The following is a 62,538-nucleotide window of genomic DNA, read 5'->3' as shown; positions in this document are numbered from 1 at the left end:
AATTCAGGCACATTGTGTCCCTCTTGCACATGTTACCAGCAGTAAATGTTGTTAGAGTGGTTCTACTCCAAGTCTTCATGCAAACCCTGCCAATTGCCTTGGGAGAGCTACTGAACCATGTTGGACACTATGCAATGCAGAGACACTGGTGTGTGAGCTGGCATATACAGTAGTTTGCTAAAGAAGCTATAACATCATGAAAATAATTAATATTATTGAGGTCTTTTGTAAACACAGATTTCTAGTACAATATATTTATGGGAAATGTTTTTGAATAAGATATTTCTCCATATCTCACTGAAATATTTATCAACATTTTTAAATACTGATATACTGTCACAAATTCAGGTATTTGTCAGAAAAAAAAATTGAAAGAGGTTTTTGGCTAAAAATGTTCATAATACTCTTAGTAGTATTTAGTTAAATATATGGAAAAGGAATGCCACCAAACATGTGAGGAAGCAAAGTGATCATATCAGGAATTTTGATAATTTTACAAATTTACTTGTAATACAAAGTCCATTTTTCAATCAGAAATCGTTAAATTAAAGAATCCCTATAGCATCCCTACCATATTCCTGTGACTGGAGGCAAAGCCTGTTGTGCAACAGGAGTTTGCAATACATTGTGGAGCGGGGCCAGAGTAGTGTGGTGAGTGTGCTGTAAGGAATCTGGCAGGTGCAGAGTACTAGGATCAAAAGAGAGGTTTTAAGGCAGACTACAGATTAACAGACCAGCCAGTACACTCCCCAGCAGTGTTATCATCACATGTGAGAGATTTGGAAAACCTAGAGGGTCTGTTAGCTGACCAGTCAGGTCTACCAAGAGTAGATTGAGAGCTGCCCAAGTGTTATCACCCCCAAAGCAAGAGCTACAGGGCAGTTAGAGGAATAAAAGCCTCACATATGGGGCAGAATACCCACCTGCCCCACTGTGCACCTTTTGGAGTTGAACAGTCAGGAAAGATCCTGCCATTCTCACAGTTCTCTTGAGTTACTTGGTCATTATGAGCCTAGCGAAGAGTTCACAACTCACCCTGTAATATAGGATGTTTACAGCCCTCAGGAAAAATTAATGTGAACTTTTTGGGTTAAAGTAAAAGAGTAAAAAATCTTGGGAAGATGCCCAGGGTCTATGAAAATGGAACCACTACCCATAGCCCACCTGGACATGAGAGCTTCGTATCAGCTTCATGTCCCACAAGTGTCCCTTCCCCAGACTTCCCCAGACTCTGTCCAGTTCAGGGCTTTGGCTTTGTGTCTGGAAGTTCAGGCCATTTCCACTATCCCATACACATTCCCAGTAGAAAATATGGCATTAGGGTGCTTGTAAAAATTGTCATTTTTTCCCCCAGGCTGGACATGTAAAACTTTATGTTATCTCTCAAAAAGCCCATTTGTAAGAAAAGAAAAATTATTAGAATCCTGTTTTCACTTAGGGGGTCTTATCTCCAAGCCCCCAAAACATATGATTTTAAATGAACTGAGGTCATTCAGCTGTTAAAGAAGAAATGGTTCTGGTATGACCCCTTTACACCCTATTGTACACAGGAATCTGGGAATGCCTGCTCCCCTGCAGAGTATGCTAGCTAGAAACAGAGTGCAGACCAAAAAGCTTATGCCAGGCATACCAAACAAAACCCAACTCAGTCTTAACATCCTTTTCTGTCCCTAACCACTGCAGGATGGACACAGAGCGAACAGACCTGATCAGCGGAATTCAGCAAAGGCATCTCCTGGAATCATTAGGTGGATCTGGGAAATGCCTCCATGGAGCACTGAGGTCTACTGCATAGGAGAAACAGTAATGGGAACTGCTTGCCCTTCTGCCCCAGCAGGTCCAGTGAGGTTGTCAAGTGAAAGCCTGATGAAGGATCGCATGTGGATTTGGATAGGTCTGGGTCCCAGGGAATGTCTCTTGTCATGGAGGAGAGTCTGGAATCCAGTATGATATGGGAGTAGCCTGAGGTTAGGAACACCAGAGACTGAAATTGCTCCCCTCACCTGTCAGTGCCATTCTGGACAGCCCTATGTCCACGGGCCAGGAGCAAGGCAAGGACCTATCCAGTGCAAGCTGTGTATGCAGCACGCTTCAGTGCTGCATTAAGTAGGCATGTAAAGAGTCTGTTCTTCACAGATGCTTTCTGTGAGAGGATCAAACCCAATGCAGTCACCTCCCCTGTAGGATTTCCAGGTACAGGAGATGCAGGAGCAAACTGTCTAGATGAGTCTTTGAAGTGGCCTGTGCAAAGTTTTATCTCCAGAGTACAGATCCTACTGTTTGCCTAGTGAACTTTGCAAGCTACCTGGCAGCAACAGTGGCTCTGCTGTGTCACAGTGCTCAGCCTCTGTTTTTAGAGTGCATGCCCTGGGGGTATTATGAATCTTCCAAGCCTCAAGGCCCATGCTGTTCCTTCTGCACTGTCTGAGGCTGCTTCAGCCTGACTCCTAGCACAGGCCACTAATTGCACCTCTGGGAATCAGGCCCTCAGATTAAACTGAGCAGCCTGAGTATCAGTAACTCTATTAGGCCTCCAGAAACAGACCCCAAGTTAGTGAATGACAGGAATCAATTATGTAAGTCAGAGAAACTTCCTTACCCTAGAATCAATGAGTGTTATCCAGCGCCAAGTGAGCAATGACTCAGACATGCTGTCCAACAGAGCAATTGACCACCCAAGTTAGAGGAAATGTCCAACCTATGTGTGGAGTGAATGAGACACGCATAAAGCTCATGCAGTCACCACATGCTCATCAAATTGTATATGTGATCTTGGCAATGATTTCTTAGAATTCATGGTGAGTCTCCAATTTGCTTAGCTCCGAGTACCTAGTAGGCTGCATTCAGTGAAGCTAAGCTTGGTTTATCTCACTTGTTGCCATCTGTCTCAGCTAAATTCTCCTACAGCTCCTGAAATGCCACATTTGTCATTTCAGCTTGCTTTAAATCTCTTCAGTAAGATATGCAAGGGAGTTTAACTTCAGGGCAGAGGTATCGAGTACATGGAGGCCTGAGAGCCCTTGCCCCACTTTGGAAAAGGGCTATCACCTGAAATGTGTAAAACTTTCTATGTGTCCATCATCTTAGGTGCCCCCTACCCTCCCACACCCCCAGCAAAATAAAAGTCAGCACTTGTTTCTTGGCATTGTGTTTCCAGAATTCTCATGCCATATCAAGGAAACGTCAGGGCATGGAAGAAGATCATTTAGTTCCACAAATGAACTGTGATGGAAAGAAGAACCAAGTTGTGGTTCAAGTGGAAAGTTTAAATGAAAAACCCACATTGTTTCTCAAGGACTCATTTTTCTGGAAGTTGTAATGACAATGAGTGAGATTCACTGCAATCCTTACACATCCTGCCTAAGAATCAACTTTTACCCCTCCCTCTTTACAGCCACCTACCCTCACTCCTGTAGTAGCTTCAGCACCTACCACCAGATCCCAGACCCTACCTACTAACCCACCTGCTTCAGGTCCAAATTCTCTCCTCATGCCCCCCATCCTCCTTCTCCCAGCTCAGCTCAAGCCCTGGTGCTTTTCACAACACATCCAGCTCCAGATCCCTACTCCATTGGATAAGAGCCTCCCTTACATGGGTTGTAGTCAGGGCTTGGAAGTTAACAGGTTGGAAGTGTAAGGACCAGGTCATGAGCTCTCTGACCTGATGATTAGGCCACTGGGGAAAGGCAGGAGTCAAACTTCAGGTTGAATCATGGGGGCAGGAATTAGAGGCAAAGATGACAGATCCAAAGGGAAATCCAGGGCCGGAGTTCAAGTCACAGGTCAAGTCAAAGTTCAGGAGTTGAAGATCTGGGAGTAGAGGCTCAGAGAAGCTCCCAGAACAGAGATTCAGAAGAAGTGCTGATTGGCTTGCAGTCTATCAGTACAGGTGGAACTAAATGGAGAGCCTGCTCTTCCCAGCAGTCAATCAGGAAGCCCTCACAGTGCCCACCTGGTTCACTAGCTAGGGTAGGGCTGCCAGTCAGAGCCCTGGACAGGCATGCAATTAGCCCAGGCTGAGCTGCCTGTTAGGTCCCCTGCCAGACCATGGATGTTGCAGAACTATGGAGTAAAAGCCAAAGTTAGGGTGGGCAAGCAGATTGTCATAGCAGGTTGGGGCAGGAACTCAAGGATCAAGCATTTTGCAGGAGCCTCTTCAAATGGCCATGGATTGCCTCACTGCTTCCTGCGCTTCTCCCTGACCTAAATAGAGTAGTGATTGGTCAGGTTTTGTTGGGATAGAGCCTGCTACACTTTGACAAGTACAACAAAGTTGTACAACAAAGGCAGCTGCAGCTGTGTGGCAGGTCTGGTAAAGCAGGTGCTTCAGGAAGAACCAATGGGTTTTGTTTTCTCTGTTTATCTCCACCATCTTCCTGACTGAAATATGCCAATCTGACCCAAGCCCTTTTCTGTCATCACAGTTGCATACAGATGGGTGAGAGGTAGGGTTTCTGGTAGAGAGCTCTTCATTGTGGTGTATGATCTAGTAGCACAATGTAGTGCGGACCTGACTTGAGTCTCCTCTCTGTGAGATATCTTAGTCACCGTATTTGTGCTTTTTGCCTGTTCTCAGACTGTAAGTAAAGGCTTGTCTAAGAGTTGACCCCAACTGGACCCAGCTCAAGGATTTTTATACAGGTAGATTTCCCATATTTGTTCCTAACCAGGGCTATCATCCAGTGAAGCTCAATTTCCACTCACAGGAGTCATTCCAGGCAATTCTGTAAAATTCAGCTCAGCAGTAATGATTTCATTGCCTGCAGGGCCAAACCCTGGGCTGGTTAGTGCCTTCAACAAAGTGAGAGGGGCTTGATTGTCAAGAAAACCCCACTGTCCTGGGTGCATGTGGATTCTTGCTGCCATTTGGGAAGCATAAAGACCCTCCACACTCTTAGGAGAGAGATACCCCTAAGATTCCTTGGACAATTTGCAGTGTTAGCAGTAAAGAAGTGCCCACAGACCTAATCAAGATCCTGGCCCATGAGTCTGGATGATGCAGAGACCCAAAGTAAGAAAAAGACCCTGTCCCATGTGTCAGGACCCAGGGCAGCTGGCCAGCAGCTCTCCCTGACTCCCACCCAGGCAGATAAGGGTCTGGGGCCTTAGAAGGCCGTCAGGCGGGTACTTGTGACGCGTGGAGTGGAATTAATTAAGCAGACGCTTATCGGTTGCAAAACAAGATTATTTACTCATGCCGTCAAGGTGGTGAATAGCGGAGGTCAGAGATACTTGGTTAGTTACAGCTTAAGGTTCGAAGGTCGTATGTCGGTCTGCATAAAAGTCTTTGATCGGGCAGATAAACGGAGAAAAAATCAGGCCGGCAGGTCGTTGATTTACGTCTGATAAGTTCGAGACGGGGGAGACTGACAAGCAATCAATTTGTCAGTTATTCTCACGCACACGTTCAGAGGTTTTTTCAGGTGTGTGCGCAGAGGTCTCCCGTTCTTCACGGAAGTGAAGATGGGTTTTATTTGTGTAATAGCCAATTGCTTTTCGCCACGTCATAAATTTAATTAGAATCGCCAATTATCTAGCGGTCTACGCTAGGGTTCTATCTCACAGGGTTACTCCCTGTTTTCTTTGACCAGTTATAATGATTTATGTACAGCACAGAAGGCTAAGTTTCATTTCTAGTTAGTGTCGCAGTTATAAATCTCTTTTTGACATGCGCAGCAAAAAAAAAGCGGTTACTATCATTATTGTTAACCCTTAGTTAACCTAGTGCAGAAAAAAACTGTTTTGAATGGTTTTACTTGTTTGTGACATGGGCACTACTTAATTTGGTTGTGACATGCCCCCTTGCCCATGGCACAGCAAGTCACATCATGTTTACATACAGACCATTTTGTTCATCATTGTTAGTGTTTGGCAAGCGGGTATATACAAAAGCAAAAAGCGTGGTTAACTTTGTTTTGAGATATTGTAAAATTCAACAACCAAAACACACAAATATAGCAATTGATAACAAAAGCATAATGAAGGGTATTAACAAGTTGAGGAACCATGATCACGTGTCCCACCCAAACCAACGGAAGAGGTCTGATAGCCAACCTTGGCCTATACCCAAAAGTCGGTTTGGCGTTTTCAGCAATTTTCTTCATTTCTTTGCTTAAGACTGTTGAAACGCATCAACCTTGTCATGCATCACTACTTGCTTTTTCTCTCAACGATTTGACACTTCCTGTTCTCCATCCACCTACAACATACAATCAGCCTTCACATTTGTCTCTTGTGCTCTCTCATGTTCCAGTTAAGAAACCAAACTAAAAAGGCAAAATTTTCTCTCTTTTCTCTCTCTCATTCAATGCTTTTGTCTACACTCGACCTTTCTGCGACATCCCCCAAACCTTCAGATTATCAATGCTGTTCTCTTTTAATAATTCAGAGCTTTCCACTCAAAACATTATGACTTGGCTTCACTGCGTAAAGTCTCGAACAGGCTTTAAAACAAAACAAAAAAATATGTACAAGATCATTAACAGGAAAAGAAAAACCATAAAATGAATCGTTAGTTGTGTCTTTGGCCTACAATGACAGAAGGTTTAGGACCGAGTTGGAGGTTTTGAAGTTAGCTCTGTTCGCCGAGAAATCTGTTGGTAACTGCAGGAATAGAACGACGACCCTGCTTGCGACATATGAGCAGGCAGCCATTGTGGCATCGACCCGGGTGTGTTGCAGGTTGGTGCTTGGTGATTCTCGCAATTGGGCAGTTACAGATTGCTGCTTCGTCTTCGCTGGGCCTGTAAGGGGACAAAACAGACGAACAGACAAACAAATAAAGAAAAGGGTGGCCATACTCGGTGAACAGCATGGCGGCGAGTTAGCCAGTTGTGATGAGCTATGATGAGCGACCAGGTTTGATCGCCTTCTAGGAGCACAGAGTAGGAGCCAGGATATTGCTCGGGTTCGCAGATGACTTCCTTGTGCACTCGCGGATGTGGTTGACGATGGTGTGGTGTCTAGGGGTGAGCTTCGGCTTTCATGGTTGGGGCTTTTGAAGCGCTAGTTCATAGATGCCCCCTTCAAGTAGTTGTTTGTTGGGGCAGGCTGCGGTGTTATCCGGAGTGTGCTGTTAGGCGTGGGTGCCTCCGGGGCCCGGACCGGTTGGCGGGATTGGTCGAGATTGGTAGCCTAGTATATGTGCCAGTTGTTGTTGTCCCGCATCTCCTAGGACGTGTAGCCGTTGTTTGGTAAGCGTGAAGTGGTTTAGGAGGAACCCAAACATGGCTCTTTCCTCTGGTGTCCTCTGGGGTGGCAGTCTTGATTCCTTTTGTAAGTTGAATTGGGAATGTTTTGGCCCTTGGTATTCGACTGGATATGCAGTAAGATAGCTTACGGCCACGGCTGAGTTTGCGGTTGCTGACTTTACAAGGGCTTGCAATCATGTAAGTTGACTTAAAAGATTTTCTGCTGGCTGAGTAACAAGCAGGTTGAGGAGAAGGTGAAGGGTGATGTTATCCTCTTCTCCATAAATCTCCATGCATGTTTCGATGACATTAAGGGTGGTGGTGGTGGTTGCACCCTCTGGGTTGGTTATTTGCTTGGTTATTGTTACAGGATGAGCGGCAGCTGTAGTTGTTATTGTGTTTGATGGGAGGATCGGATTCTCACTCGTTGCCCCCTCCCTGTGGTACAGAGGTGGGGCCGTTGGGAGCGACGTCATTTCCTGGGGCGGGGTAGCTGGGTGGAGTTCCGCCTGTTCTTCTGTGGCTCCGCCCTTCTTTTCCAGGTTCTCCGGGCAGCTCATATTTTTCTTGGTGCCATTTTTTGGTGGCAACGGAGGGTTTTGGCATGCTGCCATCTCCGCAGCAGCTTTGCTGACTGTAGCTAGCTGGGTTTTTAAGTTTGCATTTTCACGCAGTAGGAGCAACACTACGTTAATCATCTTTCTTTTGTCCCACTCGGAGCTTGCCCACTCCTTTCCAACTCCCTCCTCTCCTCTCAGCGAGAAGTAGTCGCTGATGCACCCTGTCTCCGCTCCGCTCGCTTGGTGATAAGTGATGTGGGCCCATAATTCATCCGCATTATCTACACGGCGCCCTCCACTACACCAGGGGCAGTTCTTAATTAATTCCCACTCCATCACATTTTCCCTTGATCCTGTTCGTGACGCCATGTCGGGACCCAGGGCAGCCGGCCAGCAGCTCTCCCTGACTCCCACCCAGGCAGATAAGGGTCCGGGGCCTTAGAAGGCCGTCAGGCGGGTACTTGTGACGCGTGGAGTGGAATTAATTAGGCAGACGCTTATCGGTTGCAAAGCAAGATTATTTACTCACGCCACCAAGGTGGTGAATAGCAGAGGTCAGAGATACTTGTTTAGTTACAGCTTAAGGTTCGAAGGTCGTATGTCGGTCTGCATAAAAGTCTTTGATCGGGCAGATAAACGGAGAAAAAATCGGGCCAGGAGGTCGTTGATTTACGTCTGATAAGTTCAAGACGGGGGAGTCTGACAAGCGATCAATTTGTCAGTTACTCTCACGCATACGTTCAGAGGTTTTTTCAGGTGTGCGCGCGGAGGTCTCCCGTTCTTCACGGAAGTGAAGACGGGTTTTATTTGTGTAATAGCCAATTGCTTTTCGCCACGTCATAAATTTAATTAGAATCGCCAATTATCTAGCGGTCTTCGCTAGGGTTCTATCTCACAGGGTTACTCCCTGTTTTCTTTGACTAGTTATAATGATTTATGTACAGCACAGAAGGCTAAGTTTCATTTCTAGTTAGTGTCGCAGTTATAAATCTCTTTTTGACATGCGCAGCAAAAAAAAAGCGGTTACTATCATTATTGTTAACCCTTAGTTAACCTAGTGCAGAAAAAAACTGTTTTGAATGGTTTTACTTGTTTGTGACATGGGCACTACTTAATTTGGTTGTGACACCATGAAGAGCTCCATCTGAGGAATAACATGGGAAAGGGAAAAGAGAAGGTGGGTGGCAGAGCTTGGAGAGAACCAATAGAAAGATTACTCTGCAGGGTAGTGTACACAGGGTACACCTGTTTAGTTACTAGTGTCCCTGCATTGCTGGAGTTCCATGAAATGGGCAATAACTTCTGAGCACCCAAGGCTGTGCAAAGATGATGCTCTATTTCAGTAGGCATCAGGGTAAATAATGAATTCCCTTCCGCCAAAAAAACTGATCTGCAAACAGGAAATCATCTTTCATGATAGTGTTTCTAGTCGGCTCACAATGGTATTGGGAGAAAATATAAAACCATTTCTTGTTAAATAACACAATAGGCTGAGCTGTAAGTAAAGATGTGAGGGGTAGATGCCATTTTAAAGCCCAGAGAGTCCAATGGTAATCTGGACACATTTTAATAACACAAATGTTAAGAAAACCAAGTTTCATTGATATTGCTAGGAACACAGGCCATTGGTTATACAAGGTGGGGGGTAAGTCTGAAAGGTGGCAAGTCAGTAAGGGACCTATGGGTGATTGTGGAAACCAACTGCAGTAGAGCTCCCACCAGTGACTAAATGGGTAAACCTTATCCTTGGATACACAGAGGTAAATATCAAACCTATCACCTGGACAAGGGAGAAGAGATTGATGTCATATATCTTGATTTCAAAAAAGCCTTTGATCTGGTATCCCATGATCACGTCTTGGCAAAACTGGCTAACTGTGGCCTTGACCCCACCACGGTCCGCTGGCTGGGGAATTGGCTCTGCAGTAGGACCCAGAGGGTGGTGGTTGATGTAAGTCAATCATTGTGGTGCCCTGTGACCAGTGGGGTCCTCCAAGGCTCTGTCCTAGGGTCTATACTATTTAACATTTTCATTAATGATGTAGACATTTGTGTCAGAAGCAGACTGGCCAAGTTTGCCGATGACACCAAACTCTGGTAAAGCATCCATACCTGAGGACAGGAGGGTGATCCAGGCAGACCTTGACAGGCTCAGGAAATGGGTGGATGAGAACCTGATGGTCTTTAACACCAAAAAATGCAAGGTTCTCCACCTTGGGAGGAAAAACCTGCAGCATGCTTATAGGCTTGGCAGTGCTACGCTGGCTAGCACTACAGATGAAAGGGACTTGGGGGTCATGACTGACCACAAGATGGATATGAGCCTTCAATGTGATGCTGCTGTTAGTAAAGTGAGCAAAACGCTGGATGCATCCATAGAAGCTTCTCAAGCAAATCCCGGGACATCATTCTTCCATTGCACTCGGCCTTGGTGAGGCTGCAGCTGGAGTACTGCATCCAGTTTTGGGCTCCACAATTCAAAAAGGATGTGGAGAAGCTTGAGAGGGTGCAGAGGAGAGCCACGCGCATGATCAGAGGTCAGGAAAACAGACCTCATGATGACAGGCTGAGAGCTATGGGACTCTTTAGCCCAGATAAGTGTAGGCTCAGGGGGGACCTGGTGGTCACCTATAAGTTTATCGGGGTGCTCACCAGTATCTGGGGGAATGTCTGTTCACCAGAGTGCCCAAGGGATGATAAGGTCAAATGGTCACAAACTCCTCTATGACCATTTCAGGCTGGACATAAGGAAGAACTTCTTTACTGTCCGAGCCCCCAAGGTTTGGAATAGACTGCTACTGGAGGTGGTTCAAGCACCTACTTTGAACACCTTCAAGAGACAATCGGATGTTTATCTTGCTGGGATCCTATGATCCATGCTGATTTCCTGCCTCTGGGGCAGGGGGCTGGACTCGATGATCTTCCAAGGTCCCCTCCAGCCCTAATGTCTATGAATCTATGAATCTATGAAAAACACCACTAGGGAGGTGGTGATCCTTCAGTATGCAGCACCAGCACAATATGGGATCCTATGTTCACCCATGAATAAAGACTCTTGCCAAATTAAGACAGGGTACACAGAAAAGATATGGAATTATTTAAGTCTGGGAAGTGAACAGTGAGAGATTAAAGGAGTTGGATTACTAAAGCCCAAAGAGAAGGTTAAGGGGTGATGCAGATGGTTGTCACTTAGAAGTTTACTTCCACCCGTGGTGAGCTTAGCAGGCCAGCTTGAGTGAAGCATGGGTGCTGAGATCCAAAGGGGTAGAAGTACAACAAAAAAATTGTGGAAAACTGCCCGCTCTGAAGGAAAGCAAGAAGCTGGGAATAAAGAGCTCCTAAGGTGAATTGTTCAGCCAGAATCAGAAGAGAAACCCAGCCTTTCTGATCTATAGAGAAGAACAAGGAGCCTGAATCCTTTTCATTGTTACAATCCCATTTTCCCCAGGCCTTTCTTTCTGCTAGTCTTGATATTAAACAGTACTTTGGATTGAAAAGTAGTTTGACCCACAACACTCAACAATTTTCACAGGTCTAACAGGGAAGAACTTCAGGCTGCTCAGCAGACTCAGAGCAGCAGAGGAACCCCAGCTTGTGCCAAGGTTGTGACACCTGGCCTATGACTGGGAGGATATTGGGAATCTACTCTGGGGTGAAGGTGCAAGGTCTTTTACATAAAAGGTACAGAGGAGATGAAATAGAAAGGGATGACATGTCACAACAGCCTTGAACAATAACACTGAGGTACATTTAAGCAGTTCTATACAGACTTTGTCTTTACAATTGTTGTGTTCAGTGCTCCCTACACATCCTTGTCCCTCAGGCTGTAGATCAAGGGTTTCAGCATAGGGTGAGAGCACCATAGAACACAACCATTACCTTGTCTTGGTCTGAAGAGAGCTGAGACCTCAGGTACATGAACATGGCCATTCCATAAAATACACTGACCATAGCCAAATGGGAGCTGCAGGTGAAGAAAGCTTTGTTTCTGCACTGGGCTGAGTGGATGCACAGCACAGTCAGATCAATTCATACGTATATTCCCAAGATGAAGAAAAAGCTCACCACAAGGACCAAGAAGCTGGTGACGAGTGTGGCTGTCTGACTGGAGTGGGCATCAGAACAGAGCAATTTGAGAAGCGCTTGAGGGTTACATGTGAAATGGTTGATGACATTGCAGCAAAAGCACCTGTGTGGGCACATCGCTACTTGGATAAGGGTCAGCAGTAAGCCACTGGTCCAGGAAATACACTCCTTAGTGTCACAGACAAACTAAGAACAGTATCCAATGGCTGGAGGTTGATCTTCAAAGTAGAAGAAACACAGTTCCCTGTCACTGGAGGAAAAGAGCACTGAAATGTATTCCCCAGACACCTCATGGATGCTCTGTGACTGAAATCCTCTAAATTGAACTAGGAAATGGCAGTAACTTTGCTTCTGCCTTGCACTGAGCAGACACATAGCACAGCCAAGCTGATGAACATGTCGTTGGGATAAAGATGAAGGGTGTTATAAGGACTGACTGGCCTGAGACCCAGGTATATATCCATATTTTTAGTTATGTAATAACCAGGTATATATCCATATTTTTAGTTTGATCCTGTAAAAGCATTGCTGGTAAAATTTGCTGATAAAATGGAACAATAATTGGTGAAGCTATAAATAAAGGTGAGAAAACAGTTTTAAAGATCACACAGATGCCAATGGTAAATAGGGCATATTTAAATTATATTAATTTTAATAGAACCAAATTCATGTACAAATCTATAGGAACAGAAGTGGTGGTTTGGCAAGAAGGGGAAATAAATCCTGGAGAGGGGGAGCGTTGGGAACCAGCCCTGCAGCAGGGAAGGTACTGTGGCTGTCATCTGAAAGGGATCACTGAGATGAACCAGAGTGCAGTGAAGGTACCAGTAGTTCTGACCCATGATGTTTAGATATGTTTAATTAGTTCTGTGCACACATTGCCTTTAATATTGTTCTCCTTAAGGCTCCCTTCACATCCTTGTTCCTCAGTCTGTAAATTAGGCTTGGGTGTCAGAGCACCATAGAACACAGAAATCATTTTGTCTTGGTCTGCAGTAGATTTGGATTGTGGGCTCAAGTACATAAACATGGCTGTGCCATAGAATATACCGACCACAGCCAGGTGGGAGCCACAGGTAGAAAATGCTTTGCTTCTGCCCTGGGCTGAACGAATCCGCAGCACGGCCAAGCCAATGCGCAAATACGTTACCAGGATGAAGAGAAAGGATCCTACAAGGACCAGTTGTCCTGAAACCCAGGTGGCAATTTCATTATTGTGAATATCAGAACAAACCAGTTTGAGGAGTGCTTGTAGTTCACAAACAAAATGATTACTGATGTGTCTACAGAACCGCTTTGGCTTCATCAGTGCTGGGACCAGAGTCAGCAGTAATGTGCTAGCCCAGGATGCTGCTGCCAGCTGGATGCACACCTTCCTGTTTATGATCAGAGGGTAATGCAGTGGGTTGCAGATGGCCACAAAGCGGTCATAAGCCATGACAGCCAGCAGGAGACACTCAGTCATGCCTAGGTAAAGAGAAATATAGCCTTGGGTGAAGCATCTCTTGTAAGATACTGTGGGTTTCTCTACAAAGGAATATGCCAGAATCTGAGGGAGTGAGCTGGTGGAGTAGCAGATGTCAAGGAAGGAGATGTTGCTGAGGAAGAAGTACATGGGGGTGTGGAGTTGGTGGTCAGCCATGATTAGCAGCACTATGAGGCCATTTCCTAGAAGGGTCACAATGTAGACAATCAGCAGCAGACTGAGGAAGGGGACCTTTGCTTGGGGATGAAGGGAGAGTCCCAGCAGGATGAACTCACCCACCAGCGTCTCGTTGTCCCCTGCCATGGTGCTACCTGGACTTAATTTCTATGAACAGACATGATATAAATAAAGCAGATGAATGTTGTAATGACCTCTCAATACATTTGATGTTTCATAAATGAAGAAATCTGGATTTATCGATGAGCAATGGTTGTATTTTATTCAAGAAAGGTAACAGAGGTCCTAGGGTTTGTTAGACCAGTAACACTTTTCTGCTGTGTACCTCTCATGGCAGTTGTATGCAGCGTTTTGCATCAGCTGTTAAGAAGCATGAGGTGGGGTGAGGCGAGTGGTGGGATGTAAGACTCAATGACAATGGGAGTGCTGAGGAATCACACGTGCAACAGCCACTCTGGCAGCTTGGATCATTTGTGTAGAGCTGGCTAGCTCTAAGTGTTATGACAGTGGTTCTACTCCAGATCCTCATGCAAACCCTGCCTGTCCCGTATTGAGAGCTACCAACATATGTTTCAGACAACACACCACTGTCTGTGTGCAGTGCAGCAGCTGAAGTTTAAAGAGGGTCACTAATGCAACTGTAATATAAAAATGTCCTTGTGCTTTTTGGGGGGGGATATACCTGTTTCATAAAGGCCCATTTGCCTTGATTGTTTAAAACAAAAGATTTTTTTTGGTATCCTGTCACTCATTCAGGATATCTGAAGCAGAATTTTTACATACTAAAAATAGCAGTAACCTTTAGATTAATAACTATACACCCCATGAGAATGACACTAAAGATTTAACAAAAAAAGAAAACGTATAAAAGATCAACAATTTCTTTGACCTTCCTTTTTCTGGCTGGGTGGGAGAGATTTTCTCCTTTTCCATTAAATCATTAAAGAATTATAAACATTTCTACCACAGCCATATGAGTAGGGGCAAAGTCAGCTCTATGACAAGAGGCCACAATGAACTCTCAAGTGGGGCCAGAGCTGTGCAGCCACCTTATTGCAGTCAGTCTGGCAGTTGCATTGTATGTGGATTAACAGGGAGGTTTTAAGGCAGACAGCAGAATAGTAGACCAGAACATATGCTCCCCAGCAATATTGGACAAATCAATATGTTCTGTGTGAGATGTTGTAAACTCTTAAGGTCTGTGAGCTCCTCAACTGAGTTTGTCAGCCGGAGGCTGGTAGCTATTCAAAGTATTATCAACACTGGGCAACAGATCACTTAGAAGGAGCAGAGCTGCAAATAGGGTCAGGCGTGACCCAGCTGCTCCTGTCCTTCTGTGACAGTAACTCTCTCCAATGAATTTCTTTGGCAGTGTGTCTGGAAGGTCAGGTGACATTCCCTGGCTGAAATCTATGCTTTCAGCTTTTGCCTCCAGAAAAACCTGGGCTTGATCCCAAATGGGAAAGTTAATGCAGTTTCAGGCAATTACCCTTGTGGTGTGATCTGGCACCTAGTTTATAATGACTCTCCCTCCCTGTTAAATTGTGACTGGTACTAGACTGGAAAGGGAGACCCATGAAGTAGCACTGAGTAGTCACCAGTCCTGACTTCCCTGCCTCCTTAGTGCAAGGGTCAGTATTCAGGGAAAATCCTAGTTATGACTATCCAAGAATTGTTTCCGGGTATGGTATCATGTATTGTCCTCCTAGGAGAACCGACTGTCTTACACACACGTGACTAACCCATTGGTCAAAATAAATGGGGATTTATGCACATGTGGACTTATCATAGCATGTCCTTGTCAAATTCTTTGACTTATTGAGACCCCTTGGTGGTGAACATTAGGCCTGTGTGAAGCAGAAGGTATTCGCTTTGGATTCGGATTCAGCAATTTGGAGGGACAGTGATTCGATTTGGTGATTCGAATCACTGTCCCAATTCCATTCGGCTGAATCTGAAGATATTCAGCTCTGAATCTTATTCAGCCATAAACTATACAGGCAGGCAGTTCTGGCAGGATCATCTGGGGGAGCAGCCGGACAAGCCCCGGGTTGAGCTGGCAGCCCCGGGAGAAGTCGTGGCTTGTCCAGCTGTTCCCCTGGCTGCCCTCCTGCCGGGGCAAGGCAGGCAGTGCTGGCAGCCCTGGGAGAAGCCACGGGGGCTAGGAAGAATGATTGGGAGCAGGGGGATCAAATCAGGAGCTGGAGGGAAATGATTGGGGGCTAGGGAAATGAACAGGGACTTCCCCCCAGCTCCCGATCCAATGCCACAGCTACTGGTTTGATTCCCCAGCTCCCAGTTTGATCCTCCAGCTCCTCAATCATTCTCCACAGCTTCTCCTAGGGCTCCCAACTCAAGCCGTGGCTTGTCCAGTTGCTCCCCCAGCTGTTCCTGCCGGCACTGGCTAGTGTCTGCCTGTACAGTCTATGGCCGAATGTCTCTGAATCGATTTAGAGGCTTCCAATTTGATTCAGAGAGATTAATGGGTACCCCCATTCGATTTGGAGATTCAAACACTGAATCCGGCCTAATCTCCTCTGACTCGAATTGGCTACCGAAGCTTTGCACAACCCTAATGAATACAGTATTTGAGACAGTTGCAAAAAGTGTCAATTTCTTTTCACTCAGGGTTTGAGAAAGTTGCTTTTATTTCTCATAAATTCAATTTGAGTTCAAGTAAAATTTCAATCCTGTTTCCACTTAGAGGGTCATAGAATCATAGAAAATTAGGATTGGAAGTGACCTCAGGAGGTCATCTAATCCAACTCCCTGGTCAAGCAGGTCAAAGCAGGGCCATCCCCAACTAGATCATCCCAGTCAAAGCTTTGTCTAGCTGGGTCTTGAAAACTTCCAAGGATGGAGATTGCACCCTCTCTTTGGGTAACTTGTTCCAGTATTTACTACCCTCCTAGTGAGAAAATTCTTCCTAATATCTAACCTAAACTTCCCTTGCTGCAACCTGAGACTGTTGCTCCTTGTTCTGTCATCTGCTACCATGGAGAACAGTCTAACTCCATCCTCTTTCAAACCCCACTTCAGGTAGTTGAAAGCTGCTATTAAATCCCACATCAGTCTTCTCTTCTCTAGACTAAATAAGCCTAGTTCCCTCAGCCTGTCCTCATAAGTCATGTGCCCCAGCCTCCTCACCATTTTTGTTGTCCTCCACTGGATTCTCTCCTATTTGTCCAAATCCTTTCTACAGTGGGGGGCCCAAAACTGAACACAGTACTCCAGATGCAGCCTCACCAGTGCTGAATAGAAGGGAATAATTGCTTCCCTGGACCTACTGGTAAGACACCTACCAATGCAAAAAAAGTAATGTTTTTACAATAAGAAATCATTAAATTAAAGAATTATTAACATCTCTACCACAAGCACGTGAGTGGAGGCAAAGTCAGCTCTGCAACCAGAGATCTCAATGCACTCTTGAGTGGGGCCGGAGTGTTGCAGCCAGGTAATTGCAGCCAGTCTGGCAGTTGCATTGTATGCAAATCAACAGGGAGGGTCAAATCACTACTTCCCCAAAATGTTTGATTAAAAATAAAACTGAAGCAGTTTGGAGCTAATAGGAAAAATGGTTCTGGTCAAAGCCGTGTACTCCCAATAGCATACTAGAATGGGGAAATGCCTACTATCTCACCCAGAGCAATAAACAGAACCATGCAGCCTTGTTTTAAACACTTGCCCTGAACATCCTCCCTTTGATCAAGTAATCACTTTGCCCAATTTTTAATGAAAGGCTCAGGATGCATGTTTTGAATGAGAACTGCTTTCTGCCCCTTCCTCCCCCTACCCAACTCTTCACAGTGCTCAGCTGATACTGAATCTTGGAGCCAACCAAGTGTGCCAGAGCCTCTCCTCCCCACAAATGCCAGGCCACATACCACTCATTGCTAACATGCTCTTCTATCTCCAGCCACTGTGCAATGGACACAGACTGAATGCCTGACCAGTGCAGAAATCAGTGGTGCCTGCAGTACCATCCAAGAGAGCAGGGGGACCAGGAATGAAGCAAAGGCATATCCTGTGCAGAGCGCTGAGTGCAGAACTTCTAACTGCTGCATTAAACAAAAATGGAGATGGTCCATTATTTGACCCAGAGAGTGGATCAAAGCCAGCCCAGTCACCTTGGTAGGAGATGGGAAATATTTGTAGAAGGAATCCCCCAAACAAACTCTATGGGTGAGAACTTGGAGAGTTGAGTGTTCTTTGCAATTAGCTTAATCCTCACAGAAGGAATCCACCATCTTTCCTACTGCAGTCTGCAAGGGACCTGGCAGAACGGGTGTCTATGATGAGATTCTTGTGTGTGTCATGGCCTGACTCACTATTTCTGCAGAGTATGGAACTGGTTCAGCATGACACATAGGACTGGCTGCTAATTGGACCTGTGGGATTCAGGAACTGCAGAATTAACTAGGAGAACATGGGTATGACAAAGCCCATGAGCTTCTAGGAGACAGATCTAGGATCATTATGTGATATCCATTATCAATGGAGTATAGATTCAGACACGTTCTCCAAGTGTGGAGTCAATGAGCCACTCAAAGGTAACACAGGGACAGCATGCACACCAGATGTTTCTGAGTTTGACATTAGATTCTGAGACCTTGTAGTGTATCCCCAATTTGTTTAGCTCAGAAAAAGTAAACTTTTCTTTTCACATAACCAATATGTTTGCCCAGTAAACAATGCATTAGAATTAGAAAAAGTATTAAAAAAGGGTAATCAAAATGATCAAGGGTATAGAGCATTTGCCATGCCAAGAGAGACTAAAAAGTTAAGACTTTTCAGTTTGGAAAGAAGAAGGCTAAGTGGGGGATAAGATAAAGGTCTATTAAAAAAAAAAAAAAAAATCAGGAGGAGCATGGAGCAGTGACCATGATGCTGTTGTTCACCAAGGTCCATAATACTAGAACTAAGATGCACCCACTGAAATTAGTGGGTAACAGGTTTAAAACTAACAAGAGAAAAAATATTTTCTAATACAACACATAGGGAATTTATGGAATTTGTTACCACAGGGGGTGGCAGAGACAGATATCACAGCCAGGTTTCAAAAACAGACTGGATATATTTATGGATAGATCTATTAATAGCTATTGAACAAAATGGTTGGAGATGTTTCCTCTGGCATCTCTAACCCTATAATGCTGGATGCCAGGGAGGGTACTGAATGCAGGACAGATCACTCTAGTGATATCTGGTTCAGTGCTCTCCCTGTAAAGTATCCACTTCTGCCACTGCCAGAGTCAGAATATTGGTCTGACCAGGGGTGGCACGCGCCTCTTACCACAAGAGAAGGTTGAGAGGCGACCTTGTGGCTGCCTATAAGTTCATCATGGGGGCACAGAAGGGAATTGGTGAGGTTTTATTCACCAAGGTGCCCCGGGGGGTTACAAGAAATAACGGCCACAAGCTAGCAGAGAGCAGATTTAGACTGGACATTAGGAAGAACTTCTTCACAGTTAGAGTGGCCAAGGTCTGGAATGGGCTCCCAAGGGAGGTGGTGCTCTCCCCTACCCTGGGGGTCTTCAAGAGGAGGTTAGATGAGTATCTAGCTGGGGTCATCTAGACCCAGCACTCTTTCCTGCCTATGCAGGGGGTCGGACTCGATGATCTATTGAGGTCCCTTCCGACCCTAACGTCTATGAATCTATGAATCAACCCACAGTAGGCTGTATCCATTCAATGACATACTGCGGTATTCTGAGTCCAGAATCTTTCAAGGATCTGACCCAGGGTCTGCTTTCATGCATTCTCCAGTATGAGACCATGGATTCCAGAGCACATAGCTTAAACTCACAGGTCAAATGAAAAGAGCTGTTTTTTCTCTATATGTGACCTTTTCATAGGAAATGAGCAACATTTTCTGAAACAAATGGCATTTTAAATACATGCTTCCACCCTGAAATGAAGGTCATATTACTATGAACTGAACTATTAATACAAATTAACTGTTTTTGAAGAAAAAAAAAAAAAAGAATGGGAGGGGAGGTGGAGTTATATGGTTCATCCATGTGGCATTTAGGAAGATCAAAAATTTCCATCAAGTTGGTAAAAAGTAAGGCTGTCAAAGGATTTAAAAAATTGATCATGATTAGTTGCACAATTAAAAAAAGTAGTCACAATTAATTGCCATTTTAATCGCACAGCTAAAAACTCAAAATTATGCACGGACAAACTCAAAGTTATGCAAAATTATTCCAGTACTTTGTATCGTTGCGGGGTGTGTGTGTGTGTGTGTGTGTGTGAGAAGGGGAATTTGTGAAGGTGTGGGGGATTGTGTGTGTGGGAGGGCTTGGGGCCCAGGGAGGAGGGTTCCTGCATAACCTGGCAGGATGTGGGGTACTGTGGTCAGGAGTGAAAGGCAGCAGCAGGGCTTGGGGGGGGGGGGGGGGGGCTGGGCTGTGGCTTGGGAGTGAGGGGCAGGCACACACACATCTCGCCCAACAGGTAAGTGTTGAGGGGGAAGGGGAGGGAAGGGGTAAAGGAGGCAGATAGAGGCCTCCACAGTAAGGGAGAGAGTGAAGCAGAGGCAGAGGCAGGGGCAGGTCATGGGATGGAGCTGCTGGTGGCTTGTCCAGGAGTCTGGGGGAGGGAAGGCACTCCTGCCACTATGTGTACCCCTGAGGGAGGCATGAAGGGCATGTGCCCCCTGGATTTGCGTGCAGGGTGGAGGCAGGCTGCTACTATGCACTGGGCTCTGTGCCCCACTGCCATTGTCCCAGGAGCCGTGCAATGCCATGCTGTGCCTCCCACCACCAGGCATATAGGGGACATGGCACAGCCAGCACATGGCTTCTGGGACAATGGCAGCGGGGCACAGAGCCCAAGCCAACAGTGGCAGCCCACCTCCAGCCCACACACAAATCCAGGGGGCCACCCATGCCTCCTCTGGGCAGTGAAAGTCCCCCAAGCCTCTGAACAAGGTGCCCACGGCTTCATCCTATGATCTATCATTCATGACACTGGCCCTGGGGCCGCATTCACCCAAGCCCACCCCTGCCACTGCCTCACTCCCTCCTACACTGTGGGGACTTCGATCTGCCCCCCACCACACCCCTTCCCTCCTCTCCCCAAGCCCCTTCCCCTTCACAGACTTGCCTGCTGGGTGGTGCTTCACATGCTGCCGGGTTGCATTCCTGGATGCCTGCAGGCTGTGGCTGCATGTCTGTGTCTCTGTGTGTACTCCTCCCTGCCCTGTCTAGATCCTGAACCCAGGCTGCTGTCCTCTGCTTTGCTACCGCTGCCCTGTGGGGCACCTGGAGGCAGCAGCGATAGTGGCGGAGCAGAGCCTGGGCATGGGCTCCAAAACCACTTGCGTGATTAACACGTTACAAAAATTAAAACAAACAACTGTAACCCGGGCAGTACTCCAAAAGGTACCCCCTCTCTAATTGAAGGGATCAAAGCAGGTGCACAAGCACTGTGGGAGGTACAGGGACTCTCTTCCCACTATACAGCAGAGCCAGACCACCACTGGGGACTTAACCATATACCTTTTAATGAGGGAACAATACTGGGAACATAACAGGCATAATCAAGGGGTATAGTGGACACTACAATGCACCAAAGGGTAGGATTCAACAAAGGTTAGACACTTACAATCATTGACAAAAGACAGGGTTAACAAAATATAAAACACAAACAGCCGAGCAAACAATACTGGTTGGGGAAATATAAAAAGGCACAAAATGCAAAATGTTAAAGGACAAAGAAATATAGGGCCTAGGTACCTGGAGGGGGAGAAAGGGGGAAGACACAATGGGCCCTTTCCACTGCAAGAAAAGCTTTTCCTTGTTAGCTCACTTACCCCTCAAGTCATCAAAGCTGCAACTTGAACTTGGATCTCCCACATGGTAGGCAGGAACAATGCCACACAGCCACCAGTGCTGGTCCAGCTCTAAGCTGCTAGGGGTCTTGACCTTCCTGGAGCCCCGGCTTCACGTCAAGCTGCCTGGTCTCTGATTGGAGGAGCTGGAAGCCGAGCTGGGAACCCCTCAGGTCACTGCTCAGATCCTTGCTGAAGCGGGAAGCCTCTCCAGCCGACCACAGCCTCTTGTAGCAGATCCTAGAGCCCAGTAGAAAGCCTCTCCTGCTGGCCACACGCTGTGCTGCTGAGGGTCCAACTGCTGCCTGCAGGTCCTGCTCCTTCAGGCTCTTCTGGGCCAACTGCTTCTGCCCCACTGGCTCAGCTCTTGCCAGCTCCTTCCTAGTGGTCCCTCACTGGTCTCTTCCTGAGCCAGCCGTGCTGCCCCTTTTATCCCCCTCCAGGTGACCCAAGGGCCAACTGGGGACATGAGGGGTGAATCTCTGGGGACTGATTGGTGAGGAAATGGAATCCCAAGTCCTCCAATCATCTTTTACCCCTTCAAAACCCCTGGGCTAGGTCACTGCCAGCTAGCCCGTCACACAACGATTAATGCATTAATCATACACGTTAATCACAATTAATTGACAACCCTAGTAAAATGTTCTCACCATAATACACCTATAATAATACATTTAAAGTGGCTTGGAGTAAGTCTGCAGCTAAAAGACAAACATTTCTATTTCAAACCTTTTTTCAGGCATATGCACAGCAGAATTTAGGCATCCCTACTGTATTAACAATTGCTGTGAGTGTATTTAGAGCACAGGCTGAAATTATCAGATTAGGTGGGAGAAAACTCCACTTGTGATTTATTGTGAAGATTTAGGTTTCTGAAAAAGGGAGGTGCATATGGTATGGTACATCATCACATAGAGCACAACATCTTTTTTTTTTTTGGTTAAAGAGAAGCTAAAGAGCTTTATTAATATACTAGAAGCCTGGCTTATTCAATTTAAAATGAAACTGAAAGCAAATATAACTTTATTGGAATGTACAATAATTTCACAGATCATATGTACAGTTTAAAAAATACAAACCAGGCAAAAATAGTCAAAAGATATTGTTTCATTAGTCCTGTAGTCATTATAGATAAATGTTTCATAGTTTCATAGTTGGTAGGGTCAGAAGGGACCTAAGCAGATCATCAAGTCTGACCCCTTGCTATGGGCAGGAAGGGATGCTGGGGTCAAATGACCCCACAAGGTGTCTATCTAGCCTGCTGTTAAAGACCCCCAGGGTAGGAGTGAGCACCACTTAACTTGGAAATTGGTTCCAGCTCCTAGCCGCCCTGACTGTGAAGTAGTGCCTCCTGATATCTAGCCTGAATCTACTCTCTGTCAACTTATGGCCGTTATTCCTTGTTGCTCACGGTAGTGCTTGGGGGAACAGGGACTCTCCCATTGCCTGCTGGTCTCCCTTGGCCAGATTATAGACAGCCACCAGATCCCCTCTCAGCCTTCTCTTGTGGAGGCTGAACAGGTTCAGGTCTTGTAGCTTCTCCTTGTAGGGCCCTGCTGCCCCCTGACCATGCGAGTGGCCCTCCTTTGGACCCTCTCAATGCTGTTCACATCCCTCCTGAAGCATGGCGCCCAGAACTGGATGCAGTACTCCAACTGCGGCCTGACCAATGTTGCACAGAGGGGGAGGATCACCTCCTTGGACCTGCTCGTGATGCATCTGTGAATGCATGGCAAGGTGCGATTAGCCTTCCTGACTGTGTCCCCACATTGGCGGCCCATGTTCATCTTGGAGTCTATAAAGACTCCAAGATCCTTTTCTGCCTCTGTGCTGATGAGAAGGGAGTTCCCCAGCCTGTAGGTATGCTGCTGGTTCTTTCTCCCCAGGTGCAGTACCCTGCACTTGTCAGTATTGAATCCCATCTTGTTCTCATCCGTCCACCCCTGTAACCTGTCCAGATCCAATTGCAGTCTGTCTCTCCCTTCTAGTGTTCCCACCTCTTCCTCTAAGAGAATGTATGTCTCTTATGAAGATTCATAAGATAAAATCTAGTTTTCTTGAGTCTCTTGACACTGCCTTCAGTACTTCACTGTCAGTCACTTCTACGCCTGAGTTGTTATTGCCACACCTGAGTTAAGTTTTTGAGCTAAAGCAAAAACAGTCTGCAGGGCTGTGAAACAGGAGAGAGAGAGACATTACCAGGTATGGCTAACAAAGGAAAAAGTTGCAGAAAAAAAGATAGTTTGAATAGTGGTACATAAAGACCATTAACACCAGTGAAATGAAAACAGACTGGCAAGAATCAGATAGATTAGAATGAGTCATGAATTTTTGGTGCCAAATTAATTAATTAGTTAATCAGTTTAGCAGAAAGGGGTGGGTAAAACAGGTTGAATGATTAGTGATGTCTTCCTGCTTCTCTGATTTATGTCTTCTTCATCAAAGTCTGAGGTCTCCTCCCACTGATGTTTGGAGTCTCAAATCACTAGTATAACTGGTGCCCTCAGTTGCCTGGAGACTTTGCTGGTCCCTCTCTGGTCTGGTTCTGGAGTGTTTTGGTCACTCTCACAGAAACCAACCCCACTCAGCAGCTGTACTTCACAGCTCAAGACCTCATGAACTCTCATGTATATGGTGGGGTGTGGGGGTGTTTAGGGTGGGGTGTGTGTGTTTATGGGGTGGGGTGTGGAGGGAGTTTGTGAGGGGGTGTGGCTGTGGGGAGGGGCATAGGGTATGGTGGAGGGTTGTGTAGCATTTGTGGGGCGTGGGTGTGTGGCTCTGGAACACAATGTCTTTTCCTGAAGGCAACACTGTGGATGGGAGGTATCTGTGTGTGTGTGTGTGCGTGTGTGTGTGTGCGCGCGCACACACGCGCGTGTGCGTGCATGTGTGTGTGTAGTTTGTGGGGTGTGAGAGAGGGTGGGAGGGGTATGGGGACCGCCACACTCCCTCCAAGGTACAGCAGCAGGTGGGTGAGCTGGTGCTTGGCTCTGGCCACCGCTGCATGTCGCAACAAAGAGCGCAGCCCCTGCCAGGGTATTTCTCTCCCCTGCACTCCCCGCACTTGCAGGGCATGGGAGGGAAGCCCCAGGTACTGGAGCTGGCTGCTTTACCCGCCCAAGCCCACTCCAGTGCCTGGGGCTTCCCTCCAGTGCCCTGAAAGTGCAGGGAGTGCTGGGGAAAGAAACAGCCTAGCAGGGGCTGCACTCCTTGCAGTGCTGGCCGGAGCCAGGAGCCAGGAGCCAGGAGCCAGAAGACAGGAACCAGGCACCAGCACCGAGCACAGCCCCCTCCCCCTGCTGCTGCCTCCGCTGCCTGCCACAGCAGCACGCCAAGGAGGGGGAGTGTGGGAGGGGTCCCCATATCCCTCCTCTTGCACACCCACACCCTGCCCACCCAAGCTCTGCACTACTGCTGGCTCCCTGAGAATGGGCTCCATGCTGCCGCCAGCCCCAGTCCCAGCCCCAGCTCCAAGCTCCCACCCAGCTTCAGGCCCCTGCTCCCTCCCCTCTGCTTCCCTACCTGCTACCTGAAGGGAGTGGAATGCCAGGGAAGCCCCATACTAGCAGGGCCTACCTTTCTACCCATGAGGGTGGGAGCGAGGCAGAATAGGATATGTTGGGGGCAGGTGTAGGCACCTCACTCCCACCCTTGTGGGCAGAAGGGCTGAGCAGAGTGCAATTCGTTGTGGGGCACTGCAGGCCAGATTAAAGTCCCTGGGAGACCAGATCCATTCCGTGGGCCATGTATAGCCCACCCCTGGTCTATCCACTCTTGCAGAGCACCCAGGTGTGCACTGGGATGCTTTTTCAGTGTCACTTTATATCAATGGCCACTTAATAACTTGCCACCCCACTGCTCTCCAGTCACATGCCAAAGATTTCATTCTCTGTGGTGACTAGGCCTGCCACTCATTTAAACTGCAACAATCTTTCAATCAACAGCTCTCATCTTTCACTTTTACCTCAGACCTGTTCCCTCACAAACATGTCAATCACTCTACTTTTCCCACCAACACTCAGATGACTACTACACATGCTCACTTCTGGAAAATTAGGACAGGAGTTCAATAGCTCTAGTTCTAGTTCTATAGTCACAGGGCACCATGACAATTGACTTCCATCAACCACCAACCTTTGGGTCTGATCATGGAGCCAGTTCCCCAGCCAGCGGATCATGATGGACCCAAGGCTACAGTTGGCCAGTTTTGCCAAGAAGTGATCATGGGATACCAAATCAAAGGCTTTTTTGAAGTCAAGATAAATGACATTAATCTCCTCTCCCTTGTCCAGGTGATAGGTTACCTGGTCATAAAAGGAGATCAGATTGGTCAAGCACGGCCTACCCACAACAAACCCATGCTGGCTATCCCTCAGGATGTTGCCATTGGCCAGTCTGTTGAGAATGACCTGTTTAATAATCTTTTCTAAGACCTTCCCCAGGATAGAGGTCAAGCTGATGTGCCTGTAGTTTACCAGGTCCACTTTCCTCTCTTTCTTGAAGATAGGTACCACATCCAATTGCCCTTCTTCCAATCTTCAGGCACTACACCAGAGCACCAGGATCTCTTGAAGATCTGTGCCAGGGGCTGGGCTTTGATGCTAGCCAGCTCCTTGAGTACCCTGGAGTATAGATTGTCAGGTCCAGCTGACTTGAAGGTGTCCAGCCTCTCAAGGTGTTCCTTCATGAGGTCAGCATTGATGGAGAGCAGGGAATCTCCCTCACCCGGGCCTCCCTCACCCAGGCCCCCCTGTCCCGTAGTGGCCAGAGGTATCCCGTGGGACTGGTGAAAGACCGACACAAAGTACCCATTTAGTAGATTGGCTTTTTCCTGGGTGTCGGTCATCAGTTGTCCCATTTGGTTTAACAGAGGTCCAGTGAAGCCCTTGCTTTTCCTCTGGCTCCCCACATATCTAAAAAAAGACTTTTTATTATCCTTGATCCTAGTAGCCAGTTGGAGTTCTGTCGCAGCCTTGCCTTTCCTGGTTCACTCCCTGCAGGTCTAGACCAGTGTGGAATATTCCTCCTTGGAGGTGGATCCCATCCTCCATCCTTTGTAGGTCTTTCTCTTTAGACGCAGGAGGTCCACTAGTTCCTTGCTGAGCCAAGGGGGCTGCTGTGCCCTTTTGCTGCCCTTCCTCCAAGACGGAATATCCTTAGCTTTTGCGTCTAATATTGCTCCCTTGAGAAGCAACCACTGTTCCTGAACTCCCCTCCCCTTGGGGTCATGGTCCCTTAGGGCCTTACCGACAAGCCTCCTGAGCTTGTCAAAGTCAGCTTTCCTGAAGTTGAGGACTTCTGTATTGCTGACTGACTTGCCAGCTTTACGGCAGATGGTGAAGGTGATCAGCTCGTGGTCGCTGTCACCCAGCTTCCCTTCAATCATTAGGTCGCTGATTAGGTCATCCCCAGTAGCCAGTACCAGGTTGAGCAGCGCTTTACCTCTCATTGGCCTGTAGACTTCTTGTGTCAGATAGAAGTCATCCACACACAAGAGGAAGCTTTGCGACTGCTCCGATTTGGCTGAGTGCTTTTCCCATGAGATGTCTGGGTAGTTGAAGTTTCCCATGACAACCATGGACCAGGAACATGTGGCCTCAGCCAGTTCCCTGGCAAATTCCTGGTCAAGCTCTTGACTTTGGGTCAGAGGTCTGTAGTAGACTCCCACCATTGTGTCTCCTGTGCTGTGTTCCCCATGGATTTCAACCCAGAAGGTCTCTAGTCATACACCCTGGTTGCCAATATTGGCTTGCAGGGATGCATAACTCTCCTTAACATAGATAGCTACACCCACACCCCTTTTGTCCCCTCGATCTCTCCTGTACAGGGTATAGTCATCTATACCTGTGGTCCAGTCATGGGTGGAGTCCCACCAGGTCTCCGTTATCCCCATGACATTGTAATTATTTGTGTTAAGCAGGAGGACAAGTTCCTCCTGTTTATTCCCCAAGCTCCTGGCATTCATGTACAGTCAGGTAAGTGTCCGCTTGGGGGCCCTTGCCTTGCCTGCAGATTGTTCCAGAGCTGGGACAGGGGTGGGCTCCCTTAAGTGCCTTGGCCTGCTGGCTTTGCAAGGGTTGCTCAGTGGGCCAGCAGTGGTGGTAGTCCCCCTATGCCCCGGGAGATCAAACCTGAAGACTTCACCTCTATAGGAGACAAGACTTCCCTACTGAAAGTAACCAGGAGCAAAGTTGTCTAGATGAGAACCTGGAAACATTAGTCTTCTCTACAAAAGAACTTTATTTCCTCAAGAAGGATCCTACTGCTTCCCTACTGCATGTCACAAATTACTTGATAATGCCAAGGTCTCCACTGGGTCCCAGTGCTCAGCATCTGCATTCAAGATAACTACTCCTGAGTATTATATAACATCCATGTGTCATGACCTGTCCCACTCTTTTTTGTTGTGTGGGGGGCTCAGTATGACTCATAGGCCTGGTCACTAAATGCACCTTGGGGAATCAAGACCTGCAAGTTAGACTAGGCAGAGTCTCTGGATATGGCCATGTATGTGAGTGTTTAATGGGAAGACCCAATGTCCAAGATTGACAGGGATGAAAGACATGTCTCAGAAAAACTTTTCCATCCTCAAAACATTCAGTGTCCCATTGTTGTGAAGAAGGCTACCAGCATACTGGACTGCATTAATAGAAGTGTTGCCAGCAGATCAAGGGAAGTGATTATTCCCCTCTGTTCATCACTGGTGAAACCACATCTGGAGTATGGTGTCCAGTTTTGCTCCCCCCTCTCCCCCGAAAGGATGTGGACAAATTGGAGAGAGTCCAGGAGTCCAGCAAAGGGCAGCTAACATAGTTAGGGAGCTAGGGAACATGATTTAGGAGGAGAGACTGAGGGAACTGGGCTTATTTAGTGTGGAGAAGAGAAGAATTAATATAATGAAAGATTTAATAACAGTCTCCAACTAACTACCTGAGGATGGTTACAAAGAGGATGGAGCTAGACTGTTCTCAGTGGTAGTGAATGACACAACAAGGAGTAATGGTCTCAAGTTGCAGCAAGAGAAGTTTAGGTTAGATATTAGGAAAATCTTTCTCACTAGGAGAGTAGTAAAACACTGGAACAGGTTACCCAGAGAGGTGTGGAATCTCCATCCTTAGAGGTTTGAAGACCCAGGTAAACAAAGCTTTGCTGGGATGATCCAGTTGGGGTGGTCCTACTTTGAGCTGGGGGTTGGACTAGATGTGATCTCCTGAGGTCTCTTCAAACCCACATTTTCTATGATTCTATGATTCAATGATGTCCTATACTGAGACTGTCTAAAAGACTAATAAATCTCCTGACTTGAAGCATGTTACCAATGGGATTCATAGAGTTAAGGAGCCATTCTGAAGAGTTATGTTCATGTGGGGAGCTGTGAGGAGGAGGTCCGTTTGTCCCATTTGTCATCTGTGTGGTAGTACAGACCCTTGGGTGGCCATGATGCCACCTAGAAGCCACCCTAATCCTGCCCACATTTCCAGGCCTTTAAATAACTTCCCCTGTTTATCTTTCCTGCCATGCCTTGATGGGGTTTTTTATATTGATTGTGAGGTTGCCCCTCAGCTCTGGAATGATCTCACCAGTGCCTGACCAACATAACTGATCTCTTGTAGTCTCTGGGCCCTCTGCCCACTAGCCAGGTTACTCTGGCTGTAACTGGTAGCCTAGGCCCACTGGCTTTGGTCTGGCCTTGCAGTCTCAGCTTCTCATAAGCTTCTGGCTGCTTTAGTTGCAGACTCTGGCCTCAGACTCCAGCACTCTTGGCCTCAGGCTGCCTTGGATACACCCTCTGGGCTCGGGCTTCAATCCTTCTTGGCCTCAGCCTGCTTCTGTCTTGTGCTACTGACCCTGGCAGGGCTCAAAACCTGGCATACTCCTTTGGTATCCGTGGGGCCTTCTTTTCACCCCAGCAGCCACCACCCAGTCCTCCAGTATAACATTAAAACAAAAATGCAAGCAACTGCTTTAAACTCAAACACTCAAAGCCCCCCTCTGGGTTCTCATAGCACTGCCAAGCCAACTCCCCACTCACTGGCTCTCTCAGCCCTGGGAGTACCTGACATGACCTGCAGATCCTACTTCCCACCAGCCTGAGCTGGAAGGAGCTCACCTCCCTGCAGAGTTCAGGGCTGTACTACCACTCTGCCTCAGGGACCTGGCTTATATACCCTGAGATCCTCCCTTTCTGGTCAGGAGTTTTTCTAACCAGTGTGTCCTCTCAACCTCCAAAGCAACTTACTGCTGTTTCTCTGCCCAACTATAGGAGTGCCCTTGTTGCCTAACCAGGGCTCTGTCCTATTATTAGACAGCTAGCCACATGATAGGCACTTGCAGCCTATGGATCCCTAGCTGCCTGCTCCCCTGCAGCTAGTCCAGAATCTGCTGTCTTCCACCACCTGAGGACACACCTGCTGCGACTTCTCCCTTAAAGTAACAGGTGCCCTGGCTCCCTGTTACACACTATTATGGAAAGATATGACAGAAACAAGCAATGAGAGGGTTTTCTAATGAATTGCTTTCTAGAAATGCCTGCATTTAGGGCAGAATTCTATTTCACTTCATACACCCAAATGTTAGGTCTCCATCCAGATCTGTGTGCATTTACACAGAATTTGAAATCTTGTTACAACTACATGTAGATGTGGACACATGCCTATTGAGAATGTACAGTAAATTATGCCCTGGCTGGGCAGGCATCCCACTCCATATGTGTATAAGTCTCCAAAAAGACAGGTAGAGAGTGTCCCAAGTTTTAGCCTCAAGAAATTGAAGCATTAGAGTAGTGCAGTAGCAAAGGGGGAGGGAGGGGGAAGTGTGGCGACTGCCCCAGGCATAGAAGCAAAAGGGCGCCAACAGGTATTTCGCAGCTGGGGCACGGCACAGGACAGAGCCATGACTGGTTCGTTTGGGGGGTGGGGGGCACTGCATGCACTCCCAGGCAAGCATGGGTGGGAGGCATGTGCCCCCCCAGATTTGTATGTGAGGCGAGGACGAGCTGCCACTGTGGGCTTTGCCCCGGGTGCCAAACTTCCTTGCCACGGCACTGCATTAGACTATTTGTCTTTGATTCAGGTAAAGCAGGGCCTAGGCTGACTTCATCTAAAGAAAATTTGAGACAGCATTTGTTAGACCCCAATTCCATGTGGTGCCCAACGACTAGGGAGACGATGATCCAATCACTCATGGATCCTGTTACTCATTAGCCAGAGCAAGCAGGGAGCAAACACCAGCAAACATTGCTCACAACAGTTTTATTCAGAATGGAGATAGCTTTGAGCAAAGGTCCCAAAAAACCAACAAACTGGGGACCTGCAGTGAACATTAGTTCTTTTCACATTTTATACACCTTGATTCATGCTTATTAACATTCACTTCACCTCTGTTCCTCTTTTTGTTCCACCCATTTCTCCTCCCATCTCAAGCTTCACCTCTGTTTACTGTTTACTTCATTAACATGGAATTGCCTATGCATTTCATTCATGTATATGTTTCTCTGCTAAGAGCGCATGTGTAAGACTTTGACCCTGTTTTCTCTCGGTCAATGGAGGTTTATTGCTGGTTCTTTGTGGTTCTTTGCTGATTTCAGCACCATCTCCAAGGTCTTGCTTCTGCTTTATCTCCTGACGATAGCTGGTGGGCTGCATCTTGTTCTTTTTACACAGTAAATAATGCATCCTGCACACTATCCCATTGTTAGAAAACTGCTTGCTTAAGTATTCGCAAAGTTAGTTACTTTTAATATATCATCCTGCCTTGTGACCAGCAGCTTTTGCTGAGACACAGATACAAGCCTTTATTCAGCTGCAAATCCAGTGGTCCCCAAGATCCAAATATTGGCACCCTAACAGCATTTTCCCAGCTTTCTAGACCTCTAGGGGAGGTATGTTACAGTCCTCTTTTGTGTACAATATTGTAAGCAGGGTGTCTAACCTTCAGCTGGAGCTGCTGGGATAACAGGGAACACCAAGGAGTCAGGCAGGAGCCAGGCACAGGCAGGAAGGGCCTACCCTACACTACACTGTGTTGACCTCAAAAAGCCTCAGAACTGCTTCTACCTCTGCTCTCAGTCCAGCCTCCCCCACTTTAGTGTCCTCTGCCAGCCTGGGGGCTCCAGTCATGCCTCAACCCTACTCCCTATGATCCTAGGGGCAGCACCAGTGGCATGTGCCACACCTTTCTTTTCCAAATCCTGGATCTGCCCATCTGCCAGTTCTTGTCACAGGCCAAGAAGGAAATGCCTCCAGGTTGCTGAGAAATCCCAGGTTGTATGAAAGGAGTGGCATCACAGGGACTAGTCAGAGAGTATGATGAATCATAGGAATCTGTCCCAGAGAAGAGAAGACATAGAGGCTGCCACCTGGAAGGGTACTCTGAGTCCAACAAGACAAGGCAGGAAAGGTCCTGAACTATGACATTTGGATATATGTCAATAATTCTACACAAATATTGTCCTTGTGATTACTTTCCTTACAGACTCCTTCACATCCTTGTTCCTCAAGCTGTAGATCAGGGGGTTCAACATGGGAGTAACGAGTCCATAGAACACAGCAATGAGCTTGTCCTGGTCAGAGGACAATTTGGATTGAGGCCGCAGGTACATGAACATGGCCGTGCCATAGAATATACTGACCACAGTCAGGTGGGAGCCACAGGTGGAGAAAGCTTTGCTCCTGCCCTGAGCTGAGCGGATGTGCAGCACAGCCTGGCCAACGTGCACATATGTCACCATGATGAAGATAAAAGGTGTCACAAGGACCAGCATGCCAGTGACCAAGTTGACAAACTCATTGATGTGTGTATCAGAACATGCTAGTTTGAGCACTGCCTGAAGTTCACAGGTGAAATGGTTGATGATGTTGTGTCCACACAAGTGTTTTGGCTGAATGACTATCTGAATCAGAGTCAGCAGCAAGGCACTGACCCAGCATGCTGCTGCTAACTGCACACAGACCCTCCCACTCATGATGATGGTATAGTGCAGTGGGTTACAGATGGCTATGAAGCGGTCATAGGCCATGACAGTCAGCAGGAGGCATTCCATTATACCTAGACAGAGGCAAATATAACTTTGGGCCAAACACTTGTTAAAGGATATAGTGGGTTTCTCTGCAAAACAGTTCTCCAGGATCTGTGGGGCAGAGCTGGATGAGTAGCAGATGTCAAGGAAGGAGAGGTTGCTGAGGAAGAAGTACATGGGGGTGTGAAGCTGGCAGTCAACAACTATCAACACTACAATAAGCCCATTCCCCATCAGGGTCACCATATAGACAATCAACAAGAGCCAGAAGAATGCAGTCTGTGCCTGGGGATGATGAGAGAGGCCCACCAGGATGAACTCTGTCACCAATGTCTCATTTCCCTCTGTCATGGCCTTCCTGAAGATTCACCTGCTGGGACAGGAACAATATGGCAGATAGTGAGTGTACTTCAAAGATGCTCTATAAAATGATAGATACTGAGCTAACTGATGATTTTCAACATAAATATTCATTAGGTATTTCCCAACATATTTTAGATTTCTGATTATGAAAAATGTGGCTTCCTTTCAAGTATTTAACTTGGAGCAGGGGGAGTTGTTTTTGTTTTTTACCAAGGAAATTTATCAGTAACATTTTCAATCACCTCTTGAAGAAGCATCAATACTGTTCACAATGGTATACATTTCTAAAGCATGATTCTCACTGAGAAATCTTTACACTAAGGAACTCCATCCAGCTCTGCCCCAGAAGTGAGGGAGAAGGTTAACAGGACATTATCATATACATAGTGCAGTATGCAGTGGGCATCAGAACTGTGGAGCCAGTGACATACGGAGAATCAGGTGAGCTGAGTTTGGGCTGGGGATGAAGGCAAGAATTTCAGGCAGACTTCTGGAGAAAGTACTAAAAATATGTTCACTAGAAGAATGGACCAGGACTTAAAATTGGCTTACTAAAAAGACTGACCAAATTAGATGACTGTGTGTCAGTGACATGGGCCAATACATGAGGCCTGTAAGCAGCTTGACCAATGGGAGGCTGATGGCTGCACAAAATGTTATCACTGCTAGAGGAGGGACTATCAGTGAACAAGAAGGAGCAGTGCCACAACTAGGATCTAGTATGAACCACAAATATTGCTATGTCCCTTCTCAGACAGGACCAGAACAAAAGATCCAGCCATTACCAGAGTCTTCCTCAGTTGCTAGCTGAAGTCAAGTCCCAATAAAGAGTTCCAAACTCTCTTTCTACAAGCAGGACATTGACATTCCCACTCAGACTTAATATGACTTGCTTGGTTTAAAATTATGGTAAAACAGCCCAGCAAATCAAACCTTTCAGGATCCTAATTCATTGGAATGATTAACCTAAGTTGGTCCATGCATGACTGCTCTACATCAGCCTCTTTCCCCACCAAGGGCCCTTTGCTAACCCAGCCCAGATTCCATTAAATCAATGGCTTTGGCAGTGCACCTTGAATATCTGGAATTCTTGAAGATCTGGAAGTTCAAGCAATTTCCCTCCAGCCCATATCCTTTCCTATAGCTTTTGCCTCCAGGGGACTCTGGATCAGTCTCTCAAGAAGGGAGATCAATGAAGCTTCAAAAATTGACACCAACATGGGCAGATCTAGGATTTTGAAAAGGAGGATGCAGATGGTGTGGCACATAATCACATATAATGGAAGACATAATTTTCTCCAGTTAAAGTGAAACTAGATGTTTTACTAATATGCCAGGAGTCTAACCCTATATTATTAAATTTAAGCTCAAAGCAAAAACAAATATAACTATTGGAATGTGCACTAATCTGCTAGATTATATTCAAATCTTAAAAAGCACAACTAGGCAAAATATAGTCAAAATATTCAACAGTTGTTGTGATTTGTTCTGTAGTCATTCTAGTTAAATATATGTCTCTTACTCAGATACATAAAATAAAATCTAGCCTTTTTGAGTGTCTTGACAGTGTCCCCAATGCTTCACTGGCAGTCATTTCTACACCTAAGTTAATAGTACCACATCTGAGTTAAGGTTTTTAGTTAGAGTTAAAAACAGTCTGCAGGGCTGTGAAATAGGAACAGGTACCAGAATTACCAGGAATGGGTACCAGACAGCAAAACTGCAGAAGAAGCAATAGTTTGAATAATGGAATATCAAGACTATGAAAAAGGATAAAGGGTCATTAATACCTGTGGAATGAAGATAGATTAGCAGGAACTAGGGAGATAGTCAATTGACTTCAGGGCTCATTGTCATCTCAGCACTGCCTGAATACAAATGCCACTGTCCCTCCCAGGCAGTTGGTTTTACTGTTTGGGTGGAGGAAGAATGAAAGGGGGGTGCAACTGCACCAGTATACCCCTTCCCTCCACCCCCAGATCTGTCTCTGGACACCAATGGAGGGTCTGGCCCTTTATTTACAATTACTCTCTCCCCTTTTAAATCCTCACACACTGAAAAGTGGCATGGGATAGCAATTTCTTGAGAAGAAAACTCATGCAGCAACAATAGAGAATGAGGCATGTCTGCCTCGTACAACTGCTAGCCCTGATCTCACTGCCTTCCCTACCTCCTTATTACTACCCATAGCATTCAGGGTGCAGACCCCAGGTCAGCAATGGTTCTGTTCCTGGGCCTGGTCTTGGGCACTCTCCCTATTCAAGAATTGGTCCCATCATACACAGCTCTAATTTACTGATCAAATCAAACATGATTTTCCATCCACATATGACCTGTTCACACTGGCACTCTCAGCTGTTTCTATTCTTTATGATAAATTGACAACGCTTTTGCTGGGACCCTCTCTTAGCAAAAATGATACTGTGGTATTGTAAAGAGTGTCAATTGCATTTCAGGCAGGGTAGATGAAAGCTGATAATATGTCCAATAACCTGATTCAGGGCAACGAAAAATGCCAGTCACATTCCCACTAGCAGGTTTGATCCTCATTTCTCCAAAACAGAGTATTTTAAATTCATTGAAGTGCCTTAGGTGGAAATGGTTCTGCCTGGACTTCTTTGCAACTGAACAGGATCTGGAAATGCTTGCTTCTTGCTCAGCCCTTTGCACAGACAGACAAGAGGGCAAATGGAAATGCTCATGCTGAACCTGAAAGTGAAAAAGCCCACTCATTTCTTACCTCCTCAGCTCCTGACCAGTGTGGGATGGACTGAGGCTGAGTGGCCCGACCAGTGAGGGTCAATGAGGCCTCCCAGATTATTAGGCAGATCTAAGAGAGACCTCCATGGGATACCAGCATTAACTGCCTCAGGAAAATACACACCCAGCTTCCGCATAGCTGCAACAGCTCCAGAGTGAGAAGCACAGCTTGCAGCCTGATGAGGCATTGACTGTGCTCTGGCAGGTCTGAGTCCCAGGGAGTGTCTCCCATCCTGGAAGAGAGACTGACACTCTAGAAAGAGATGGGTTTAGCACAGGATCAGCAACACCAGACATTGAAAATGCTCCCCTTACCTGACAGTACCATCCAGGAACGTCTCGGACAGAGGGGTCAGGAACAAAGCAAAGATGTTTCCAGTGCAGTTGCAAACTTCAGTCCTTCATTAAACAAGGATGGAGAGAATCTCTTCTTCAGTGAGTAGATCCGATTCAACACGGTCACCTCAGTAGGAGATGGGGTTTGCTGCAGAAGAGACCTGGGAGCAAACTGTCTGGATGAGGAGCTGGAGACACAAGTGTTCTTTGCCAACAGCTTCATCCCCAGAGTAATGATCCTATTTCTTGCCCACTGCCCAGCAAGAATCAGCAATGACCTTGCCCTTGCTGGGTCCAATGTTCAGTCTCTGCATTTAGAGCACCCATATTCATTGTACTATGTACTTTCCATGTGTCACAACTTGTCTCATTCCTTCTGAGGCATGTGGTGCTGCTCTGTATGACTCCTAGGTGTGGTCACTAATTGAACCTCTGAGAATCGGAACCTTCATATTAATCTGAACAAAACCTGATTATGATTAAGTGGATTAACCCTTTAAATATGGCCCCAGTGTTAGTGACTGACAGAGATCAATTATGCACAACAGAGAATCTTTCTAACACAGGAGCATTCAGTGATGTTCTGAGACTATTGATGCAGAAAAGGGTCCAAAACCCAATTAAACCACTCAACTTTAAGCATCTTATCTATTGGGTCCACTGAAAGAGTCACTCTGAATGATCATGCATGTGTTGGGAGTTAGGAGAAGGTCACTTTCTTCCAGAGGTGGGCTGTTAGTAAAGATGTAGTCAAAATAAGCACCAAGATGTTTTTCAAGTGAGTTATTTCCTAGAAATGCCCAAGGGCAGCGGGGTGCTATGATATGGTCATAGAACCATTTCAGATAACGCTGTGGGAGAAGCAGCAGAGGGACTGTTTTAAGTCATTGAATCAGGTAAGAATTCCCCCCACTTCCTTTACCCTCCCTGCGCAGTGGCACGTCCCTTTTCCTTCCATTTCCCCTCTCCCCCACACATCTTTCCTTGTCCCCAGCTGACCTAGGGAGAGAGATTTCCAGAGCTGCTCCTATCTCACTCCAGCTGGGCTACATGGAAGGCTTGGCTTAACCAAGGACAGCAGCAGTGGTGGCAGCAGACAGGTTCTTCCTCCTTAATCCTGTTCCTGGGCTGGTGGGGAACATCTTCTAAGGGGATCAGGCAGGGGTGGGGAGGGAGCTAAAGTGAGAGGAGTTGAGAGGAGGTACTGCTGATTATGGAGGGAAGGGAAGGAGTACTGAGAACAGGGGCAGGGGGAGGTTCTTTTCTGATTTGGGGGTCTTAAAAACAACCCTGGCTGCTGCTCCTGTGATGTGGTCTGCCCATCCCAATGGTGAGAGGAACTGGATCTGCCTGGATCCTGAATCTGCCCATGGAACTGCCAGCATTTAGGGCAGAATTCTGTTTCACTTCATGTTACTTTTCCAACCACATCAATGTCTTTTATGGACCTGAAACACAGTTTGAAATTCTAGTATCCCTGCAATATGGGTGTTTAAGTGTCACATACATACTGAATAAGTGCAGTAAGCTATGCACTGGTTGGTTAGGTACATGGCTGTACATTGTTGAGTCTCAAAAGAGTTGGGCACTGGATCTCCTGTGTCATAGGCACAAAGAGTAGAGTGGGTAGGATATTTGCTTAGAAATGAAGGGAGGCAGGCTCAGGCCAGCCTCACCCAAAGGAGGTTTGAATCTACATCTCTCCAAATTTGCAGGAGAGAGACTTAACCTCAGGGCTAAAGGTCAGTTGTTACCTAGCCCTTCTCTTGAAGGTGAGACTTTGCATTTCATAGTCTAAAGATAAAGTAGACAGAGTAGTGGAAAAGTTCTTGCCCCACAGGGAACAAGAGTCCCATTTAGAACCGAGAACCTGCCTCATTCTGGGGCAGCATCCAGCCCACTCAGCTGCACAGAGCCAGACTTAAGGGAAATGGCACCCTGGGAGAACTTGTATTTTGGCAAAAGGTGTCCCCTAAGTGTTCATCCCAGTCACACTCCCATTTGCAATCATCAGAATTTCCATGCTTGCTCTTTTGTTAAAAACAGAAGCTCTCCAAGTCATGAGATAGAAGGAGAATTACATCCCTGGGTTTTTTCAGAGCTCTTCACCATTGTGATGAAAAACATTTTTGACAGTTTGGGCAGGAACAGAGAGTCAGTTTCCCCAGGTTCTTAGCACCTACCATCCTGACAATGGACAGTCCAGGCTATAAATGGTTTATTTAAAATTAGATGTGGGTGGGGTGTCACACCCTTTGTTGCTTTTCTGAGCTTCCTACATTGAACATACCCAGGAACCTGGCATCCTTTCCTCTGTGTTGCTAAAGAGAGAGGATGCTTTATAGTCTCTCCCAATCCCAATCCCAATCTCTCTGAATCCTCAGTCTCTCACAATTTCAGAGACCATCTAGAAATCACACCCAGTCCTGCATGTTAGGACGTCTCCTTAGGAAGGGATCATCAGCATGCTAAGTTACCAACCCCCTTTTAAGGGATATTTTGGTGGCATCAGAGTGCTACATCTCTGCCCTGGGGGGCCATTCATTCTGCAATGAAGTGGAACTGTCCTCTGTTACAGACTGAGGATTCACTGACTATGAGAAAAAGCACCTTACAAACCAGGGATTGTGATATGTAACTTATGGGACGATAAAGTTGTGGAAATAAGTTTAACCAGGCCTCTTACTTGACTAAGAGGAGAGACAAAGAGAGAGAAAGAGAAGAGAAAAAGATGCTGATGTTGATGCTATGTGTTTTAAAATGTTTTAAGATAATGAAAAACCTTCATGCCTTGTTTTGTCTGTGTGCAGATGTTAACCTCCTCCTTTCCAGGAACCAAAAAACCCCCAAAAAACACAACACTGATAGCTGTTCCCAAAACACGTGTTTGCTGAAAAAGTAAACTGCTTACATGTGACAAACAAATGATCAACATCTTTCTGTTTCTCTCAAGGTTGCTTTGTCTGAACCCTGCATCTTTTCTCGCTGTCTAAAGTATAAATACGCTTGTAAACTTGTAGAGGTCAGAGTTCCTTTGAGAACTCTCCCTGTGATCACTTGTATAGCTTTAAATAAAGCTAGATGGCTCTGCCAATTCTAATACAACCACAATGCAAAGTTTGATTTCTTCCACAATGTAATGATGAAATACACAACTATTAAAGAATATTTTGATTATGTACAATTGACTAGGCCTAGAAAGTAGTCATTAAAGAAAATGTAAAAGATAATCTCATAATAATGTAAAATGAATAGTATCACACTGGCAAGGCTGAGTAAAGGAGTTTAGAAAAGGAAGAAAATCTGTCTCGGGGAGGGAGAAATTAAGAAACTGTCACTTGAAAAGCCATGCATTGCTCAGACACACGAGGGAAGGGTGTGAGGTGTGGCTGACCCTGAAATGTGACTTTTAAATAGCTTCAAATACATTTATGCTGACGCTGTTTTTGTGGTTGTTCTTTTCAGTTCTCCCTGCACATCCTTGTTCCTTAGGCTGTAGATCAGGGGGTTCAGCATGGGGAGTAAGATTAAATACAGAGATGAGCTTGTCCAGGTCTGAAATAGATTTGGGCTGAGATTGTAGATACATGAACATGGCTGTGCCATAAGATAAAACAGCCACAGTCAAGTGGGAGCCACAGGTGGAGAAGAATTTACTCCTGCCCTTGGTGGAACAAATGTATAGCACGGCCAGGCTGATGTGCATGTATGTTGTCAAGACGAAGACAAAGGTGCCACAGGGAACAGGAGGCTGTTGATAAGCATGAACATCACTGATGTGGGTATCAGAGCATGCCACATGCTTAAGAAATTCTTGAAGTTCAAAGCTAAAGTGGTTGATATCATTGTGTCCTCACAAATGCTTTGACTGCATCACTACTTGGGCTAGCAAGGTGCTGTCCTGGGATGCTGCTGCTAACTGGATGCAGACCCTTCTGCTTATGATGATGGTATAGTACAGAGGGCTGAAGATGGCTACAAAGTAGCTGTAGACCATGACAGCCAGCAGCAGGCACTTGGTCATGCCTAGAGAGAGGGAAATATAACTTTAGGCCAAGAACTTGTGGAAGGAGATGTTGGGCTGCAAAGCAGTTTGCCAGTATCTTGGAGACAGAGCTGGTGGAGTAGCAGATGTCAAGGAAGGAGAGGGTGCTGAGGAAAAAGTACATGGGAATGTGGAACTGAGGGTCAGCAATTATCAACAGCACAATGAGGCTGTTCCCTATCAGGGTCACCATGTAGACAAACTTCAGGGCTCAGAAGAAGGCAGCCTGTGCCTGAGGATAATGGGAAAGTCCAACCATGTCTGGTTTTCCTCTCATGGCCTTCCAGGATGGTCACCTGCTGAAAGAGGATTGACACACCCAGTAGTTAGTTCAGTTAAGAGAGTGCTCTAAAACATGATAGATATTTGGATATCTGTAAAAGGTTAAATGACTGATGGTAATGCAGAAAAGGTAAAACAGGTCATGGGGTTTGTGAGGCAAGTAGAACTTGTCATTGCCATCCTCTTCAAATGTTGCTTTTTGCAGATGTTTATATCAGCCCCTAACTCATGTGAAGAAAACTGGAATACAAGCACTTTGGATGGACCTAGGGGTGAGACACAAAGCAGTCCCTTCTGGCACGTTGGATCATAGGTGTGTGGATAGCCAACTCATGAGCCCAGAGTCCTCAGGTAACCCCTGCCATCCCATTCTGGTCCAGATACTGGAATGGAACATTTGCATTACAAATAGATGGCACTCTGATACCATATTCTCCCCCATGACACAAACAGGAATAGCATTTCATGACACAGCAAAGTCCCACTGTTCACGCAGGTTTCTAACCTGTGTACAGGACCTCCACCTGACACAGGAGGTACACGGTCCCACTAGGGGGAATGCCATACTGGATCTGGTATTGGCAACGGGGGATGACATGGTAGGGGACCTACAGATCGGTAGCCATCTGGGGGACAGTGATCACCTAATAATAGAATTCACCATAAGACGTCGAGTGGCTAAGGTAACTAGTAGGGTGAAAGTGCTAGACTTTAGGAAAGCTGATTTCAATGAACTCAGGCGATCAGTCAAGGACGCACTGCAGAGTAGGAGTTTTGAAGTGATGGGAGCCCAGGAAGGGTGGCTGTGCCTTAAGGAAACGATCCTTCAGGCACAAAGCAAGACGATCCCGATGCGAGGAAAAAGAGGGAAAGGGGCCAGGAGGCTTCCATGGCTGACCAGAGAAATCCAGGGCAGCCTAAGGGCCAAAAGGGGAGCACATAAAAAGTGGAAACAGGGAGAGATCACCAAAGACGAATATACCTCCTCTGCTCGCGCTTGTAGGGAGGCAGTTAGACGGGCCAAAGCTACCATGGATGAGGATGGCATCCCAAGTAAAGGACAACAAGAAATTGTTTTTTAGATATATAGGAAGTAAAAGGAGGAATAGGACCCCTGCTAAATGGGCAGAAACAATTGGTGACGGACAGAGGGGACAAGGCTGAACTCCTCAATGAGTTCTTTGCCTCAGTGTTCCTAAGTGAGGGGCACGACAAGTCTCTCACTGGGGTTGTAGAGAGGCAGCAACAGGGCATCAGACTACCATGCGTAGATCCTGAGATGGTGCAGAGTCACTTGGAAGAACTGGATGCCTTTAAGTCGGCAGGCCCAGATGAGCTCCATCTGAGGGTACTGAAGGCACTGGCCAACATCATTGCAGAGCCACTGGCGGGAATATTTGAACGCTCATGGTGCACAGGCAAAGTCCCGGAGGACTGGAAAAGGGCCAACGTGGTCCCCATTTTCAAGAAGGGGAGGAAGGAGGACCCGGGCAACTATAGGCCAGTCAGTCTCACCTCCATCCTTGGCAAAATCTTTGAAAAAATTATCAAGGCTCACATTTGTGAGAGCCCGGCAGGACAAATTATGCTGAGAGGAAACCAGCACGGGTTCAGAGCAGGCAGATCGTGCCTGACTAATCTAGTGTCTTTTTATGACCAGGTTACGAAACGCCTGGACACAGGAGGAGGGGTGGATGTCGCATACTTAGACTTCAGGAAGGCCTTCGATACGGTATCCCACCCCATACTGGTGAACAAGTTAAGTGGCTATGACTTGGATGACTACACAGTCCGGTGGGTGGTGAATTGGCTAGAGGGTCGCACCCAGAGAGTCGTGGTGGATGGGACGGTTTCGACCTGGAAGGGTGTGGGCAGTGGGTTCCAGCAGGGGTCGGTCGCTGGACCGATACTCTTTAATGTCTTCATCAGCAACTTGGATGAGGGAGTGAAATGTACTCTGTCCAAGTTTGCAGATGACACAAAGCTATGAGGAGAAGTGGACACGCCAGAGGGCAGGGAACAGCTGCAGGCAGACCTGGATAGGTTGGAAAAGTGGGCAGAAAACAACAGAATGCAATTCAACAAGGAGAAATGCAAAGTGCTGCACCTAGGGAGGAAAAATGTCCAGCTCACCTACAGCCTAGGGAATGACCTGCTGGGTGGCATGGAAGTGGAAAAGGATCTTGGAGTCCTAGTGGACTCCAAGATGAACATGAGTCGGCAGTGTGACGAAGCCATCAAAAAAGCCAATGGCACTTTATCGTGCATCAGCAGATGCATGACGAATAGGTCCAAGGAGGTGATACTTCCCCTCTATCGGGCGCTGGTCAGACCGCAGTTGGAGTACTGTGTGCAATTCTGGGCGCCGCACTTCAAGAGGGATGCGGATAACCTGGAGAGGGTCCAGAGAAGGGCCACTCATATGGTTAAGGGCCTGCAGACCAAGCCCTACAAGGAGAGACTAGAGAAACTGGACCTTTTCAGCCTCTGCAAGAGAAGGTTGATAGGTAACCTTGTGGCTGCCTATAAGTTCATCATGGGGGCACAGAAGGGAATTGGTGAGTATTTATTCACCAAGGCGCCCCCGGGGGTTACAAGAAACAACGGCCACAAGCTAGCAGAGAGCAGATTTAGGTTGGACATTAGGAAGAACTTCTTCACAGTTCGAGTGGCCAAGGTCTGGAACGGGCTCCCAAGGGAGGTGGTGCTCTCCCCTACCCTGGGGGTCTTCAAGAGGAGGTTAGATAAGCATCTAGCTGGGGTCATCTAGACCCAGCACTCTTTCCTGCCTATGCAGGGGGTCGGACTCGATGATCTATTGAGGTCCCTTCCGACCCTAACATCTATGAATCTATGAATCTATGACAAATTTTGAAATTTCTGAGGTGTTTTTGGATTAACAGAATTTAAATAGACTTACATCCCATGTTCCAAGTCTTCACTGTTCCTTGACCATTTTCTAAACTTTTTATATAATGTTTTTTATTGTTGAGATATGATTTCCATTGAGGTATTTAATCCAATCTCAGGAGACACCTAAGTCAGTTTTCTGGCTAATAGAAATGGTCAGGGAGCCTTTCAAAAGCACTTCAAAAAAGAGGTCAAATATTTCTCAGAAAAGTTAACGTTTCAATACAATTTCACACATTTTAATAAAAGATGATATTCACCGAGTAATCTTTGCACTAAGGAGCTCCAGCCAGTTCTGCCAGAGCCATGTGAGTGTAACAGAAGCCAACAGTGCATTACAAGTACATGATGCACTCTGAGGTAGGGATCAGAGCTGGTAACCAAGTGAGATGGATTAAATAAGGCACGTGCATTAGGTGGGGTAGTGCTTTGGAGCAAAGGAGAAAATTCAATACACCATTTACTATAGCAAGGATTGTCAACCAGAGGTACACATACCCCTAGGGGTACTTGAAAAAGTCAGAGGGGGTACGTGTGGCTCTTACCAGGGGAACCGAAGGGGTACTGCCACCGGCTCCATGCAGCACACCACAGAGCCTCCCCGCCCCCCACCCCAGCTCACTCTTCTGATTGGCTGCCAGGCCGCCACCCTCAGCCAATAGCCAAGGGTGAGAAGGCACCCCTCTGCAGATAGATGTGGAGCAGTGGGGCTTGCATATGGTGGCCACCGCTGCCACCTACCACCCCATTCTGCTGCCTCCCAAGAGCAGAGCCGGGGGGGGGCATCAAGGGCAGTGGTGCCCCTCTGCAAGCCACACAGGCACCGCCTGGCTGGCCAGACACAAGGCCCGGGGGAGGGAGCTTGCATCCTCATCTGGGGAATAGCTAAAGGGGAAAAGATTCTTGTCCAAGCTCCTTTTTATTCAAGCTAGAAGTAGGATTGAGGAACACCTGTGCTCTCAGACAGCTTCTTTACATGGCCAAGGAGCAGTCTGAGATCTTTGTGGTGGGTATGGACAAGAAATGCCTGCTCACATTGTATCTCCTCATCTATCCCTGTAGGAGGACACAGGAACTGTTAGATGCATCTGGGAGAAGCCGAGACTTTGGTACCTTGGAATGCTGATGGCTCCCTGTGGTTCTTAGAAGAGAGAGAGGATTAGGTCGGAGGCAAAAAGGGTACGAGTTGGGCCTGAAGCGTGGTGGTTTGATCTCAGATGGCTTCAGTATTTAGTAGATGGGAGTGGGGAAAGGAAATAGCAGGAAGAGGACCATGACTTGCTCTTTGGAGGAACTGTCTCAGGCATCATGGGGGTATGATGACTGTAGTACCTTTTGGAAGATGTAGTGTGACCATAAAGCCTGCCCAGTCAAAGGAAATGGCACAGGAAGAACACAAACTCAACTCCCATGGGGCCATGCATAGTGGCTCAGGTAGATGCACATCAGTGAAGAACTAAACTGAAGAAATGGACTGATGTTTCACTAACCAAGCCTTTTATTACTTTTTTGCGGGTAAAAGTTTCAGTTTTCCTCTTCATTCAGGATAAAAGAAGCCAATGTTGAAATACTGGAGCTTCCAACAGAAAATAAATTCTGATTTCTACCCAGGTCTTCTGAGAACCTGCCTTAGCATGTCATTTCTCTGTTGTGGTTATGAGGACTGGCACTGAGCAGAGTGCATGTATGACCAAGTTTGAGAGCCCCTAGAAATAGGGAAGGAGAAATTTGAACTAAGCAAAGATCATTTATCCATGAAAGTCTTAAATTCTGAATGAAGCCCAAACTTGCATTTCTTCATCTTTAATGATACATATAACCACACTGCAAAAACTCTCCATATAGCCTGGAAAAGGATTGTAAGAGATATGGTTTCCTACTAACATAAGAGATACACACTCAAAATAATACCACAGCTGTAGATATTTGAAAAATATTTTTTTAGGAGTAAGAGAAGATTCACTGTTCAGAGGGGAATCTGTCTTCAAAGATAAAAGAAAACATTCGTAACAGTGAGCAGGTGGGAGTTGAGAAGCGTTATAAAGGGAAGAGACCTCATCCTGTACAACTGTTTTTCCCTTATTTATTGACATGTGCTCAGTGCCATGCAAACACAGGTACATGACACTCTATTTTGTTGCTTAGTCTGTGTGGAACAGGTGTGCCATCCTCCACTGAGTATGGTCCAGAGACAATGGAGATATGCCCCTGGAAAACTTATGCATTCTCTCTTTTTTCAGTTTGACTGTTATTGTGCTGTTTCCTCTGTAACCTATAAGTGATCAGGGGTAAATTCCAGTAGGAGGGGACAGCAGGTAACCAGGAAGGGAGACAGTAACTCCCTGTACCTTAATTTCCAGTATTTAAATAGCAAAGCTGCTTTGAAGTTCCTCTTGTGCATGTGGAGCTCAGCAGTCTCGCTTGGCATTGGGTACATAAGACGGGAAGAGAATTTTGAGTAATGGGAGATGAAAAGGTAGAGACTGCTCTGAGCAGACTGAACCCACATCACCAGAGTTGAGGTGTCTGCCTAACTTGGGGAGCCAACTTCATTCTGAATGAGTCATAGGGAGACCAAGATGCCTGAAAGCTTCGAGTTTATGAAAATCCCTTTTTCCTGGCTTCTATTTCATTCTGATATTGAGATTAGGAAGGAGAAATATTTCATAACAATGTTTAATTCTGATGGACTATTTGGGTTACTGTTTATGTTGCTACTTACAGGTCCAGAAGGGAAAGCCTGCAAGTTGTCAACACATAGTCAAGCCAGGTAAAGCATCGCAGTTTGTACCAAGGAAATTGCTCAAAAGGATTTGCTGTGAGAGAATATGGTATTGATACTGGTATCAGAACTCAGAGGGTTGCAGGTAGACACAGAGCAATGCTAGGCAATAACAGCCAAGCACTACCAGGAGTAACAAGGAACAACAGCCATAAGATGACTAAGAGTAGATTCAGGCTAGACATCAAGAGGCGCTACTTCACAGTCAGGGTGGCTAGGAGCTAGAACCAACTTCCAAGGGAAGTGGTGCTCGCCCCTACCCTGGGGGTCTTCAAAAGGAGGCTAGATTCATAGATGTTAGGGTCGGAAGGGACCTCAATAGATCATCGAGTCCAACCCCCTGCATAAGCAGGAAAGAGTGCTGGGTCTAGATGACCCCAGCTAGATACTCATCTAACCTCCTCTTGAAAACCCCCAGGGTAGGGGAGAGCACCACCTCCCTTGGGAGCCCGTTCCAGACCTTGGCCACTCGAACTGTGAAGAAGTTCTTCCTAATGTCCAATCTAAATCTGCTCTCTGCTAGCTTGTGGCCATTGTTTCTTGTAACCCCCGGGGGCGCCTTGGTGAATAAATACTCACCAATTCCCTTCTGTGTCCCTGTGATGAACTTATAGGCAGCCACAAGGTCGCCTCTCAACCTTCTCTTGCGGAGGCTGAAAAGGTCCAGTTTCTCTAGTCTCTCCTCGTAGGGCTTGGTCTGCAGGCCCTTAACCATACGAGTGGCCCTTCTCTGGACCCTCTCCAGGTTATCCGCATCCTTCTTGAAGTGTGGTGCCCAGAATTGCACGCAGTACTCCAACTGCAGTCTGACCAGTGCCCGATAGAGGGGAAGTATCACCTCCTTGGACCTATTCGTCATGCATCTGCTGATGCACGATAAAGTGCCATTGGCTTTTTTGATGGCTTCGTCACACTGCCGACTCATGTTCATCTTGGAGTCCACTAGGACTCCAAGATCCCTTTCCACCTCTGTGCCACCCAGCAGGTCATTCCCTAGGCTGTAGGTATGCTGGACATTTTTCCTCCCTAGGTTCAGCACTTTGTATTTCTCCTTGTTGAACTGCATTCTTTTGTTTTCTGCCCACTTGTCCAACCTATCCAGGTCTGCCTGCAGCTGTTCCCTGCCCTCTGGCGTGTCCACATCTCCCCATAGCTTTGTGTCATCTGCAAACTTGGACAGAGTACATTTGACTCCCTCGTCCAAGTCGCTGATGAAGACATTAAAGAGTATCGGTCCAAGGACCGAGCCCTGCGGGACCCCACTGCCCACACCCTTCCAGGTCAAGACCGACCCATCCACCACGACTCTCTGGGTGCGACCCTCTAGCCAATTCGCCACCCACCGGACTGTGTAGTCATCCAAGTCACAGCCTCTTAACTTGCTCACCAGTATGGGGTGGGATACCATATCGAAGGCCTTCCTGAAGTCTAAGTATACGACATCCACCCCTCCTCCTGTGTCCAGGCGTTTCGTAACCTGGTCATAGAAAGAGACTAGATTGGTCAGGCACGATCTGCCTGCCACAAACCCATGCTGGTTTCCCCTCAGCATAATTTGTCCTGCCAGGCTCTCACAAATGTGAGCCTTGATAATTTTTTCAAAGACTTTGCCAAGGATGGAGGTGAGACTGACTGGCCTATAGTTGCCCGGGTCCTCCTTCCTCCCCTTTTTGAAAATGGGGACCACGTTGGCCCTTTTCCAGTCCTCCAGGACTTGGCCCGTGCGCCACGAACGTTCGAATATTCCCGCCAGTGGCTGTGCAATGATTTCGGCCAGTGCCTTCAGCACCCTCAGATGGAGCTCATCCGGGCCTGCCAATTTAAAGGCATCCAGTTCTTCCAAGTGACTCTGCACCATCTCAGGGTCTACACATGGAAGTCTGGTGCCTTGCTGCTGTCTCTCTACAACCCCTAGATAATCACCTAGCCGTGGTCGTTTGTGCTTAGGTCCCTTCCAACCCTACCAACTATGAAATTATGAAGAGGTGCTCAGTCATGCACAGTTAAATGGAAATACACTGTTGGGCCAAGCACCTAGTGTCAGAGATGGTGGGTCTCTCTGAAAAGTAGTTTGCCAGGATCTGGGGGGAGCAGAGGTGAAGGAGTAGCAGGTATTGAAGAAAGAGAAGTTGCTGAGGAAGGAGTACATGAAGGTGCAGAGTTGGGTGTCAGCCATGATCAACACTACAATGAGACTGTTCCTCATCAGGGTTGCCATGAAGACAATCAGCAACTGCCAGAAAGAAGGCAGTCTGTACCTGGGGGTGACAGGAGAACCCTGCCAGGATAATTTCTGTCACCCATATCATTGTCTCCTGCCATGGTAGCACAGGTCATGAGCTTTGTGAGATGAATAAAGCTTATTATTGCTGTCTATTTGTCCAAGGCATTCATAAATAAATGGCTCCAGCCATGAGTGTAGGAAAGAGTATGGCCAGACTAACAGGCACAGAATTTATTGTAAACATAAAGTAAAACTATACATGCATTGGCATTAACAGATTCAACAGAAAGTAACTTTAGATTCACACATACAGATTCAGCACATTCGTATATCTCACCCTGCCAACTTCAAGTTGTGATTTTGTGCAGCTTTTTACATCACCTGCTAAGGAGTATGAGGAGACTAGTCTGTGTGAGACACAAGCACCCTGGCAGAGCCTTGGGGTCACACACAGGGTAATCTCTCTCTGAGTCCCACCCATGTCTAACTCTAGATAGAACTGCAAGGAATCAAGCCCCAGCCAGCCCCATTCTGATCCAGACCCTGGAGTCTAATACTTTCTTTTCTGACAGATGGCACTGTGTTGCCCAAATCTTCTGAGACACAAATGGAAGCCATGTTTCATTAAATATTTGGAAGTCCCTAACTGAAATCCCAGATTAAGGCTAATTGCAACCACCCAACTGTCTTTCAGACCTTTTGTCTTGCAAATGCAAAACACAGATCTCTCCTACGTACTCATGTCAGCCATACTGCCAGTGCTATCATAAGCACGGCCAAGCTTGTTCTTTTGTTAAAAACAACAGCAGCTCCTGAAATCTTGTGTCAATGGTGAAATCTTGAGTTAATTAATGTGGTAAAAAAATCATGAACAGTTTGGACAGGATCAAAGAGCCAATTTTGCCAGGATTTCAGCAACTACCATTCTGTCAGTGGAAAGCACAGAGTACAGACAAGCAACCAATTCAAAATGAGGGTTGGAGGGGGTGCCACACATTTTGTTGTTTCTGTAAGTCTCCTACAGTATGCACAAGAGGGGCCCCTAGCATTCTTTTCTCCAGAAAGCTCCCTGACGGAAATCTTCCAATTTCTCTCCGTTTAAGGGATTGCCTGGAATCTATGTCCAGTCCCTGATTCTACGTTGTCCACCTTTTAAACTGCCCTGAATACCCAAAACAGATATCCTTCCACACTCCTGGGGTTCTGTGTTTACTTGATTATCTGCACTCATAATAATGGCAAACAGATAGCAATACACTGGTAGGAGAATTAGCAGAGTAAGAGAATTTACCCCAGGGAGGGCAGCAATTATTGCTTGAAAGGGCACACACAGACACGAGAGAGAAGGCTGTAAGGTGCAGCTGGTCTTGAACCATGACTTTTAGATGGAATTAAACAAATCTACACCAACACTGTCCTTGTGATGGTTCTCCTCACGGCCCCCTGCACATCCTTGTTCCTCAGGCTGTAGATCAAGGGGTTTAGCATGGGAGTGACCACACCATAAAACACAGCAATAAGCTTGTCTTGGTCTAAGGTAGATTTAGACTGAGGCTGCAAGTACATGAACATGGCTGTGCCATAGAATATAGTGACCACAGTCAGGTGGGAGCCACAGGTGGAGAAGGCTTTTGTCCTGCCCTGGGCTGAGTGGATGTGCAGCACAGCCAGGCTGATGCGCATGTAAGTTGCTAAAATGAAGACAAAGGGTACAACAAGAACCAGGAGGCTGGTAACAAGCATGATCATCTCATTGATGTGGGTATCAGAACAGGCCAGTTTGAGCAATGTTTGCAGTTCACATGTGAAATGATTGATGACACTGTGTCCACATAATCTCTTTGGCCGTATCACTACCTGGGCCAATGTCAAAAAGAAGGAAATGGCCCATGATGCTACTGCCAGCTGGATGCAGACCTTACCTCTCATGATGACAGTGTAATGCAGTGGATTGCAGATAGCCACAAAGCGATCGTAGGCCATGACAGCCAGAAGCAGACACTCTGTTATGCCTAAACAGAGGGAAATGTAACTTTGTGCCAAGCACCTGCTGTAGGAGATGGTGGGTCTCTCTCTAAAGCAGTTTGCCATTATCTGGGGGACAGAGCTGGTGGAGTAGCAGATGTCAAGGAAGGAAAGGTTGCTGAGGAAGAAGTACATGGGGGTGTGGAGCTGGTGGTCAACAACTATCAACAGCATGATGAGGCTGTTCCCTACCAGGGTCACTATGTAGACAATCAGCACGACCCAAAAGAAGGCAGTCTGTGCCTGAGGGTAATGGGAAAGTCCAACCAGGATGAACTCTGTCATCAATGACTGATTTCCCTTTATCATAGCCTTCCAGGAAGAAAACCTGCTGGGACAGAAATGACACAGTAAGCAGGCATGTTAGTTAAAAGGATGCTAAAACAGAATAGAGGTCTGGATATCCATTAAAAGTTAGTGGATTGCTGGTACTCAAGAAGAGGTAGCACGGGCGATCAGCTCTTTGAGATGAATAAAATTTATAGCTGCTGTCTACTTCAAAAAGTGTGTTTGTGCAGCTTTTTCTATTAACTGCCATGTCAGTAAGAAAAGCTGACAAGCAAGCTGGGTTGCATACACAACAGCACTTTGGGTCCCAGGCATCTGATTTGCTGACCTCAAATAAAATTCAGGCCATCATGTCCAGAAAGTTCATGTGACCCCTGAAGTCCCCATTCTAACCCACATCTTGGAATGTAACACTTGCACTGGGGACAGATCTGTAACCAGAATCTCATCCAAGACAACAATGGAAATAGTGTTTCATGAAACATCTCTGAGGAATTTTTGCTCTCAGGATTTAAATGGATCAACATTTCAAATTTAAATACACAATATTCATTCACTATTGACCACCATTTTTACATACCTTTCTAATTGCAGAAATATAGTTTCTATTCAGGTATTTGGCCCAGTCTCAGGAGAACACTGACCCAGACTTTTGGCTCACAGAAATTGTCAAAAAACCTTTCAAAAGCATCTAGAAGAAATCCCAGAAAAGTAAGTGCTTCAAGACTGCTGAAAATTATAAGCAATTTATTAAAGGATGATATTAGTTGATAAGTCATTCCACTAAGGAGCTCTGAACAGCTCTGCCACAGACATGAGAGTGTAGCACAAGTCGACCTCTCTTTATGAGTATTCAATGCATTGGTGGTGAAGAAAGCTGAGAGTGAATTGAACTTTAAAATATGGAAAATGTGCATTAGGTGGGATATTGTTTGACATAAAGGGGGGAAAGGCACCATTTAGGAAAGGTACTGAGAATACTCTTGTCAACAGGTTTAGGTAGATCTGATCTCTCTGTATGAGAGGTGTTACAAACCCTTCAAGGCTTTGAGACAGTCAGGCAAGCCTGGCAATAGGATATTGACAGCTGTACCAAGAGCTGTCATCACTCAGACCAGGGCTTTGGGTCAATTGCTGGTGCTGGCATGACCCACCCATCCTGCTGTATCTTCCTTCTGGTAGGACAGTTGCTGAAGCTCCAATCTATCACAGATTTCCTGGATCATTAGAGCTATATGACTTCTAATGAGGAATCCACAACACCGTTTCTCCCCAATACACAGGCACCTCCAAGAATGAGAATATTCAACCATCATAAAAAATAATAGGATGCATTTTGGTTTAAGCAATTGTATAAGAAGCCCACCAGAATTGTCAGGATTTACCATCTCAGAAATATTGGCCTCAGCCACACAGGACTTTTCAGTCCAACACCATTAAGTCAAGTCCACAGCAACAGCACTCATGGTACAGCCCTGTCAGATTCAACAAATTTGTGATTGCTGCTATGTGCCTTACCACAAGGACACAAGAAGGAAGGACTGCCTTTCCTGCCTCTTTAGCACCACTGGGGTTGTTTAAGGTGCAGACCCTAGCCAGGCAATGACTTTTGGCAAGTTCTGTCCCTGGGTCTGCTCTGAGCCAAACTCTTCACCTAGGGATTGGCTCTGTTGCACGCTGCTCTAGACTAGATGTCAGATCAAACAGGGGTTCCCCTACACAGATGAGCCTTTCTTTGCACACTGGTGGCCTTTGGTGTGTCTTATTGTTTTTCTTAAATTTCTGCAACCCTTTTTGTGTGACCCCTCCCTAAAGAAACAAGAGTTGAGGTCACTTATAAGTGCCAAATAACTAGTTCCATAAGCCTTTAGATCTAAAATCAACTGGGGAAATTAGGCAGCTAAACGAGATGTGCTTCTCCTCCAAACCCTTTGACTCCGGGCTTTCAGTGGGATAAAGAAACAGTTGTAATGTCACCTAACATTATACAAAGCAGAGAACAGCCTGAGATCCTTGTGCCAGGGCTGAAAGAGGAATATCCCTCTCTCATTTTATCTCCCCTTCTATCCAGGCCACTGTCCTGACAGTTTGTGGTGACCAATATCCCCTGGAATTGGTAGACAGACTTTGGAGAGATTTTTATAGAGCTCCAGCATTTACTGCCTAGAAAAACACTCCCCACTCACTGACACCATGAGCTTCAGAGGCAAGAATATAGCCTGGAGGTTTCCTAGGCACCGATTGCCCTTCAACAAGTTTGGGTTCAAAGAAGAGCTTTTCATCAAGAAGGATGGGGAAAGGACCACTCCTTGTTTAGAAACAGCAGAGGCTAAAACTGCTCCCTTCACCTGTTAGTATCATCCAACACAGCTCAAAGCAGAGGCAGAAGCAATTAATTCCAGAGCACAGGTCTGAGTGCAGCACACTTCAGTTCTGTTTTGCACAGAAGCAGATATGGAAACAGCTGATTCTTCAGGAGTGCGTCTTAGTGAGTGCATCAAGCCCAACAGTCACATTCATAGGCGATGGGATGTCTCCGCAGATGTCTCCACAGAGAAGACCCAGGAAAAAACTGACTGGATGAGGAGCCAAAGACATGGGCATCACAAGTAAAGAGCTTTATCTGAAGAAAAGGGAGCCCACTGCTTGTCTTCTGCACTTTGCACAGTGCCTGGCAGAGACACCATCTCTGCTGGATCCCACAGCTTCATATCCACACACTCCACTCCATTCCTCCCCTCCAACTTCAGTTCCAATTCCTGTGCAAGTCACCACAAATCCAGCTTTCTACACCCATCTCTTGGATATTATAAACTGTCAAATAGATACAGCTACTCCCATTGCTTCCAAGTGTTTAGGGATGCTTCAGGATTACTAATAGTACCCTGTGGGATCAGACTAAGACTGGGGAGGCTGTATTATATAACTAAGTTATGGAGACTTTGGCAATCAGGAAAGTGAGATATGTACTAGGTGAAGAGTATTTACCAATAAAAATCACAAAGTCCATTATGAACACTTGAAATTAACAAGAAAAATTTAAACCGGTGTCTTATCTCCATGAAGCTGCTAGATTGGGTGAGCACAGTTAAGGCCTGCTATTTTCTGTATCCAAAAACACACAACAAAGAGATGTGTTAAGGAAAGGGGACAGGGAGGGTAAAAGTCTGAGCCCCAGTCCAGAGAAGCGGGGTATCATCCTACATGCAGGAGACAACTTTGGCTTGCTTCAACAAGTAGGTAAGACCAAGGTGACTGTAGAAAGTTGATAGTGTTAAATTCCATTTTCTCAGGCCATTTGTTGCTCCTACTGTCTAGAGTGACTAATACTTTGTTTCAAAAGTATGCTTGTATAATTTAATTCATCATTACACACAGGACCAGATAGGAAGGCCTGCAGATTACAGGCCATCTGAGGAATCTTTGTTTGTACCCAGGGAGTTGTATTGAATGGAACTGGTCTGAGAGGGGGAAACATCACAGGAATCTGCCTTGGAGGCAGACAGCCAAAAAAACATACAGCTGAGGGAGATGAAAAGTTCCATAAGCCCCAAACCATGATTTTTTGATGCACTGAAGCATTTCTGCATAGACAGTTTTCTTGAAATGGTTCTCTTCAGTACCCCCTGCATGTCCTGGTTCCTCAGGCTGTGGGTGAGGGGGATCAGTACAGGAGTCACAACACCATAGAACATGGAAACCATCCTGTAGGTAGATTTGGACAGAGACTGCAGGTACATGGCCATGGCTATGCCATGGAATATATTCATCACTGTCAAATGAGAACCTTAAGTGGAGAAACTTTTAGCTCTGCCCTGAGCCAAGTGGATGCACAGCATGGACAGGCTGATGTGCACATATGTCACCTGGATGAAGACAAAGAACATAACAAGGAACATCAGACCAGTGACCATGTTACAAGACTCATTAATATGTGTGCCATAACATGTTATTTTGATGAATGCTTGCACTTCTCAAGTGAAGTGGTTGATGACATTTTGTCCACAGACGTTTCTTGGCTAGATTTCTGCCCTAGTCTGAGTCAGCAGAAAGATGATGGCCCAGGAGGCAGCTGCCAGATGAAGGCGGCCTGGCCCCACTCCCTTGGCCCCTGGTTTCCAACCCCAGCATGCAGGGACACAGGAGATAGTGAAAAGCTTTAGTGAGCAGCCCATGCCCCTGCAGCTATGCAGTCATGGGCCTCTTACATGCTGAGGAATACGTGGATGCCAGCAGTGATGTCCTCCTTGACAGCAGAGGGCAGGGATCAAGGCGGAAACCCAGTCTGGAGCTCCGGATCAGATCATTGCCATCTGAAGTGGCCAGATCCAAAGCTGGATTGGATCGCTGCTGACTCACACAGGCCTAGTACACAGTTCGCCTAGGGTGCCAATTACCCTTGGACTGGCCCTGCCTGCAACCAGCACCCAGAAACCTGCTGGCCCCTAAGGAATAAGCAGGGATAAAGGGTTTGGCTGACAGCTGCCTGGCCCCGGGTCTGCCTGGCCGACTTACTATGGTCCCTGTGCATATTTGCACGCTGGACCCCCCAATCTGAGGCTAGGCACCACACAACCCCTGGTACAGACCATCTTATCTCAGAAATGTTGCAAACCATATAAACAGCTTCTTTCTCATGGCTCTACAGGACCTACAGCTGCATGCAGCAGAGAGGCTGCACTTGGCTGCTGGGATGTGGTCTCAGGGCTGCCGCCACTTGCAGCTGGGGCAATGTGGATGCACTGGCTCTGCCAGAGGAGGACCCTGGACAGGACCCTTCTCCTGGACTGACTGGTCACAGCATCAAAGGACCATCAGGCAGATGTATGTGCCTGGTGAATGGAGGACATGGCCTGCCAAGACAGGTGGCAGGTGGAGGATGTCATGAGGACACACAGGACCAGTGAGAGGAAGCATGGGACTGGGCAGACCGGGAGTAGGCTGCAGCAGGTCAGTGGGTAGAGGTCCTCTGGGAGCAGAGCATGGTCCTGGGTAGGGCAGTACAGGCCATGGAGGATGACCACCTGGTGCTGGACACTGTCCAGGCCCTGGCAGTCACCTTCATGCTGCCTGCTGCCCGGGCCCTGACCCTAGCTCCGCTTGTCCCCTGGCAGCCATCCACTGCCCAACAGCAGGCCCTGCCATGGGCTTGGGTGAAGGTATAGCACCATCTCCATCAGTCAGGAACCCCTGCCCTGGCCCCTCACCTCAGTCCAGGCCCACTGTTCACCTTGGCTCTATGAAGGCACAGAGCTGGAGTGGCCTGCAGTGGGGCCAGGACTGCATGCTGGCTACCAGAGGGGGAGCTGCCCATGCAGGGGGAACACTGGCTGCCATCACCCCTGGGCAAACCCCCCACCCACCATATTCACCACACTGTGTGCAGCTGTGGGGGAGCATTTTAAGAGGCTTCACACTCAAAGCTAATCATAATCAATCTAGTTTCAGATCTAAGCCCATCATTCCCATCTCTGATCAAACTGCCACATTTGTTCCTCAGCTACAATGCCTACTGCTCCTTCCTGGGAACATTACCATAACCCTTCTGTTTTATCCCCAATCCCCACCATTTGTCTGCTATACTTTGCATACTTGCCTGGCAGTGATAGCATCTCTGATGGATCCCACAGTTTCAGATCCACTCATTCCACTCCATTGCTCCCCTCCAACTTTGGCACTGCAATTCTTGTGGCAGTTACCTCACATCAGTGCCCCACACCCTTCTCTTGGACATTTGGCACTGTCAGGGTGGTACAGCCACTCCCATTATTCTCAATCATGTGTGAATGCTTAAAGATGGCTTATAGGTCACTAATGGCACCCTGTGGGAATTAGCCACTGCAGATCAGACAAAAGTCTGGGCAGAGTCTGTGTGTGGCTAAATTTGGAAGCCCTTAAAATAGGGAAAGTGAATTCTGAATTAGATGAAGGCTATTTAACAATAGATGTTGTGAATAATGCGGAATAATTCCATGATCTACATTTGACAAGAACAAGAAAAAACTAATTTAGCAGTTTAACTCAACCTGGTTGGCAGATTGGGTGATCAGGGTTAAGGCTGATTAGTTTCTGTAGCTGAAAACATACAACAGAGTGATGTAGCTAACATCATGTCCATCCACTTGAGTCTCTCCAGCCTGAATAACTGAATCCATTTACAACTTGAACAGCTGGAGCTTGTATTCAACACATTTCCAGAATGAAGTCCAAACTCATGTTTCTAGATCTTTTGTGAGATGCATAAGCATTCTGCTAACACACTTCATGTAGAAAAGGATTGTACAAGATATGTCCTTCTACGAACATAAATGGTACCAACCAGAATATAGCAACATAGGGTTTCAGGAAAGAGTTTACTAGAGACTAATAAAATAACTCACTGTTCAGGAGAGATCTTTTTGCAACAATAGCAGTAAACATGTTTGACATTGAACAGGCATAAACTAGGAAGCACAATGAAAGTTAGAGAACTTATCCTAGTATTACTGCCTCTCTTATGGTTACTGACACATGCTCAGTTATACCATAACACAGCTACATTACACTACATTTTGGTGTTTAGCATCAGATGTGCCAGGCTTCACTGAAACAATCACAGTCATAATCACAGTCTAGACATGGGAGAGTTATGCCCCTACAAAGCTTAAATGTAGTCTTTTTTGGCTTGACTGTTGCTACATCCTTTTCTTTGTGAGCTACACGTGATTGGGAGGAAATTCCAGTAGAAGTGAAGGACTTTGGGGAATACTGGACTTCTCCTCCAAAAAGGGGAAAGCTGACACCTAGAAGGGCACCCTGAAAACAAGAGAAGGGATAAGAGGTACAGTTATCTCTGAAACATAACAATTAGTTACATATAATCAATTCAATGCAACACTCTCCACATGATAGTCCTCTTCAGTGCTCCCTGCACATCCTTGTTCCTTAGGCTGTAGATCAGGGGGTTCAACACTGGGGTGATGAATACATAGAACATACTGATGAGCTTGTCCTTGTCAGAGAATGATTTGGACTGAGGCCTCACATACATGGACATGGCTGTACCATAGAATATACTGACCACAGCCAGGTGGGAGCTGCAGGTGGAAAGGGCTTTGTTTCTGCCCTGGGCTGAACGGACGTGCAACACAACCTGGCCAATAAGCACATATGTCACCACGATGAAGATGAAGGGTGCCACAAGGGCCAGTAGAGCAGTGGCTAAGTTGACAAGCTGACTAAAGCTAGTATGAGAACAGGCCAGCTTAAGGACCGCTTGTAGTTCACACATGAAATGGTTGATAACATTTCTACAGAAATGCTTTGGCTGGACTGATTCCCGGATCATAGTAAGAAGAAGGGCACTGACCCAGGAAAATGCAGCCAGTTGGGTGCAAACCTTTCCACTCATAATCAGAGAGTACTGCAGAGGGTTGCAGATGGCCACAAAGCGATCATAGGCCATGACAGCCAGCAGTAGGCACTCCGTTATGCCTAGGAAGATGGAAACATAGCCTTGAGCCAAGCAACTGTTAAGGGAGATGGTGGCTTTCTTTGCAAAACCCCTCACCAGGACTTGAGGGGCACAGCTGGAGGAGTAGCAGATGTCAACAAAGGAGAGGTTGCTGAGGAAGAAGTACATGGGGGTGTGGAGCTGGCGGTCAACAACTATCAACATCACGATGAGGCTGTTCCCTATCAGGGTTATTATGTAGACAATCAGCACAGCCCAAAAGAAGGCAGTCTGTGTCTCAGGGTAATAGGAAAGTCCAACCAGAATGATCTCTGTCACCAGTGTATCATTTCCCTCTGTCATGGCTTTCCAGGAAGACAACCTGCTGGGACAGAAACGACATAGTATGTATCCAGGTCAGTTAAGAGGATACTCTAAAACATAATAGAGTTCTGGATATCATTAAAAGTTAGTTGACTGCTGGTACATCAGAAAAGATAGCATAGGTGATCAAATTTGTGAGATGAATAAAACATAATGCTGCCATATACTTCAAATGGTGTTTTTGTGCAGCTTTTTCTATCAGCTCCAATGTTGGTAAGAAAAGTGGTCTGTATGAGACACAGGCAACCAGAACCCATGCAGGGGTTGTACACACAACAGTGTCTCTGGAATTTTGGGTCCCAGGTGTCTGGATTGCTGACCCTGAATAAAATTCAGGCCATCGTGTCCAGAATGTCCATGTGACCCCTGAATTCCCCATTCTAACCCACATCCTGGAATGTAACACTTGCACTGGGGACAGACCTGTAACCAGAATCTTCTCCAACACCAAAGGAAATTGCATTTCATGAAAAATTTCATTAATTTTTATACTATCAGAATTTAAATGGACCAACATCCCAAATTTAAATACACGGTATTCACTCAGTATTTACCAGTATTTTTACATACCTTTCTAATTACAGAAAAATAATTTCCATTCAGGCATTTGATCCCATCTCAGGAGAACATGGACCCAGGTTTTGGCCACAGAAATTGTCAAGAAGCCTACAAAAGCATCTAGAAAGAATCCCAGAAAAGTTAATTCTTCAAGACTGCTGAAAATTATAAGCAATGTATTAACAGATGTTGTTCATTAAGAAGTCCTTATACTAAGGAGCTCTGTTCAGCTTTGGCACAAATATGAGAGTGTACTTTTTGTATGAGTACTCAATGTACTCGGAGGTGGTGACCACAGCTTGGAGACAAGTTATCTTTAGGATATAGAAAAAGGGCATAAGGTAGGATCTTGTTTGGAATGAAAGGGAAAAATAAGGCACCAACTGGGAAAGGCACTGGGAATACTTTTTTTCATCAGGTTTGAGCAGATCTGATCACTCTGCATGAGAGATGTTGCAAACCCTTCAAGGCTTTGAGACAGTCAGGCAAGTCTGGCAATAGGAGGTTGATGGCTGCACCATCTGCTGTTATCAATCAAACCAGGGCTTTGGGTCAGCTGGTGGTGCTGGCATGACCCACCTGTCCTGCTGTATCTTGCTTCTAGCAGGACAGTTGCCAAAGCTTTGATCTGTCAAAGACCTCCTGGATCATTAGAGCTATATGATTTCTAATGAAAAGCCTCTAACACCGTTCCTCCCCAGTACACAGACACCTCCAAGGATGGGAATTTTCAACCATCATAAAAACTAATGTGATTCATTTTGGTTTAAACAATTGCAAAAGAAGCCCACCAGACCTGTCAGGATTTACTATCTCAAAAATATTGGCCTCAGCCACTCAAGACTATTCAATCTAACACCATTAAGTCAAAGCCACAGCAGCAGCATTCATGGAACAGTCCTTTAGATTCTAACAAATTTGTGAATTCTGCGATACACCTTGTTGCAAGGATACAAGAAGCAAGCACTGTCTTTCCTGCCTTCTGAGGGTGTCTGGGGTTGTTCAAGGTGCAAACCCTGTGCAGGCAGTAACTCTGGCCAGGTTCTGTCCCTGAGTCTGGTCTCATCCAAACTCTTCACCTATGGATTGTCTCTGTCGCACACTGCTCATGTTGGAAGTCATATCAAATGGGTGTTTTGTTGCAGGCTGGCAGCCTTTGGTGTGTGTTATTCTTTTTGTTAAATTTCTGCAACTCTTTATGCGTGACCCCTCCCTAAAAAAACAAGTATTAACTACTTCCAAAAGCCTCTAGTTTTAAAATCAACTGAAGAAATTATGCAGCTAAAAGAGACATGCTTTTCATCCAAGCCCTTTGAACCCAGGCTTTCAGTGGGAACACCCAGCACTATGCACAAAGCCAGAGAACAGCCTGAGATCTGTGCGGCAGGGCTGAAATAGGAATTCCTCCCTCACATTTTATATCCTCTTCTACCCCAGGGCACTGTCAGAAGATACAGAGTGAATAGTCCTGACAGGTTGTGGTGACCAGCATCTCCTGGAATTGGTAGACAGACCCTAGAGAGAGTTTTATGGAGCACCAGCATTTACTGCCTGGAAAAACACTCCCCAGAGTTCCCCCACACACTGACTCCACCAGCTTCAGAGGCAGGCATATAACTTGTATGTTTTCTAGGCACTGATTGTTCTTGAGCAAGGCTAGGTTCAAGGAAGAGTCTTTCATCAAGAAAGAGGGAGAAAGGACTACCCCTTGTTTAGAAACAGCAGAGGCTGAAACTGCTCCCCTCACCTGTTAGTACCACCCAACGCAGCTGAAGGCAGAGGCACCAGGGGTGAGGCAGAAGCAATTAATTCCAGAGCACAGGTCTCGGTGCAGTATGCTTCAGTTCTGTCTTACACAGAAGCAGATATGGAAGCAGCTGATTCTTCAAGAGTGCGTCTTAGTGGGCGCGTCAAGCCCACTAAGACTGCAATTACCTTGGTAGGAGATGCAGAGAAGGCCCAGAAAAAATTGTCTGGGTGAGGAGCCAAAGACATGAGCATCACATGTAAAGAGCTTTATCTGAGGAGAATGGGGCCCAAAACATGTTTCCTGCACTTTGCACGGTGCCGGGCAGAGACAGCAATCTCAGCTGGATCAAACAGCTTCAGATCCATCAATTCCACTCCATTCCTCCCTTCCAACTTCACTACCACATATCCAGCTTTCTACACCCTTTTCTTGGATATTATGAACTATCAGTTACAGCTGCACCTGTTGCTCCCAAGTGTTTGGGGATGCTTCAGGATCACTAATTGCACCCTGTGGGAATCAGGTACTACAGATCAGGGTAAGACTGGGCAAACTCCATGTATAAATCAGTTTTGGAGACCTTGGCAATCAGAAAACTTAGATATGTACTGTACTAGGTGAAGAGTAATTACCAGTGAAAATCACAAAGTGCATTACGTACATTTGAAATGAACAAGAAAATAACTAAACTAGTGGCTTGTCTTCATGAAGCTGCTAGATTGGGTGAGCACAGTTAAGGCCTGCTAGATTCTGTAGCCAAAAACACACAATAAAGTGATGTAACTAACATTATAAAAGGCACTTCTGACTCTCCTGAGGCTAGATCTGGTTGTCACAGGTTCTAGACAAGTCATTATTACACATCTAGGCCCGTTATGTGTCTGAAGGGGGGGGGGGGGGTGCATGATCAGTCAGTGTGACTGTGTAGTTAGGGGTTTTGAAAGACTCAATTTTCAGGTGTCTAAGTTCATTATGGATCCAGAAGATACGTGTGTGGGGGTAATGGCAACTACTGAATACGCTTAGTCAACACATGTGTCCATGTGTGTGTGTCCAGCTGAGCTCCCAGGAATAGAATGTCCTGTAGGTGTTCAAAAATGATGTCTTAGATGACCAGGAAAGATTAGATTCTAACACGCCCCACAAGGCGATGTGGGTCAGGGGGCGGAGCAGTGTCCCGGAGCCGGCGGAGCCTCACTCGGAGCAGACAGAGGCTCCTCCCCGAGGTGAGGCAAGGCAAGGCAGGGATGGAGGCTGGCGTAGGGGGCTGGCACGGGCTCCGCCAGCTCTGGGGAAGTGCTCCACTCCCCAGCGCTGATGTGGGGGAGCGGAGCACTTCCCTGGAGCCGGTGAAGCCTGCGCCAGGCTCCCATCCCAGCCTCTCCTGGTGCACAGCCTTGAAAAGGTTGTGCGTGGCCACACTTTTAGTTGTGCGCAGCCGCGCACACGCGCACCTTAGAGGGAATCTTGGATTAGAATGCCACTCAAAGTGACCCAGTGGAAGAGACTTTGATGACATAGCAGGGGAAAGATACAGACAGAGAGAGACAGAAAGAGGACAGATTCCAAGGGAAATTATTGGCTGTGTCTGTTCCTCTAGCTTATACAGACATTAATTTACATGTCACTTGGCCATTCTGGCATAAGGTTTCTGCATTCTGCATCCCAAATGACTCCACAAAATGCTGACCTGATTTATAAAGGCTTCCTATCTCACCAAAATTTACTTCTTGTGGCAATACTTCCCTTCAAGGGGATAGTCTCCATCTGGAGGTGAACTAATCTGGACTTGCTGGTGATAATAATGTAACCCAAAGTTTGGATCAAAGGGGCTGGCCCTTACTAAGATGATGTGACTGGTCCTGGTATGAAAGGGTACTCAAAGAAACTATGTAATGCCTGGGGTCCTAAGCAAGCACCCCATAAATCTATGCATGCTTGGACAAACAGCCTGCAAGTCACCTGGAACCTAGTTTGTTGCCATTGGTTTGGTATAAGAACTAAGTTCAGAATCATGTATGCAGTGTGTCTGCAAGACTGTGTCTGCAG

At 46.5% G+C, this 62,538-nt stretch overlaps 3 protein-coding genes and 1 pseudogene across 3 annotated transcripts; all 4 read right to left on the bottom strand.

Moving 5' to 3' along the window:
- Nucleotides 1-12,697: 12,697 nt before the first annotated feature.
- On the bottom strand, nt 12,698-13,625 carry LOC102566314 (olfactory receptor 13H1-like; annotated as a pseudogene).
- An 18,143-nt stretch (nt 13,626-31,768) lies between these two features.
- LOC102566072 (olfactory receptor 13H1) lies at nt 31,769-32,701 on the bottom strand. Its single transcript, XM_006268855.1, has one exon. It carries the CDS (start codon nt 32,699-32,701, stop codon nt 31,769-31,771), a length of 933 nt encoding a protein of 310 aa, XP_006268917.1.
- Nucleotides 32,702-49,453: 16,752 nt separating this feature from the next.
- LOC102565840 (olfactory receptor 13H1) lies at nt 49,454-50,386 on the bottom strand. Its single transcript, XM_006268854.1, has one exon. The coding sequence runs from the start codon at nt 50,384-50,386 to the stop codon at nt 49,454-49,456; it is 933 nt and encodes a 310-aa protein (XP_006268916.1).
- A 6,844-nt stretch (nt 50,387-57,230) lies between these two features.
- LOC102565611 (olfactory receptor 13H1) lies at nt 57,231-58,162 on the bottom strand. Its single transcript, XM_014605143.2, has one exon. It carries the CDS (start codon nt 58,158-58,160, stop codon nt 57,231-57,233), a length of 930 nt encoding a protein of 309 aa, XP_014460629.1. The 5' UTR covers nt 58,161-58,162.
- Nucleotides 58,163-62,538: the final 4,376 nt, after the last annotated feature.

Source organism: Alligator mississippiensis, chromosome 5 (assembly GCF_030867095.1).
Source record: "Alligator mississippiensis isolate rAllMis1 chromosome 5, rAllMis1, whole genome shotgun sequence".
NCBI lineage: Eukaryota > Metazoa > Chordata > Crocodylia > Alligatoridae > Alligator > Alligator mississippiensis.
This window is presented reverse-complemented; position numbering and strand designations above follow the sequence as displayed.

Bases quoted from the DNA above. Each gene is read 5' to 3' on its own strand.
- LOC102566072 (XM_006268855.1), bottom strand. From the start codon at position 32,701: ATGACAGAGGGAAATGAGACATTGGTGACAGAGTTCATCCTGGTGGGC.
- LOC102565840 (XM_006268854.1), bottom strand. From the start codon at position 50,386: ATGATAAAGGGAAATCAGTCATTGATGACAGAGTTCATCCTGGTTGGA.
- LOC102565611 (XM_014605143.2), bottom strand. From the start codon at position 58,160: ATGACAGAGGGAAATGATACACTGGTGACAGAGATCATTCTGGTTGGA.